This window comes from Aquarana catesbeiana, linkage group LG04 (assembly GCF_042186555.1).
Source record: "Aquarana catesbeiana isolate 2022-GZ linkage group LG04, ASM4218655v1, whole genome shotgun sequence".
In the NCBI taxonomy this organism is placed as follows: domain Eukaryota; kingdom Metazoa; phylum Chordata; class Amphibia; order Anura; family Ranidae; genus Aquarana; species Aquarana catesbeiana.
This window is the reverse complement of record NC_133327.1, coordinates 389502871-389574959: the sequence shown is the minus strand read 5'-3', so window position 1 is coordinate 389574959 and position 72089 is coordinate 389502871.

The following is a 72089-nucleotide window of genomic DNA, read 5'->3' as shown; positions in this document are numbered from 1 at the left end:
GATGACACAACTGCAAATGATGTTATATCTTATTTTTTATGCCACTTCTTTAACAGACATTTTTTATTTAGATTAAGGATGCAGGCCTTCTTACAAATAATAATGTTCTTAAACACTTACCTTATTATTTTTAAAGGGGATGCCAAAATTTGTTTCAGACATGAATCTAATAAAAGACTAATTTTTTAATTAGTTATGATGAATTTCTTGGCTTAATCTCCCCTCGCTTGGAGCATCATAACATGTGCTACAGAACAAGTATCCAGCCTGCTGAAAGATTACTGATCACGTTAAGGTACTTTTCACCACTGATGTCCTTTGTCATGTGAATTTTGGAGCAAGCAGTCTTTTTATTTATGAACTATTCAAACGTGTCATTCTAAATATATAAGCCAACAAAAGTTGGCGTAATAATGATTTATTCAAGTATCCTTAAATTTTGTAAAAATATAAAATTTGCTCATGTAGCCAACATAAATTAACATTGAACAAAAACAAAAAATAAACATGTCTCTCAAGTAGGCCTCTTGAACATAGTTATCAAAAAAGGTATCCTCTTGGTCCTCAACCTTGGACAGACCTCATAAATCACAGATTGTGATATGTTTTTTTTAAAAGGGGCCTCATTGGACTAGTGACTGGCAGAAGCCTGGTCATCACTGGCAGTGCTGGGATCAGGCCTAGCCTCGCCATGTTGACTTGTCACATACATACCAGGATTTTGGGGGGGGGCCTGATTGAAGGCATTGGGAATGGGATGGGATAGGGAATGTTACTGTGTGTCACTTCATATCTGGAGGTTGTCTTTTCAAAGCTAGAAGGATAGGATGGGGGATTATAGGGGTAAGGTTGGTGTTGTTGTTCTGGGTAGTGGATGTATCTGGGGTAGTTAAGGGGAGGTCTTGGTGGTGGCACATATGGCACTTTAAATGATGCTTCCTCATGTGGCTGTGAGAAGGAGTGTAGCACTTGTTCGATAGTGCTTCGCATTTCAAAGTAGCGCTCAGGTTTGACTTTTTTTATTAGAGGGATAAAACTGAGCGCCAGTATAGTATCCGGACATAAAAAAGCATCCACCTTTTCAGACATGTTTTTCAACATTGCAAGTAGGCACTCACTTATGTCAGGTTGCAATAGAGGTGGTCGCCTCTGTGGCACTTTGGCTGGCAGAACAATGTCTGCAGGAGCAGAGGAGGGCCCGGGGATAGTCTCTGCCACTGCAGATTGCTCATCTGGGTTTGTTTCCCACAGATTCGAGGAGCTTTGGATTTGTGACAAATCCTCTGTGCCTTCTTCAAAACTAATCTGGGCTTGGGCCTCCGGTTGTGCCTCCAGTTGGTCATCCAAATCTTGTTCCTCCCAACTAGCTTCTGTCATGTTTAAAAAAAAAAAAAGAGTGTAACTCAACTAGGCATAATTAAAGTTAAGAGGTTTGAAGATACATAGATGATATAGATGAAAACTTACTCCCTCATCTCCACAATGGGTTGCAGAAAATCTAAGTCCCTGGCAAACATATAGCGTACCCTAGGCGCTGCCCCCAAGCCACTCCTTGCTTCTTTGAGATGGCAAATATATTTGTGGTAAGCATCACGCATGCTGCGCCACCTTGTCTGTAAGTAATGCACTGAAAAAAATAAAAATACAAATACATTTTATTTATGTCTGCTTTTAAGTACCTAGGAACAGGAAATTCTTTTGGAAGTTTGCACTTTGAATTTAAGGTTGGGAAATCAACTATTAGTGGCATTGTTAATGAAACCTACCTAGTCATATGGGAAGAACTGAAGGATTCGGTTATGAAGAAGCCAAACAAACACAAATCGTTGAAGGTAGCAGAGCTATTCTGGGAGCGTTGCCACTTCCCCAACTGTCTGGGAGCCACTGATGGGAAGCACATCCGCATCCTCAAGCCTCCAGCTAGTGGGAGCCAATATTTTAATTATAAGAAATGTTTTTTGTTGGTATTAATGGCAGTGGCAGACGCCAATTATACATTTATTTATATTGATGTGGGTTCTTATGGCAGCAGCTCGGATTCTAGTGTATTTTCACATTCCTCATTTGGCCGCATGCTGCGTGAGAATACACTAGACTTGCCCAATCATTCTCCCCTGCCCGGAACAACAGATCCTTCCCTCCCACATTTGTAGGAGATGAAGCGTTTGCACTTGCAGAGCACATGCTCAGGCCTTTTTCTAGTCGCTCTCAGACAACAGAAAAAAGAGTGTTCAATTATAAGCTCACTAGAAGAAGAAAGGAAATGGGACTCTGTATGAGGCAAGTCACTGGATTGTTCATTTTATTTGAAAAATAGCAGATTACATTATGGAAAGTGTCAATCTGTAATACAGGACACAATCCAGTGTAATACATTTGCATAAATAGAAAACAATTATACAGAATAGAATACAAAATAATAAATAAACATATTAATTACAAAAGGACACTCATCCATTCATAAAAGTTCAATGAACATGATTGATTTTTCATGGTAGGTCAAATTTGTGTAAGCATCAGTTTGATATAACTCGACGCACGTTTCATGGCTCTTTCCAATCATCAGGAGTAAGATGCTCTGAAAATAAATCAGTAATATCTATAAGTAGGGATATCCTTTAAATGGAGAAACAATCTCTCAAAATAAAGGTGTGTAACTTACAGTGCGGCCAAATGGTGGCGCCCAACCTTGGATCCAAAGGAAGAAGAGGGACAAGGATGATCATCTCACCCGGGGCTGAGGTGAGGAATCCCATCCAAGCCAGAAACAGCAGCCAGGTGAAGACCAGGTGACCATGTCACAACCATGTGGTTCTGGTGTGTGCTTATCAGTCCATACTGCTCTGCAATGGTAAGAAAATGAAACCATGTGAAATGAATGTGTGTAAGTAATGAGTGGAGCCTATATCAGTAGATGAGTGAAGTGATGGATGGTGTTGTGATAAAGTGTATGCACTAAAAAACAAAGAAACAAACCCGCAAAAAATATATTACGAAAGTAAGTATTTGTAACCAAATCAAAAGTGGATGATGGACTGTGTAATGTGAAAACTAAAAATAAACCCAAAGGGATGTAGTGATGAGTATGAAACAAATACAATTACCTTGTGTGTGGGTCTGTGACTGGAGACATAGCTGTTGTCCTGCTTGTGTGAATGGTTCACACGAACCGAGCAGCTTATATCAGGCATAGGGCCTGAGCCCCAATAGGATGGAGTATGCTCAATGCTCAGGCAGGTAAAGGCACCGAATGAGTGAATTCTCTGCTCGGTGCATTTACCTGCCTGAGCATTGAGCATACTCCCTCTCTCCATCCTATTTGGTGGGGACCCGCCCTATGCCTGATATAAGCTGCTCGGGCTGGCCAGCTGACCATTTCACATGAACCATTCACACAAGCAGGACAACAGCTATGTCTCCAGTCACAGACCCACACACAAGGTAATTCTATTTGTTTCATACTCATCGACGCCATCGACGACGCCATTTGTGGTGAAACGTACGTCGGGAGGTTGACGCTCTGACGTCATCGCCATTTTCAGTGTGGACGGGTGCTCGCTATGCCGGCCGGCTGTTTGCTGTATTTTTACATACTCATGTGAGTTTTCTACCTTTATCTATTAAATCGTTTTTATCAGTATTACACTATGGCCAGTTCCTTTTTATTTACATGCTTGTGAGATGTCATTTTGGAGTCTCTGTTGTATCCCCCGGTTCCTGCCGCAAGAAGTCCAGAACGCCAATGGATCTCTCATACTGCTATTGAACATAAGCTGTGGTTGGCTTGCCTTGCGGTAAGCGCATTATTTGCCTGGTGGAGGATCACGTAGTGTGGTGTGGTTAACCGATACTGAACACAAGCTGTTGTTGGCTTGCCTTGTGGTAAGCGCAATATTTGCACGGAGTGTGGGGTCTCATCTTCACTACGGAGTTTGCTAGTGTTCACTCTAAGTTCTTTTTTTTCCTGCTGTATCTTTATGCACTAGTGTAAGTTTTCTACCTTTTCTAAACTGTGATTAGTTTGGCAGTATTACACTATGGCCAGTTTCTTTTTATTTACATGTCTATGAGATGGAAGTTTGGTGTCCTCATTACATCCTTTCAGCTACGATGTATACAGTCTAAGAGCACCATCTGGATTCTCCACACCAAGACATGATACAGGCTGGTGTTCGCTTGCCTTGCGGTAAGTGCAATTATTGGATATTTGCGGATACTGTATGGGTTGTCACTCATATTTTTTACACCATTGACTCTGGTTGGATTCACCCAAGGGGTCTTTCTTGGACTGATTTCAGATCATTACTTCACATTTTTATTTTCTGTTACTATATATGGACACTTATTTTTATTTGCAAATATTACATATGGACACTCATGTTTGATTCATACATACATGTGTTGACCCATGTACTTTTCATAATTTAATTTAATATTTTTCAACATTTTTGTATTTCTATATGTACTTCCTCACGGAAGTCTTTGAGATTGCTTCACGTGTTTCACTTATATTTAGCGCGGTTATTTCTTTTTTATTAGTTATTTTAGTGCACATCTCACTGTTTAACTGTTGCTTTTTGGGGGGATAGTTTCTATAGGTAGCACAGTATTTTTTTGTTTTTCTGTGTTTACATCCGTAGAAATGTCCATAGAAGAGAACACCGTGAAAAAAAGTGTGCAAATTGCTGAAAATGTCCACCAAAACAAACGTGTCAGTGATTCCTCTCCCTCTGAATTCAACACTCACCGAATGAATATGCCTCACACTCTCATGTTTTGGCAAAAGCGCATGAAACACTGTACACTCAAGGTAGAGTGAAAAATCCACGTTCCATCCGACCCAGTGTCATTTCATTCCATATGTAAATAAAAAATGTGCAAATAGTGTGATACCGTAAAACACAACATTTATTGAACTGTGTAACCTTCAATCATTGCACTCACATAGAAAACTCTTTAAATCAAGCCAAAAACAGCACAGCAATCAAAATTCTCAATACTCCTGTGTAAACTCCCAGCACCAATGTAAAGACGGTCGCGGCGGACCCAAGATCAGCGGAAACAGGCTCTCACCCCACCCGCTGAATATCGTCTAAATCGAGCAAGGATCCTCTGCTTATGCACGGAAATGAGATGCAGCGTCTCCTCCGTCACTCTCTGCTACTGATGGATGCCGTACAGCCACGCCCCGACATGTTTCGTCATACCAGACTTAATCATGGAAAATGAAATAAAAATAAATTTATTTAGTTACTCCCGAAAGTCATTTTTATTTATTTTCTTTTTCATTAAAAATTGCATTCGTCCGAAAATCCAAATTAATTAAGGTCGAATCTGTCATTGAAGGCTTATGGTGTCTGTCGAATGTTAAAAAAAGATTCGACGGAGCAGCTAAACTGTACGACGCTGCAATCGTACATTTCCGGTGGAATTTTCTGCCTACTAGCTAGCTGTAGTAGAATTCTAATGTTGTATGACTAGTAATAATTATATTTATTAATTATTTTACTAGTCAACCAACATTAGAATTTTTCAATAGCCTATGGGCGGATGCATTTGACCTGAAATGTAGGATTGCAGCGTCGTACAGTTTAGCTGCTCCGTCGAATCTTCTTAGAACTTTCGACAGACACCATAAGCCAAAAATTTGACGTGTGTATGTTTTTCGTTGCTTCATCGAATCTTCGTCGTTCACGTTGAATGGTCTACTCTACCCCAACAGTCAGCCAACTTTCACATTCGTTTCTGAATCTCCAAGTGCAATGGTGGGCACGGCATCCGACATTGTGTCACATATTGATATGGCATTATAATATAGAATCTATAATAATAAATCCCCCCCCCCCCACAACACAGGCAGCCTCTGAGGCTATCACAACACTAGCAACACTAGTATCACTATCAAGTTCAAAACACTAACACAATAGCAGCAGATTATTATGAAAAAGTTAAGTTGAACTGTAGCTTGCTTCACTATTGTTCTGCTGCTGTGCTTATGCTTAATTGCTAAATAATTCAGATTCTCTGACAAACAGACCAGCTAAGATTGACTGTCTTCTGAAATGATTCAGTGTGTGTGTGTCTCTCTCTGCTAGCAAATCATAAGTGAAAGTAAGTTGGCTGTACGTGTGTACTTAGTTCTAGCTATTTTACTGCCCCTCCTCTTTGGTTACAATCGGCCAATAACATTCATCATCATTATTTTTATTTTACTTCCCCCACCCAATTCCAGAAGCGATCTTTTCTATCTATGTCAAATCTTTTCTCTCTATGTCGAATCTTTTCTCTCTATGTAGAATAATCTTGGACTAATAGAGTTAAGGTTAGGCACATTCGACCACAGGTTTGATAGACACAGATTGTTATTGTCAGTGTCATGTCGAATCTCCTATCTATATCGAACTGTTGTCACAATGAAAACAAAAATAAAGCATTTGTTTATGTCAGATCTTTCGGTTTTCGTATTCTGCGCTTTTGTTATCCCTTGTTAAAACGATAACGAAAATACCTGAAATTCGGACGAAAATGCATTCGGATGAAAACGGATGCACACACATGTCTAGAACTTACTAACACGCCAAACAATTGTGCGAACACGGTTAAAGTGTATGGGACAAATCATGAAAAATCAAAAGTGCTCATTTTAACCAGTTGCCAACCGGCCCATAGCCAAATAACGGCTGCAGGGCGGTTGGATAACTCTGGGATCACGTACTATGACGTGATTCCAGAAAACTGCTCCCGTGCGCCCCCTGGGGCGCGCACACAGGAACATCCGTGACCGCCGGGTCCAGAGGACTAGGCGCATCACGGATCACGGTAAACAGCCACTGATCGTGGCCGTTTACCATGTGATCACTCCGTCAAATGACGGAGCGATCACATGTAAACAAACCGGCGTCATGTTATGACACCGGTTCCTCCCTCCCCTCTCTGTACCGATTAGTACAGAGGGGGAGAGATCGGATGGGAGCCGCGCTGTGGGCTGCATGTGTAGTGCCCACAGCGCTGTTCAATGACATGTGCAGTCACGACCCTCCATGCTCAGCCATCCCCCCATGCTCTGCAATTCCCTGTGCAATACTCTGCAATACCCCACAATACTCTGCAGTACCCCGCAATACCCTGTGCAATACTCTACAATACCCCACAATAGCCTGTGCAATACTCTGCAATAGCCTGTGCAATACTCTGCAATACCCCACAATACTCTACAATACCCCACAATAGCCTGTGCAATACTCTGCAATAGCCTGTGCAATACTCTGCAATACCCCACAATACTCTGCAATACTCTGCAATACCCCACAATACTCTACAATACCCCACAATACTCTACAATACCCCACAATAGCCTGTGCAATACTCTGCAATAGCCTGTGCAATACTCTGCAATACCCCACAATACTCTGCAATACTCTGCAATACCCCACAATACTCTACAATACCCCACAATACTCTACAATACCCCACAATACCCTGTGCAATACTCTGCAATACCCTGTGCAATACTCTGCAATACCCTGTGCAATACTCTGCAATACCCTGTGCAATACTCTGCAATACCCCACAATACTCTACAATACCCCGCAATACCCTGTGCAATACTCTGCAATACCCCACAATACTCTACAATACCCCACAATAGCCTGTGCAATACTCTGCAATAGCCTGTGCAATACTCTGCAATACCCCACAATACTCTGCAATACTCTGCAATACCCCACAATACTCTACAATACTCTACAATACCCCACAATACCCTGTGCAATACTCTGCAATACCCTGTGCAATACTCTGCAATACCCTGTGCAATACTCTGCAATACCCTGTGCAATACTCTGCAATACCCCACAATACTCTACAATACCCCACAATAGCCTGTGCAATACTCTGCAATGGCCTGTGCAATACTCTGCAATACCCCACAATACTCTACAATACCCCACAATAGCCTGTGCAATACTCTGCAATAGCCTGTGCAATACTCTGCAATACCCCACAATACTCTGCAATACTCTGCAATACCCCACAATACTCTACAATACCCCACAATACTCTACAATACCCCACAATAGCCTGTGCAATACTCTGCAATAGCCTGTGCAATACTCTGCAATACCCCACAATACTCTGCAATACCCCACAATACTCTACAATACCCCACAATACCCTGTGCAATACTCTGCAATACCCTGTGCAATACTCTGCAATACCCTGTGCAATACTCTGCAATACCCTGTGCAATACTCTGCAATACCCCACAATACTCTACAATACCCCGCAATACCCTGTGCAATACTCTGCAATACCCCACAATACTCTACAATACCCCGCAATAGCCTGTGCAATACTCTGCAATAGCCTGTGCAATACTCTGCAATACCCCACAATACTCTGCAATACTCTGCAATACCCCACAATACTCTGCAATACCCCACAATACTCTACAATACCCCGCAATACCCTGTGCAATACTCTGCAATACCCTGTGCAATACTCTGCAATACCCTGTGCAATACTCTGCAATACCCTGTGCAATACTCTGCAATACCCTGTGCAATACTCTGCAATACCCTGTGCAATACTCTGCAATACCCTGTGCAATACTCTGCAATACCCTGTGCAATACTCTGCAATGCCCCGCAATACTCTGCAATGACCCGCAATACTCTGCAATGACCCGCAATACTCTGCAATGACCCGCAATACTCTGCAATGCCCTGCAATACTCTGCAATGCCCCGCAATACTCTGCAATGCCCCACAATACTCTGCAATGCCCCACAATACTCTGCAATGCCCCACAATACTCTGCAATGCCCCACAATACTCTACAATGCCCCACAATACTCTACAATGCCCCACAATACTCTACAATGCCCCACAATACTCTGCAATAATCTGCAATGCCCCACAATACTCTGCAATGCCCACAATACAGGGGGTCCCCGACTTACGAACATCCGAGTTGCGAACAACCCCTACTTACGAACGGGGCCCGAATGACGTCACTGCTGGCCGAATCTTCCTCTCCCGAGCCTTTCCTCCGTTCCTGGCTTGGCTGCGGGTCCCCTTCGTCCTCCTGCCTGCCCATCCACAGGCCTGGTAAGGTCCGGTGGCCTGCCAGGCCGCTAAAACTGCCCGCGTGGCCGAGGCCTCGTGCGGCCTACAAAGCCTCCAGGGTCTTTCCTACGCTGCTGCCCCGCGAGGGTGCACCGCGGCCGGCCGGCCTGCCTGGCCTCTAATGGCTGCTTTCACCATCCATTTCCCTGCTGTGCCATACAGTGTACCTCTCTCTGCTGTCTCCTGTCGCTGCCACCATGAAAATAGTGAGAGGGGAGAGCTGTGCTCAGCTGCGCTCCTGGACTCCTGTTTTGGAGGTGACAGGGTCAATAAAGAGAACCTGTCACCTCCAATTGCTATCACACAGGGAATTGTTTCCCTGAATAAGAATAAGAAAAATAATATTAAAAATAAGAAAATTATACAAAAATAAAAAAAAGTAAACGACAAGCTACAAATAAATACAAATAAAAAAAGTGATTAAAAAGTAAAAAAATAAAAGAAACAAAACATATTTGAACTAACCATACCGCCCCTGCCATCCGGTTGCCTTTCTCTGTTGATTTGGGTTTACATCCTGTCTCTGAGACTAGATTTGCACTTAAAAAAGGTACTGTTCCGACTTACAAACAAATTCGACTTAAGAACAAACCTACAGTCCCTATCCTGTTCGTAACCCGGGGACCCCCTGTACTCTGCAATGCCCCACAATACTCTGCAATGCCCCGCAATACTTGCCCCTCAATACTCTGCAATACTCTGCAATGCCCCGCAATACTCTGCAATGCCTTGCAATAGTCTGCAATACTCTGCAATGCCCCGCAATACTCTGCAATGCTCCACAATAGTCTGCAATACTCTGCAATGCCCCGCAATACTCTGCAATGCCCCGCAATACTCTGCAATGCCCCGCAATACTCTGCAATGCCCTGCAATACTCTGCAATGCCCTGCAATATCCCGCAATACTCTGCAATATCCCGCAATACACTGCAATACCCCGCAATACACTGCAATACCCCACCATACTCTGCAATACTCGGTGATACCCAGCCATACTTTGCCATACCCAACCATACTCTGCCATACTCAGCCATACCCAGCCACGCTCGGCTATACTCAGCCATACTCTGCCATACTCGGCTGTACTCGACCTCTGTATGTGGCCAGGCTGTGGAAATCTCACACATGTGGTATCACCGTACTCAGGAGGAGTAGGAGAATCTATTTTGGGGTGTCATTTTTGGTGTGTACATGCTATGTATTAGAAATATTGTATAAATGGACAATTTTGTGTTAAAAAAAATTTGTTTTAACCACTTCCCGCCCGCCGGCCGTCATACGATGTCCTTGACTTTGTGCGGGGATATCTGAATGATGGGTGCAGCTACAGGCATCATTCAGATATCAGCTTTTTCAGCCGGCGATTCCCTACACCATAAAAATGATCATAGTGGCTGTTCCACTGCTTGATCGTTCTTACAGGAGGCGAGAGGGGACGTCCCCCCCCTCTCGCCGCCCTCAGGTGCTTCTACCGACTCACCGCTATGATCGAAGCCAGGATCTTTTTTTTTTTTTTTTTTTTTAATTTCAGGCTTCCCAGCCTAGAGGTGAGATGTGGGGTCTTATTGACCCCATATCTCACTGTAAAGAGGACCTGTCATGCCATATTCCTATTACAGGGGGATGTTTACATTCCTTGTAATAGAAATAAAAGTGATCAAAAAATGTATTTCTTGGAAAAAAGTGGCAAACTAAAATAAATAAAGTAAACTGAACAATAAAAAAAAAAAAAAAAATTTCCCCGTGTGCTTGCATGCAGAAGTGAACGCATACGTAAGTTGCGCCCACATATGAAAATGGTGTTCAAACCACACATGTGAGGTATCGCTGCGATCGGTAGAGCAAGAACAATGATTTTGGCCCTAGACCTCTGTAACTCACAACATGTAACCAGTAAAAAATGTTAAAGCGTCTCCTATGGGGATTTTTAAGTAGCAAAGTTTGGCGCCATTCCACGAGCGTGTGCAATATTGAAGGGTGACATGTTAGGTATCTGTTTACTCTGCATAACTTCATCTTTCACATTATGCAAAAATATTGGGCTAACTTTACTATTTTGTTTTTTTTCAAAGCACAAAACTGTTTTTTTTTTTAAAAAAGCGTTCGAAAAATTGCTGCGCAAATACCGTGTGAGATAAAAAGTTGCAAGGACCGCCATTGTATTCTCTAGGGTCTTTGCTAAAAATATATATATAATATTTTGGGGTTCTATGTAATTTTCTAGTAAATAAATTATGATTTTTACATGTAGGAGAGAAATGTCAAAATTGGCCTGGGTGCTCCTAGAATGCCTGATGGTGCTCCCTGCATGTTGGGCCTCTGTATGTGGCCACGCTGTGCAAAAGTCTCACACATGTGGTATCACCGTACTCGGAAGTAATTGCAGAATGTTTTTTGGGGTGTAATTTGTGGTATGCATATGCTGTGTGTGAGAAATAACCTGCTAATATGACAATTTTGTGAAAAAAAAAAAAGAAAAAAAAAAATCTTGATTTTGCAAAGAATTGTGGGAAAAAATGACAACTTCAAAAAACTCATCATGCATCTTTCTAAATACCTTGGAATGTCTTCTTTCCAAAAAGGGGTCATTTGGGGGGTATTTGTACTTTTCTGGCATGTTAGGGTCTCAAGAAATGAGATAGGCCGTCAGTAATTCAGGTGTGATCAATTTTCAGAGATTGGCACTGTGGACTTTATAACTTTCACAAAGACCAAATAATATACACCAATTTGGTTATTTTTACCAAAGATATGTAGCGGTATAAATTTTGGCCAAAATATATGAAGAAAAAATTACTAATTTGCAAAATTTTATAACAGAAACGAAGAAAATGCATTTTTTTACAGAATTTTCGGTCTTTTTTCTTTTATAGCACAAAAAATAAAGAACCCAGCGGTGATTAAATACCACCAAAAGAAAGCTCTATTTGTGTGAAAAAAAGAACAAAAATTTCATTTGGGTACAGTGTTGCATGACTGAGTAATTGTCATTCAAAGTGTGAGAGCAACGAAAGCTGAAAATTGGTCTGTTTATTAAGGGGGTTTAAGTGCCCAGTGGTCAAGTGGTTAAAGGCTTATATGCAAGTTATTGCCATAAAAAGTGTATGGGAACCCGGGTCCTGCCCTAGGGGACATGTATCAATGCAAAAATTTTTTTTAAAAACAGCCATTTTTTCAGGAGCAGTGATTTTAGTAATGCTTAACATGAAACAATAAGAAATTTAATATTCCTTTAAATATCGTGCCTGGGGGTGTCCTTAGTATGCCTGTAAAGTAGCGCATCTTCTCCATGAACTTCTTTAGAACAGTACAGCAGCAAAATGACATTTCTAAAGGAAAAAAATGTCTTTTAAAATTGCTTGCGGCTGTAATGTATTGTTGAATCCTGGCGATATAGATAAAAATAATTGAAAAAAAAATAGTGTGAGTTCCCCCAGTCCATTACCAGGCCCTTTGGGTCTGGGATGAATATTAAGGGGAACCCCGCATCAAAATAAAAAAATTGTGAGGCCCTTCAGGTCTGCTATATTAGGGGAACCCTGTGCCAAAATTTGAAAAAAAAAATAGTGTGGGGGTCCCTCCCAAAATCCATACCAGACCCTTATCCGAGCACACAACCTGGCAGGCTGCAAGAAAAGAGGGGGGACGAGAGTTCACCCCCCCATGAACTGTACCAGGCCACATGCCCTCAACTTGGGGAGGGGGCTTTTGGGTCCCCAGATCCCACCCCCCATGTGAATGGGTATCAGGTACATAATTTTTGGAAAAAAGCGGGCGGGCTTTCTGTATGACGTCAACGGATGGGTAAGAGACGCCAGACAGCGGGGGACAAGACAATGGAGGAAGACAGCGGCGAGGAAGACAGCTGCAAGGAATAAAGAACACAGCAGCGGGAGAGAAGCAGACAGAAGACGGTGACAGAAGATGATGGCGGGAGAGACAGCACCAGGAGAAGATGGCGGCGAGAGACGCGGCTTAGGGGAAAAGACCACTCAGAGCTATTTTACAATAAAGGAATTGTAAAAAAAATGGCTATTGTTTTTTGTCACATTTCACTGCTTTTTTTTGGTGAATGGGTAGGTGTATGATCTACCCGATACACATTCACATAGGGGGGCCAGGATCTGGGGCCCCCCTTGTTAAAAGGGGCTTCCAGATTCTGATAATCCCCTCGCCCACAGACCCCCACGACCAGCGGGCAAGGGTTGTGGGGATGAGGCCCTTGTCCCCATCAACATGGGGACAAGGTGTTTTGGGGGGACCCCAAAGCACCCTTCCCATGTTGAGGGCATGTGGCCTGGTACAGTTCAGGAGGGGGCGCTCCCTCGTCCCCCCTCTTTTCCTATGGCCTGCCAGGTTGTGTGCTTGGATAAGTGTCTGGTATGGATTTTGGGGGGACCCCAAGCCATTTTTTTTACTTTCGGCATGGGGGGTCCCCTACAGGTCAATACTAGACCCGAAGGGCCTGGCATAGACCTGGGGGGAACCCCATGGCATTTTTGTTAAATTTTGGTGTGGGGGTCCCCTTGAATCCATACTAGATGGCCAGTTTTTTTTTTTTTTTTTTGGGCTGCCATTTTTTTTTTACTTTCAGTGGGGAAGCCGCTGACAGCTGATGACTCATTGGTTGTTAAGGACACATCAAAAATTGCATCACAAATGCAACAGTTGCGTTTCTGGTGCGGTTCCATTGAAATCTATTCCTGCAAATCGCATGAAAAAAATGCACTGGCTGCAAAACGCATAGATGTGAACTAGTACCATAGGAAACCATGTTAAATGGACAGTAGAATGTTTCTGCAAACTGCACTAAAAAATGCATAGGTGTGAACCTTGGTTTAGGTCAAGTTCACACTGGAGCGATGGGGGAACCCTGCAAATCCAGTGCAATTTCCTGCATCGCATACAACTTGCAGGCAGTTCACACTGCCGTATGCGAACTGCTGGGAGTGTCAGTAGAAAGCTAATGACACCCCCAAATCAGTTTGCATATCGCAGAGCGAACAGCAAATTCAGACGACACCCATGTGATCCGATTCTGCTGCGGACCAAAAAATGGTTTCTGTGCGAGTTTGGTCCGAATGTGATGCAAATTCAAACATACAATCTGTATTTCTAAGTTTGCATCACACAGACATTGCATGTCATTTGCACTGCGGGGCAAATCACATCCGATGTCGGACAGCACAGCAGTGTGAACCAGCCCTAAGGCCCCTTTCACACTTGTGCGACTTGTCCTGCAACTCCTGCGTCCATAGACATCAAGACTTTCAGGTCGCACAAGTATGAAAGGGGCCTTATGGACCTCAAGTTGTATGAAAAGTCGGTCAAGTGTGAAAGGAACCTAATGAGATTGATAGATAACACCTTTGAATTAGGCCCCATTTGTACTTGTGCGACCAATGCCTGTGTAATATTGAGGTATATGGACCTCAAGTCGCAACAAATTCAAACCAAAGTAGTCCAGGGACAAATTTGACCCACTTGCAGGATGCACAATTGAGAATAGGGCCTAATTCAAAAGGTATTATCCATTAATCTCATTCACACTGCTGCAACCTGAAAGTCACACTATTTTGCTGCTGCAATTTGGCCCCAACCTCTGGGAATGCCTTTGTAATATTGCACCCTATGTACCTCAAGTCACATGAAAGTCACACCAAAGTAGTACAGGGACTACTTTTGAAGTTGTTGCAACTTGAAGTAGCACAAATTTGAATGGTTATCATTGAGAATCATGGGGTACAACTTGTCATGCAACTCGGAGGTCCAAATTTGCTGGAAAAGTCGCCCAACTGTGAAACAACTCATATATATTTTAATAGAAAGGAGCTCTCATTTATATTTGCATAGTCCTTACTAATTAACATCAGCAGAACAAATGCAGGAAGTGATGTGTGCACATGGGCCAGAAGCAAATGTGATGCCAAACTAATCAATGAACCCCACCCACACCAAATCTAACTACCACATCGACATTGAGTAAGCACAAGTACATATGCTACACTTACCCAGCAAATGAACAGCACCTCCTCTTTGCTAAAGAGGGACCTTGCCATGTGACTCATTTCCGGGTCAGAAGGTGAAACCACACTCTTTTGATCGCAGCTGCGATTATTTGATTACAACCACCATTAGAATTTTTTTATTTTTGTTTATTTGCAGATATGCAAATCTGTATTTCTACATATAATGATATTTGAAGGTAAACTTAAAGGAGTTCAATAAGAAATGGTGTCCCTGGTATAGCAAAAGCTGAATTACAAAGGCCCAGTTTGAGCCCTGGTTCACACCGACAGCTGGAGGAAATCGTGCGAGTTCAGCTCAACACACACAATTTCATTCCCGCATTTCAGTCCCGACTGCGGGGGGGGGGAGATTCCAGAGACATCTGTGCAGGTTTCTGTACTGATGTCAATAAAAATCGCACCCCAAAGTTGACAAAAAGTAGCACAGAAACTACTTTTGGAAATTGCGGCGCCGCACCAATTGTAACAGTGCAATTGCTACCGATTTGACATGTCAAATTGCATGTCAAATCGCACCAATGTGAACCAGGGCTGACACATACAACACCACCTACCCACCAGCTGAATTCATTACCTGCAATTCTCCACAATTATATATAAAGATTCCACCTTTATCATTTACTTGTAGGTGTGCTGAAGAGATTAGTGTTTTTGGTGCACAAATACATATAGAAATTATAAGATATCAGATATAAAAGAAAGATATTGCACTTCCCCAAAACCACCCCCAAAACTAATTAAAAAGAAGAAAGAAAAGGGAAAAAAACAGAGCGCGCATGCGCGAGAGCTCTGACATGGCCGCCTGAGCCTGGAGCTCCGCACCACCCCGGACGAACGAGCCGCACAACCACCGTTACAGCCCGCGGACGAGCTTCCCATCTACCCGCCCGGAGCCAGGAACACCAGGGGAGCACGGACAGATGTCCGGTCCCCAGGCTCGCCGAGACCTAGGCCCGCAATTCGATGCGGCGGCGTCAGACGGGTGTACCAAGCAACAGGCCTCATTCTGCCACACAGCCCAGGGCTCCTGAAATCAGGCCAGTACTGGCCCCCCCGACCCTGACTTATGCCCAAGCGGCACAGGGAGACCCCTGCATAAACCAGGCAGGCCCTCATGACCCTCACCAGCACCAAGCCCCTGCCTTGGCCCACACAGAGCCCCTGAATGGCAGGCAGCTGGAGGACTATACCCTATCCTCATCCATGCCCTCCCAACTTCCCTCAACAGCAAATCCATCCCCCAGCTATTCAGTCAGGGACATCTCCGCACTTCAAGAAGACTTCCTCACTAAATTCTCTGCCCTATTAGAGAAAGATCTGGCCAACACAGCAATTCAGATCACCAACACCATTAAATTGGACCTGTCTAGTTTGGGCTCCAGAATTGAAGCCATGGAGGACAAAATTGAGCACACAGTCTCCAGAACCAACCAAAATGATGCACACATCCAGACCATTTAAGAACAACTGGATACGGCCCTCTCCAGGATTGACGAAATTGAGAATAGGTCCAGGAGGTATAATTTCAGAATAAGAGGCCTCCCGGAATCCTTCACGGATATCCCCCTCACGGTTAAGGACTTTATCTCGGAGCTCATCCCTAATATCCCGCCGCACAGGCTCGAACTGGATAGAGCACACAGGGCACTAGGACCCCCCAGAAAAGACGGTACACCCAGAGATATCATAGTGAAACTGCACTTTTACGTGGTTAAAGAAGAGGTTATGCGACAATCACGCTTTAAGCCTAAGCTACAACACAGGGGACACCAAATTCAGGTGTTTGCAGATTTGGCACAGTCCACCATCCAAAGAAGAAGTGCCCTAAAGCCTCTCCTAATGGTCCTAATGGAATGGGACATCAAGTACCGTTGGTCATTCCCCTTCGCCATGAAGTTCTCGATACAGGGCAAGACATACGCATTTTCCAACCTCCCAGAAGGTGAGAGACTGTTCTTGTCCCTAAAACTAATATCTCAGGAAGCACCCATGGATTTCTCCACGTCATCTTCAGGGTCGGCCAAACGCCCCCCTCCGGCCAGCCCAGTATCTCCTCTCTGGAACAAGGGTCCCTCTAAGAAGAGCAAAGATGGAAGACCACCGTAATTGAGTTTCAGGACCCCATCATCCCTCTGTCCTGTCATGGACATCTCCGCTTGGGAAGTAGTTCCCTCTGTTGACTGAGCTAGAGCTCCATCCCCCCAATTCCCGACCTGGCCTGGTCCCCTGACCCAGGTTATTCTTCCACACCAAAGGCCTCTACACCACAAGTCCCTAAAGCTCAAAGAGGAGAGACGTCTGCAATGGCCAGCCCTTTTGTTGCCTACACCTTCCAGAAACAAGAATCCAGATCCCTTTCCCTTCCTGCTGTGGACTCAAATCTTAAAAGTTTCGCTCTACAAAGGAATCAGTAGTTCTCTCCTCTCCGGAGCTGTTCTTCTGGGACTTGAACATATGTGTCTATTTTATAGGGCTCTCTCCCTGAACTTAGAATTTTGTATTTTATCTTTTTTGTCTCGCCCTCTCTATTTTTGATTTTTATCCATGAACCTTTTTTCGGGCCCCATTTGGTTTGGGCCGGTTTAGTTGTCGGGTCTCCCCGCATCCTCTCGACCTTCCCAACCCTTCCCCTCAGTTAGGAGGGGAGGGGTGAGTGTTGGGTAGGGAAGGGTGCCGGGAGACGGAGGCCTAAAATACAGTCTCTACGAGAACGTAATTTTCTTCATGTACTCACGGTCTGTGATATGGGTTTCTTAATACCAATTCGATTACCATGACTTAGTTGTGCACAGTTTATTAGTCAGACTCATGTTATTTCAGGGGTCCGGGGTGGGACCCTTGCGCCTCCTCTCATTCCTGGAGAACCGAATGTGTCCTCTTCGAATGGGACTTCGTTCACCATTTCAGGACGAGCGAAGGTTTAGAGTGGAGATTTGGCGGACTTCCTCACCGCCCCGCTCCACAGGTCTCGTTAGAAGACCCTTGTTACTGTCTGTGTTGCTAAGTTTGTTTCTATATTTTCCATTTCTCCCCATTCACTCTTTTTATCTCTTCTAGCCTGTCAGCGGGAATCGTCCCCAGTCCTCACCCTAGCAGAATTAGAACAAATCTTCTCCTTCCTCACCCTCACTGCAAATAATCGTCTTCATAAGGTAAGTGGCTGCTGGTTAAATGGTCGTCCTCCCCTCTGTTCCCATGGCTGATACAATATCGAAGGGAGTAGATCTCAAGGTGGCATCTCATAACATTCAAGGTCTTAATTCTCCTAGGAAAAGGAGATTAGCTCTTGATCACTACAAATCAAACTGGACATAGTGCTCCTGCAGGAGACGCACTTCCCGATTCGGTACAATTCCAAGTTCCTCCACTCCTACTTTCCATCTTTTTACCTTGCCAACGCCCCAAACAAGACGAAAGGGGTAGCAAAAACAGCAAATTTGCCCACATCTTGGATTTCAGAGACCCAGAGGGCAGGTTTATTCTTGTAAAGGGCACTCTGGAGGGAGTCCTTTACTCCATAATTTCATACTATGCCCCAAATAAGGGCCAAGCCACGTTGTTCCAGAGCCTCTTTGCAACTCTCAACCCCCTCCTAGAGGGCAAGGTCATCTGGGGGGGAGACTCCAATGTCGCGTTTGACCAGGGTCTTGACAAAACCAAACCCCTCAAAGACCAGCTGACACGTCCCACGAAACTGAGCACTAGAATAGCCAAAATACTGCACACCCAAGGCCTAGTTGACATTTGGAAGGAACTAAACCCCAAATGTAGAGACTTCACTCACTTCTCCTCTCCCCATCAGTCATACGCCAGGATTGACCACATTTTCCTCCCTACAAACCTTATCCCTCTGGCCAATAGAGCCTCCATTTTAGACATAGCATGGTCGGACCACTCACTGGTTATCCTTTCTTTAAGAAATGTTCTGACGGGGAACAGGGGCTCTTACTGGAGACTTAACGAATCTCTTCTCAGCAACCCAATTAACACCAAGATGATAGCAGACGGCATCAAAGAATACTTTAAACTAAATGATGTAGATAACATTTCTCCCAAGACCCTCTGGGCCGCTCACAAGGCTACCGTCCGAGGAGAGATTATCAGATTAGCGACTCAGGTAAAGAAGGAACGACTGATTGACATTCAAAAATTGGAAAAATCCTTCATAACCCTGAAAGCTGACCACAAGAAAAACCCTTCTAAGGTATTAACAGACAAATTGGATGCGATCAGACTCGAGCTCAATATGGCACTAACGGCAAAAGCCGAGAAACGTATTAGATGGAGCAGAGCCAAATTTTATTGCCAAAGAGACAAAATTGGACCGATGCTAGCCGCTAAGCTCACTCCCAAATTTCGTTCTCTCACTTTCCCCAAACTACGTATAGCAGGCCAGCCTCCTACAGCCAACCCAACTAAAATCATGACTGCCTTCCACGACTTCTACGCCAACCTCTATAAATCCACCCAAGAGGTGCGAGAACCCTCGACCGACTCTTTTCTTCAGAACATTCGGTTGCCCTCTTTTTCCAAGGAACACAAAGATTTAATGGACGAACCCTTCTCCTCGGAGGAGATAAGGGAGGTTATGAAAAGCCTTAAGACCGGATCTGCCCCGGGTCCGGACAGTCTTTCGGTCCCCTACTACAAGACATTCGGCGACATATTGGCCCCCCATATGGCTAAATTTTTCAACTCCAAAAACTCAGGCTCCTCAATAGATCCACATCTGAACACGGCGTTCATTTCAGTAATCCCCAAACCCAATAAAAACCATGAAGAAGTAAAAAATTATAGGCCCATTTCCCTAAATAATAACCTCAAAATCCTAACGAAAATTTTCGCCAACCGCCTAGCTTCCTTTATAAAACAGTATGTCCACAAAGATCAGGTAGGTTTTATCCTGGGTAGGCAGGGCCCAGACCAAATTAGGAGAGCGGTAGACATTGTCTCCATTCTCCAATCTAACTGGGAAGGGGGCCCCAAGCAGGAAGGAATGATCCTATCGCTAGACTTACACAAGGCCTTCGATTCGATCGAATGGCCCTATCTATTCTCTCTCCTGGAGAAGTGGGGCTTTGGGTCTAGCTTCTTAGGAATCCTGGGATCCCTGTACTCCAATCCGAAAGCGGTAATCCGATTACAAGGCCAATACTCCAAACCCCTCCAAATAGCAAGAGGCACAAGACAGGGCTGCCCTCTCTCCCCTCTGATTTTTGCCATGGCAATCAAAACACTTGCGATAGCAATTAGATCAAATTCCAACATCCTTGGAGTGTCCTGTGGGAACCAAGTTCACAAATGCGAGTTATTTGCAGACGATATGCTCCTTTTTATCACATCCCCGACCACCTCCCTCCCAAACTTGTGCAAACTCCTGAAGGAGTTCTCCAAAATTTCAGGACTTAAGGTAAACTATTCCAAGTCATATGCCTTAAATATTTCCCTCAAGACAGACACAGTATCCGCACTTCAAAGTTCCTTTGACTTCGAGTGGAATGACATTTACATAGACTACTTAGGAATTAAACTTGCAGCTAAAACGGAACAATTATATTCTATGAACTTCCCCCAGACTTACCGCAAGTTAGAAACTGAATTAGGAAATTGGTCAAGGGGGAGGTATCCTGGCTCGGGAGAGTCCACGCAGTGAAGATGACTTTGCTGCCTAGACTCCTCTATCTCTTCAGGGCCCTTCCAGTAAACATTAATAAGGAACACTTGACCAAATTTCAAAGAAAAGTAATCAAATTTATTTGGGGGGCAGAGGACACAGAATCCAGCAAAGAACCCTTCTCCTACCTAGAACACAGGGGGTTTAGGATCACCCCAGCTTTTCTTGTATTACCAAGCTGCCAGGCTACACCAGCTCTACACGGTCTACTCTAAGGCTGAGAAACCAGACTGGATTCAAATAGAGAGACAGGCTGTTCCATCCTACACCCTGGACTTCCTTCTCTGGTTACCCACAAGACAGCGTCCTCCAATACTCTCCCCATCTCTCTCATAATCTCTCAAAATCTGGAATAACCTAAGAAACAACCCCTCTCTAATCTCGAGGTGTCACCCGCTAGCGCACATCTTCAACAATCCAGACTTTACCCCAGTGTTGGACATCAAAGCCTTTAGATGGTGGTTGGACAAGGGATTGTACCGAATCGGACACTTCTTCACTAACGAGGGCTCTATTTCTCTCGAATTCTGTCTCAATCATCTGGGAATCCCTATCTCGGAGCGTTATAGATTTCACCAAATAAGACATTTTCTCCGTCACATTTGCGGGGAGAAATCCTCGCCTCACACATTCACACCATACGAATTATGGTGTGGGCAGTCCATGGAGCAGAGGGGAGGGATCTCCATTATCTATCAGTCACTATCTCTTTACTCTCAAAAGATCCCTTACATGCTAGCTTGGGAGAGTGAGCTCTCCCTCAATTGGGAAGTTGATAAATGGAGGACCTCCTTCAACATCCTTCAAGGGCATCAAGAATATCTCCCTAATCGAATCAAGCCTCAAGGTCATCACTAGATGGTACCTCACCCCGGACAAATTGTCCAAAATGTTCCCAACAGCAGACCCCAGATGCTTCCGAGGGTGTCACCTTTCAGGCTCAATGGCTCACATTTGGTGGGAATGCCCCAGATTGAGGCCCTACTGGAGCAAGATATTCTCTCTGATCCAAAAAATCATGAAACTCCAAATCCCGAAAACCCCAGCCATAGCTCTGCCTAATGACAACTTACCCAGAACACCAAAACTGTCACGTAAACTAATACACTTTATCCTCCTAGGTGCCTAACTCACCATTGCCAAAGCCTGGAAACAACCCAGGGTTTCCTTCAAGGCAGCTACTCATAAAATTTCATGGATTATGTCCCAAGAGAAACTCTCTAGCATTCTAAACGACACCAAAGCGCAAATCGAAGCTACCTGGGAACCGTGGGTGCAGTATATGGGTATCTCTCTCATACCTGGTGTTCAACCTTAAAATTACAAGTATTCTAAAGGGGGGCGGGGGCCTCTCCCGTTGACAGGCTAGCTTCTCTTTCCCTCTCCTCTCCTTCCTCTCTCCTCTCATCTCCTCTCTCTTCTTGACACTACTCTTATGCTTTCCACTTTAGGGAGACTAGGAAACGTCCTCCCGACTTCAGTGCAAACCATACCCCGGAGGGAATTTCTCCCTAGAAAGTTAGCAAACAAGGCTACAGCAACCTTAAAGCTTTTCCTTGACCCCGAGCCTAAATGGCAAGCATAAGTTGGGGGCGGCTTGCTGAGATTCTCCCGTGCACAGCTTGATCCCTTTTGGGGTGCCAGCAGAACGTCTTCTGGCCACTCTATGCTACTGTACGTAAACGCGGCAGTCTACACATTCTATGTAAAGTTGCAGTAGCTCCTTAGGTCCCGTTTATTGTTTTTGTTATACGATAGTCTTTTACACCTTGTAAAGTCAGTTTCTACATTCCCCTCAGGGGTACATCATGTAATAGTCTGCTGTTCTTATTTTTTTTGTATTGCTTTCTTTTTTTTTTTTTTATGTAAAACCAATAAAAGATTTTGAAAGGAAAGGAGAAAAATACAAACAAGCTCAATAATGTACGTTCATTTTGCCAGCAGAAACAAAATTGTGTACAGGATATATGGTGCTACATTTAACAAAACAGTTAGCAATTGGGTTTTAAGGGCCCTGCTCATAGGAGCTTACAATCTAAAATGTGTCTAATACTTAGAGTGGACACAGTTTTACTTTCAGTGTATAAGGGGCAACACATCGCATTTTTATCTGCAAGATTATAGAAACACACTTAACAGTCATTATTCTTACAAAACATTCCAACATAATATTAAAAAAGGCACATATTCAAAATACAACACCCACCACCAGCCCACATTCCAAACACATACATAGGTGAGTATGTTCTGCTGGAAGCTGCATTTCTGTGTACATGATTAAGCAATGAGATCAAAGAGTATAAGGTCAGCACATACTTCCAAACCATGTTTGCATGGTCAGACAGGAACAATACACACACACCACATTGACCCCAGGTGACCCCGCCCCCTCTGACATCACAGGGAAAGCCACAGGGAAGTCCCCGTGCGTCAGAGGGGGGCGGGGTCACCAGGTGACCCCGCCCTCCATTATTTAAGAACCGTCAGTCACTTTTGAATGACTTTTTTTCCTTTGAAATGTCATTTTGCTGTCAGACTGTTCTAAACATGGGAAACATGCGCCCCTTTACAGGCATACTGTAGACACCCCCCAGGTACAAAATTTAAAGGAATATTACACTTTTATTGTTTCACTTTAAGCATTATTAAAATCACTGCTCCCAAAAAACGGCCATTTTTAAAACTTTTTTTTGCATTGATCCATGTCCCCTGGGGCAGAACCCAGATCCCCAAACACTTTTTATGACAATAACTTGCATATAAGCCTTTAAAATTAGCACTTTTGATTATTCATGTTCAAGTCCCATAGACTTTAACGGTGTTCGGGTGTTCAAACAAATTTTTTGCCTGTTCGCATGTTCTGGTGCGAACCGAACCAGGGGGTGTTCAGCTCATCCCTACCTCTAAGCCACAGAGCTGCCACATGTGAAAACCTCCTACACATAAATATACATAAATACTGCATTTCTTTGGACATACAGGTGATGGGATTACATTACTCAAGAGTTATTCTTCTTGATTTATTTTGTGATATTTGCTGGTTCTTTGTGGGTGACTGTAGAATAGTGATATTACCCTCAGATTTTTGGGAATTACATTTTGATTTCTGATGTTGGTACCCATATCACATTTTTTGGGCTAAAATTATGATTATTTGGAAATAATAAAAAGCACAAAAAATTGTGACTCATTTAAAATTTGCATCAGCAATGGTATTGTTTGTGGATTGTAAAGCCACCTGTGTTAGTTTGGGTAAAGATTGTTGTGAGTTGGAGAGTAACAAGTGAAAGTGACACAGAAAAATATATTTTACCAAAACATCAAAACATTCCACATTCTAGCATTCTTAAAATCAAAATAGATTAAATAGAAGCAACAATGTTTCAAAGGAAAATTTATTTCAGAGAAAGATACATTTCATCTCAACATTTAAAGGATTTATTTGGGGAAGTTACAATTGTACCATTAGGATCAATGGCTAAAACTTGCATTGGACTATAATAGCACCACTTTTCACTCCCAAAAAATGCTCTTTAACACTTCACTCATTCTGGTATTTACTATAGCGCCCTGTAAAAAAGACACTGGAGCTAAAATGAGAGCTATTTCCATGTCTGAGCATGCTCAGTTGTGTTGGCACCTAGTTGTACAAAAACAGGGAATTTATCTCTTCTTAGACTTTTAAAGATATTTCAGTGTAGAAATCACTTTTTCACACAGTTTAAAAGCAGATTATCTTTAAATAATATACTGCATATTTCAGTACTATTTAGGCAATTATCTCATGCTCTAAACATTATTTCCATGTGCACTACTTCAGGTTTTAGCAGAGTAAGGGTTTGGGCACTATTTGGTTTCAGGGAACTATAGTAAATTCAATTTTGGGAGTATTTTTTACCAGCGCCATAGTGAATATAGTGCGATTAGTGCTAATTATTGCTGCAGCGCTATAGTAAATGACCCCCATTGCATCCATGGACTTCCTAGATGCTAATGTTACCCTGACTAACTATGCAACTCATAAGTCACCTGTATGAAAAAGGTTACAAAGCTAAAACTTAGAGGCCAGTTATTTTACAATATTATTGCATATTTAATTCAAAGTAATATTACAGTTGGGGTGGTCTTTCTATAAAAGTAGTTCCAGTATTTAAAATGTTTCATTGAGACATTATGCAATTCCCAAAATGCAACTCTAGAAATCCAATAAGTGCAATAGTTTAATGAAAGACAAGGGACAAACCTGTGGCATGGATGATCAATACAACAGTAAACAATTTCTAATTATCCAGGAAGCATCAGGTGCTCGAAATGACAAAAGATAAATAAAATCAAGTCCTCAAGAGTAGAGTAAAGTGTACTGTTTGTTCTGGGAGCACAGTATAATGTCTTCTTATTCCTAGTTGTATACTCTAATTTCTGCCTAAGGTAATATATACAACAAAGTAAACTGTCTCCACACAATAACTGTGCTGGAAATTGAACTAAATTAGCAAAACAAAAAAGTCATGTTAGACTCTAAGAAAAGCATTGTTATTTAGTGTTTGTGTCTAAAACTGACCAAATAGGACAAGGTCAAGCAATTTAAAATATCAATAAATGAAAATAAACATAATTTTTATAGGGCCATGAAAAATAGGATATGTGGCAATTTATTCTCCACATAGTCTATCCACGGGTTAACTGTAAGGCAAGATTGGTAGAGGAAAAATTATGGGTGTGTGTTCCAGGTGATTAGCAAATAGGGATGGGCCGAACACCCCGCTGTTCGATTCGCATCCAGAACATGCGAACAGGCAAAAAATTTGTTCGAACACCCACACACTGTTAAATTCTATGGGACACGAACATGAATATTCAAAAGTGCTCATTTTAAAGGCTTATATGCAAGTTATTGTCATTAAAAGTGTTTGGGGACCTGGGTCCTGCCCCAGGAGACATGTATCAATGCAAAAAGAAGTTTTAAAAGTTTTTTCGGGAGCAGTGATTTTAATAATGCTTAAAGTGAAACAATAAAAGTGTAATGTTCCTTTAAATTTCGTACCTGGGGGGTGTCTATAGTATGCCTGTAAAGGGGCGCATGTTTCCCGTGTTTAGAACAGTCTGACAGCAAAATGACATTTCAAAGGAAAAAAAGTCATTTAAAACTTTTAAAACGGCATGGTATTTAAAAAAAAAAAAATGTTAAAAAAAATTAAAAAAACGGCATGGGATTTCCCCACAGGGGAGCCCCAAACCAAAATAAAAAAAATGCGTAGGGTCCCCCTAAATTTCATACCAGGCCCTTCAGGTCTGGTATGGATATTAAGGGGAACCCCGCACCAAAATAAAAAAAATGGCATGGGGGTCCCCCTCAAAATCCATACCAGACCTGAAGGGTCTGGTATGGATTTTAAGGGGAACCCCGTGCCAAAATATTTTAAAAAATGGCGTGGGGTCCCCCCAAAAATCCATACCAGACCCTTATCTGAGCATGCAACCTGGCAGGCCGCAGGAAAAAGAGACACTTCTTATATAATGGAGGGCGGGGCCAGGGTCACGTAACTGGGTGACCCCATCCCGTTTGACAACACAGGGAAAAGCCTCAAGGAAGTCCCGTGAATTTCCCAATGCGTCAGAGGAGGGCAGGGTCACCGGGTGGCCCCGCCCTCCATTATATAAGAAGTGTCAGAAGAAGCGAAGCGCCACACGGCTGAAGATTCCCACTGAGGCGGATCGTGTGGACGGAGGGAAGAAGAAGCCTGGAGGAAGATGCAAGACAAGAAGAGCGGACAAAGAAGCCTGGAGGAAGATGCGGGACGAGAAGAGCGGATGAAGAAGAAGATGGAGAAGAAAAAGATGAAGAAGAAGATGGAGGAAGAAGAAGAACATTAATAAAGGAAGAAATTATTAGCTCGTCTTTGCAGGGGTCCTCACACCCCTACCCATATATTGGCCCTGAAAAACACAAATGGCACACTCTCCTTCTCCCCTAAAGACATCAACAACATCCTAGAACATTTCTATGCTAACCGGTATGGCCCCGATCCTGTCGACCTCCGGGTGGCACAGGCCCTTCTCGATCTGATCCAGCTACCCTGCATAGACCCCTCACTTTAACTTAGCTCAGCGCCCTGATAACAGTCCTGGATGTGACATCCGCAATAGCTTCGCTAGCCTCAGGAAAAGCCCCTGGCTCAGACGGCTACACCTCAGAATTCTTTAAACTATCTGCCCAGCTTATTGGTCCAATGCTTGTATCCGTCTACCAAACGATCCTTGATGGGGGCCATTATCTTCCCTCAGGCTTTCAATCCTTTATCAAATTGATCCCAAAAAAGGCAAAGACCTCACAGAGCTGGGCTTCTACCACCCGATCTCTCTGCTCAATCTAGATTTAAAGATCCTTTCCAAGGTCATGGCCAACAGGTTAGCATTGATTATGCCTTCACTAATCCATCCCTCTCAGGCTGGCTTTACGCTAGGACAATCAGCCTCATCCAATATTCGCAAAGTCCTCATGGTCCTAGAACAAGCTAGAGCCAATCCCACCAGTGACATAGCCATTATCACTATATATGCTGCAAAGGCACCTTATCTCAACCATGTACTCAGCACCATCCACCAACGTAGTAGCTGCAGGCCTTATTTCCAATAATATACCCCTGCATAAGGGAACTAGACAAGGATGTCACGTGTCCCCTCTCCTCTTTAACCTGGCACTAGAACCCCTGTCACATCTTCTGCTTTTCCATTCAAATCTCCACGGAGTCACGATGGGCCAGCAGGAAGTACGTACTGCCCTTTATGCCGACGATAATTAACTTTTTACGTCAGACCCCAAGTTAGATATGTCTCATATTCAGAAGATCTTCACATGGTTCTGAGCTTGCTCGGGACTCAGAATCAATTTCTCCAAAAGTGAAGTTTTGCCCCTATTCCACGCTCGCCCCCCCGGACAGATAACTCCCTCTTTGCTTTCGCAAAATCTCACATCACTTATCTTGGCATCAAAATAGGCAAATCGCCTGCCTCACGCTATCACCTAAATTACCTCCAAAATAATCAGCGAACTAGAAAACTGGCAAACCTCCCACTCTCTTTATTTGGCAGATGTCACCTTTTTAAGATGGTCAGTTTCCCCAAACTACTATACCCCCTTCAAACCATCCCCCATCTACTGCAGAACAAAGACACCCAGATGCTCCATAGGGATCTATCGGTATTCCTGCGGTACGGACGATGTCCCCGTATATACCTTCAAAAGCTATCTGTTCCCAAACGTGAGGGTGGTGCTAATCTACCGAATATTTGAATTTATAACTTGTCTTGCCTCCTCAGAGTAGGTTTGGATTGGTTTTCAATAGCATCCAGATACTCAAAGTATGATCTGGAGTCCCAGATGGTCAACCCGTGTGGACTGTCCGCATTACTGCACTGTAAAACAAATCCCCTCCCCTCCTCTTTAAAACATAATCTGCTGCTACGCGATACGTTAATAACATGGAGAGAGATCAGGAAAAAAAAAATGGGGCTTTCCCCCTATCAGTCTCGGTATCTAAATATCTGGTCATCCTCTATTCTCACACGAACTACAGTAAGTGGCCTTCTCCACATGGACCTCCCACGGGCTCACTAATTAAGTTCAACTCTTTGATTCATCTACTGGAAAAGCTCTCCCCTTTTCTACAGTACAGTCCCAGTACAACCTATCCTCCCATCACTTCATTTATGTACAACAAGCAATCAACTTTGCAGTCAGTCAATGCCCGGCCAGAGACACTCACTTCCACTCCTCCCTAATAGACACACTCCTGCAACGTGCTCAACTCAAGATATCCGACATCTACAAACACCTATCCTCTCGACTCATCAAACCCCCCCCCAGCTGAGTCCAACCTCCCAGTGGAATAAAGACCCGCACCTTTCAGAAGCAAGAGACTACATATTGGCAGGCTACAACTCTACCTGTGCTTTTATTACTAATGAGTTCTGGAGGGAACAACAATTCAAGATCATGGGGGGAGTGTTTGCTTCCTTAATTGGTTTAACATCACTATTTATATTTTTAGTCAAACTATGGTAACCAGCTATGATTAAGCATCTACCATGATGTGAAATGCGTTAGCCTTTTTTTCTGTACCTGCTTCAGCCATGATGTGACAGCTTTGGACCTTTAACACTGTTTTTGCTACAATAAAGGTAGTGTGGCTGTTCAGTTATCTTTCTTGATTGTATACACGTTTGCAGAGTCTGCACCTGAAGGTTTGAGTGGGGCGGGCGTTCATTTTGGCTACTATGCCTGGAGTGGCATCACTCCTCAATTCAAGATCATGCACCGTGCTTGCCTGCCGTTCTCTTTCTCATCAACCTCTATTGCCGCGTACACACGGTCGGACTTTTCGTCTACAAAAGTCCAACGGACGCTGACGTACTAAAGCTGGCTGGTAATCCGATCGTGTGTGGGTTTCTCCGGACTTTCAACGTACTTTTTTAGCCTCAAATCCGACGGACTTTAGATTTGAAGCATCGTAACTACGACGGACCCCGAAGTCCGCTCGTCTGTATGCTAGTCCGACGGACAAAAAAACGACGCATGCTCATAAGCAAAAACTAAACGGAAGCACTCGGTCTAGTAAAACTAGTGTTCGTATTGTAGGTAGCACATTCATCACGCTGCAAAATCTGTGATCGTTGAATGCAGCGCATTTTATTTCTTCTTTACGAGTGCTCTAAAGAACGAAGGTGTTTTGCTGTTCATAATCAGAGTTCTCCCAAACTGATTTCTGGATTCTTTTTCTCTTTGATCTCATGAATGATATAGTATGCATTTTAAAAACAATGTTTCCATACTAATAATACTTTTTCCCCTTTTTTTTTTTTTTTTTTTTTTTTTAGGTTTGTAAAGTTACCACAAAGAACCCATTATTCTTTTTTTTTTTTATAGTGATTATTTTTTAGTTTTTAGATAAAGTTAACCCAAAGCACCGTTTTTGGTTATGTAAATTTTTTTATTTTCAAGACTTACCACTTGAACATTATTAACATTAGTAATGTATTTTTGGTGTGTTTTTTCCAAACTCAATGAGATTGTTGTCCCTTGTTAATTTAACATTGTGTGTAAAATCAATGATTTCAAAGAAAACACATAAAGTCTTTTGCTAAACTCAAAAAAGATCCATTTATTCATGGTCAAAATAAAATAAAGAGGAAGTCAACGCTGGAAAAAGTCGGTGTACCAGAAAATTGGGATCTTGCGGAGTCCATATAAGAGGGAGCACAATCTGGTCCAAGAATCCCAGAGATCAACAGCACCAACAGATGATCTAGATGTCCCCAGACTGTGGTCCTACAACAGCCTGCGTCTTCTGTCAGACCAGACTGAACCCAGGTCATCACTTTCTTCTCTTCCCTGCAGCCTTTCCTCCACGCTGCCCTGCAGCCTTCTTTTGAGGCTGTGGCTCTGGTGTTTCAGTTGTGGCAGGAGGAGGAGGAGGAGGAGGAGGAGGAGGGGGGCTGCCTCATGTAGTTGGGTGTTTTGTGTTAGCGTGCCCTGCAGCCCCTTATGGATTGTTTCCCCAAATAGGCGCTCACAAATGAGGCGCTGCTCCCAATCCATCTGAAGAAGCCTGCTGGCTAAGTAGCAGCCATAGGATTCTTCCGCTTCGGGGGGGCTCCTTAAAAAACGGGTGGCCTCTTGCATGAGGCGCAGGGATGCGTCCTGTGTGACCATCCCCTTCCTGGCCCTTTTTTTGGGAAGGTGGAGGGGAGGCACTTGGGATTCGGTCAGGCTCCTACTGGGCCCAGCCACCTCACTTGGCCCAGCCACCTCACTGGGAGCAGCCACCTCACTGGGAGCAGCCACCTCCTGCCTGACACTGGGCCCAGCCTCCTCCAGGATGATGGTGAATCCGGCCTCCTCCAGGCTGTCCATGGGCCCGGTCTCCTCCTGCCTGCCACTTTCCCCACATTCCTCCTGGATGGACTCATCCTGTGTATAAAAAAAGGACAATAGTTTGAGTATATTTTTTTGGGTTCATCAATGACACACAGTTTGCTTCTCATGAATAGCAAATTCAATGTGAATACATCTCTTTAATAAAAGAGTCTAATCAGACACCCTAATTATTTCAAGCAGGTGCCAAACATATTTAGCCACTACTGTCAATTGATATGTATACACAATTTTGAGTGACAAATTATTTTAGACAATTATAACATCCAGTTAACATCATTAATATTAGTACAGTAAATATTTGTTAAAATAATTTACCTGACTCCAGATGGTCATATCTGGTTCATCCAGGATGGAAGACCCAGCTTGCTCCTCATCAGCCTCTGCTGGGGTGGAGGGAAGGGTGGAGGGAAGGGTGGAGGGAAGGGTTGAAAGTGATGGCCTGGCTTCATTCTGGTCATCCAGAAAACGGAGTTGATTGTAGTACCACAGCCTGGGTACATAAACATCATCTGCTGATGCTCCTGATCTCCTTGATTCCTGGATCTTCTTATGCTCCCTCTTATACATGTTCCTCAAGACCCCAATTTTCTTGAGCAATGTCTCCATTGTTGCTTCCGGGATGGTCGCCTGGACAAAGGACAGAAGTCTCTCCAGCGTTGACTTCCTCACATGCTTTGCATAATACTGAGGGTGTTTCACCTCCCACAAATTCCTCATCTCTCGATATTTCGAAATAAAAGCTGTAAGGAACTCTGGATCCTTAAATAGGGGATTCATTATATCTGGAAAAGATGAAGTCACAAGACAAAAAACACTTTTATTATAGGTTTCTGCTAACCCCTCATCATCTTCTCCCTATGTAGGCCTCATCAATCTATCAAGCCATATAGGCCGCTTGCTACAAAGTCATGACCATAAAACCCAAAAAAATATATATCTAAAATTACCTTCGTTTTGTAACGTCCTGGTCCACTATCACCTACCACAGAACGTACGTACGACACGTGCGCAAGGCCCCTCTTTATACCCTACGCATGTGTGAAACTCCGCCTGCGTCGCCCGCCCCTGACGTTCGAAATTAACTCATGTTCTCCGCCCCCTAATTCGACGCACAGAACGTACGTATGACACGTGCGCAAGGCTCTTTATACACTACGCATGTGTGAAACTCCGCCTGCGTCGCCCGCCCCTGACGTTCGAAATTAACTCATGTTCTCCGCCCCCTAATTCGACGCACAGAACGTACGTACGACACGTGCGCAAGGCCCCTCTTTATACACTACGCATGTGTGAAACTCCGCCTGCGTCGCCCGCCCCTGACGTTCGATTTTAACTCATGTTCTCCGCCCATTTTTTGTTACGGCGCGTAGTGGAGTTAAAGAATGGCAGAGACACCTGAAATGTTGACGACCTCAGGTAGTGGAGACAGCCCGGAGGCTGGAACGTCAACTAAATCTATGAGGCCTAGATTTAAGGCTTCTAATATGAGTTTTAAAGAGATGGTGGAGATGGTGGCCATTCTTCACAAAGACGACTATGATCGGAATTATGGGCCGTACGCACGGCCAAATTTGCGCAAGGCCAAAATAATGGCGAAGGTCGTGGAGACTTTGCAGGCATCTTTTACCTTGTATACTGCTCCATGTGCTTTTCCTTCCTATACGATTTTTTGTTCATCGTTTTAAACGATCTTTTAATAAACCTCGTTACATATCTATAGATATAGATATAGATATAGAGAGAGAGAAATATATAGAGAGAGAGAAATATAGAGATAGGTAGATAGATAGATATAGAAATGTAAAACATTCTTTTGGAATATTTTAAGTTATCTTAATTTTTTTTCTTTACATTTAGTTAGATATTTAGAGATTTTGTTCCAGATATAGAGAGAGATCAAAAGATTATTAACTATATTTTGAGATATTGATATCTATCTATCCGATATGTCTTTATAATTTTAAATATTGAGGTAAAATAGGAACTCTACACAAACCACTTCACTACAAATGTTGCAAAATTACTATGTACTAAAATATCTGTGTGCTAAGTAGATTAATAATTTTTTGTTTCACATAGGGGAAAAATCACTCAGCCAACAAGAAGACAGTCCACCCCAAGCAAAACATGATTGAGAAATCAGCCCAAGTCCCACTGAGGATGTGGAGGAAGGAGAGGTGGGCGACATGGGCACCCCACCAGGTGAGTGTCTGACACACCAGCTTACGTTAATCTATGCATGGCTGCCTTTTGTTTAATGTAATTTGTCTACTCTATTTTAGGGGATCTGGTTGTGCTTCATTCAAGCAACAGTGCCACCCCCGAGGATGTGGAGGAATTAGGCTACATGGGCACCCCACCAGGTCAGTGTCTGAGACAACAGCTTTATTTATGGTAAGGTAAACTATGTATGTGTGCATATTTCTAAAGACATTTTTTGGTTTCATTCCACTTTAGGTACAACAAGAAGTGACTATTTCACCTCTGAAAGTGCCCAACGGCTAATTGGTCAAATAATGGCCTGGAATAAAGACATCGATGAAATGCGTAATCGGCTGGATCGTATGCAGCAGGAAATGAAGGACATGATTGATGTTTTGGGTCGAATCTAAATGCCCTTTTTTAAACCCCAAAACATCAATCATGTCCTTCATTTCCTGTTTTGCTGACCCCATTCTGGGCCTTCTCTTTCTTTTTTTGGCAGAACATAAATGGCTGTTTAACCTAATGTAAAAAAGGGAGGGCTGTTTCTCGTAAATACCTCAAAAATCCACAAAAAAATAAAACTCGATTTTCTCAAAAACCCAAAAAAAAAAAAAATAATTGATTTTAAAAAACCAAAAAAAAAAAACTAAAAAAAACTTGATTTAAAAAAAAAAAATAAATAAAAAAGCCTGTTTGCGAAAATCAAAAAGCCAAAAATATTTTTTTGTGGATTAGGTAGAAATATTTAAATATAATTATATTTTTCTACATTATTAAGATATCATTATATTTTTGTCTATGAACATTTTATACTAAATGCAGAACTGAATGCATAACAACCATTAATAAAAACATCTCCTTATAGGAATTAAATAAATGTGTGGTTTGTTATTTCAAGGCTCAGTATCAGTTTGGTTATAATTGTAAAAAAGTTGTTTACAGTGGCAATGGAGCTTATTTAGACATTTAAAATTAAAATACAGTTGGCACTACAACTGCTCGACCATAACCTAGGAGACAGCCCAAAAGAAAGGCAAGCAATAAATATAATGCAAGATTTCCTCAATATTTTTTTTATTGTAAAAAATTATATATCCTGGCCCATTGCAATGGCCCCCCTACCCATAAAATAATTAACATATTGCTGTCTAACTTGACGGGCACTTTGGGGGGCCAAGCCAGTACGGACAGTATCCAGGCCTGTAAGGTTGGCTTCTATTTGTCCGGCCTCAGGCCCAACTGTGCCTATATAATTGGGAGAATGCTTGTTTAAAAAGTTGTGCAGAATGCAGCACGATAAAATGATAAAATTAAGTTTGTATTCCGCCAAATTAATGGCTGTTTGAAACAGGCGGAACCGGCTGGCCAGAATTCTAAACGCATTCTCAACCACTCTTCTAGCTCTGGCCAGCCGGTAATTAAAAACCCTCCTCTCCGGGGTGAGGGTTCTTTGGGGGAATGGCCTCATGAGGTGCTTGCTGAGAGCGAAGGCTTCATCGGCAATGAAGACAAAGGGGAGTCCTTCCACGTTATCCTCATCAGGTGGCAATCCCAGGCCACCACTCTGGAGACGCTGGCAGAACTCCGTCTGGGCAAATACTCCTCCATCCGACATCCGGCCATTCTTCCCCACGTCCACATATAAAAAAATCATAGTGTGCCGACACCACCGCCATTAAAACAATACTGTGGAACCCCTTATAATTAAAATAATATGACCCCGAATGGGGTGGTGGCACAATGTGGACATGTTTCCCATCTATAGCCCCTCCACAATTGGGAAAGTCCCAACGGCTGGCAAAATGGGATGCCACAGTCTGCCATTCCTGTGGCGTTGAAGGAAACTGGGGAATCAAACAAGAAAACCAAAATCAATTAATTTGGAAGCTAACATTGCAAGAAAATTAGACAATTAAAAACATTATTTCCGAGCATCAGTATAACATTAAATAATTTAATTCTTCTGGAATAACTAATATGGAAAGGCACACTTATCAGATTGCTCACCCCCTCTGATGGAACATTGATTACATTTTAGGGGGTTGTGAAATCCCTAAAAAAGATTACTTTTAGGACACGCAGGAATTTAGGGACTAAAAAGGCTACAAGACTGCAGTTGTCGCACTCTGCAGGTGCAGTTGCTAACCAGCTTACAGTAAATGAGGTAATGTAAAAAGGCATTCATGTTGCAAGGAGTACACAATCACAGGCAAGGGCAATTAATGAAAACACTTTGAGGCTTGCATATGATTTGATGATGGAAATCAGCAGAGCTTCTGCTCATTTACTAAAGCACTGGAACAAATGCACTTGTAGAGTGCACATGCATTTTGCAAACTGCAACATATATTTGCTTTAGACAAATCAACACCACAGAACATTCAAGCAAATTTTAACGAGGGTGGGGGGGGGGTTGTGAAATCTAGATAATTGCTCATTAGCAGCACACTATTTGGAGTGAGTTTAGGTGGGGGGGGTGGGGGGGTTGTGAAATCTAGATAATTGCTCATTAGCAGCACACTATTTGGAGTGAGTTTAGGTGGGGGGGGGGTGGGGGGGTTGTGAAATCTAGATAATTGCTCATTAGCAGCACACTATTTGGAGTGAGTTTAGGTGGGGGAGTTGTGAAATCTAGATAATTGCTAATTATAAGCACACTAAATACACTCAAACAAAATACATTCAAAATGAGTAGACTAGGTGGATATGTTCCCATCACTTCATGCTGGGAAGGTTATTGAAGGAAAATATACATGCATGACAAAAAATAACAGGAAAAAATTCCAGCATGTGTGAGGATAAAAAGGGGACATTCACACTATATTGCAATGATGGTAAGTAGTGTTTGAAGCAAGAAATACATTACATTATCAAAGATTACATAAAAGAACATGTGATGCTAATAAAAGAAAAATATCTTACCTTAATATAGTCCTTCTGCAGGACCTGTATGATGGCAGAACAGGTCTCTGGGATAATGATCCCCAGAGCCTGGGGGGAGATGCCTGTCGAGAACTTAAGGTCCTGCAGGCTTCTCCCTGTGGCCAAATACCGCAAGGTAGCGACCAGCCTCTGCTCCGGAGTGATGGCTTGCCTCATGCAGGTATCCTGCCTGCTGATATAGGGGGTCAGCAAAGCCAACAAACGGTCAAAAACGGGGTCCGTCATCCGGAGAAAGTTCCTGAAATCCTCAGGATTATTCTCACGGAGCAAAGGCATGTGACAGAACTGGTCACGCTGAAGCAACCAATTCTTGGTCCATGAACTCCTCCTCGCCCTGTTCATGGACTGGTCTTGGGCTGAAGAATAAACTACAGCACCAAGCACATACAATGCACGAGCTCTACGACGAGTACGTACAGGTAACATGGCTTCAAAACGGTCGGCTGGTCAGAACGCACTAAACAGAACGCACTGAAGAACAGCAAGGCCTGTGAAGAACGACCTGAAAATCAGGAACGAGCGGCCAATAAAACAAAGATTTCTCAATGCCAACTGACCAAACACACTGAAAAGCAGATACAAACCTCACAAGCACAGACTGAACAACAGTTAAAACGAACTGAAAAATACGAGTCTCACAAGCGCGAATCGTCTCTCACCAAACTTCTACTAACACGAGATAAACACGAGATTAGCAGAAGGAGCCCAAAGGGTGTCGTACGGGCTATTGAACTTCCGTTTTATAGTCTCGTCGGACTTGGTGTACGTCACCGCGTACTAGGCTGTCGTACTTTTGTGTGGTCGTGTGTAGGCAAGTCCGTTCGTAAGAAAGTCTGCCGCAAGTCCGCCGAAGGTACGTCGGAAGTATGTCGGACAGGCTGTCGGACTTTTGTAGACGAAAAGTCCGACCGTGTGTACGCGGCATATGACTCAACAACAGTGCCCATGGTGCCACCAGCTCAGACCCACCTTACTCCATAGATTATGGCATTGTCCTCTCATCTCCCATTTCTGGGACCAAATAGAAAGCTTTGCAGCCATTGTCACAGGGTATCAAACTTGTAAGGACCACCTCCCTCTACTCTTTGGCTTCTTGGATGGCTCCCTCCCAGGATATACAAAATTTCAACAAATCACCATGCAACGCAATAAAGCGTGGCTCTCCTCCGGCTTCATGGCGGCCAGGAGGGCCATCCTCAAGCAATGGACTTTCACCAATCCTCCAACAATCTCAGAGGTGAAGATAGAACTCACTGGTCTTCTATGTAAGGAAAGTCTGGATATGTCCCTTTCCTCTCACAATCACTCAGCTCACTTCCATAACAAATGGGACTTCTACATGACAAAAGTCCTGCACAATGCATATATCTTTCTCACAGGCCTCAATGGCAATGGGTGAGACCTATACCACCCCATCCTTATTACTCAACGGAATTGATGCCACGCTTCCTTCTTCCTTTTGGCATCCTTGATGGAAATTGCTACATCTGGGACTCTGCAATACTTTCCTGGCCATAGAGTTACACTACTAGCAGCTTCTCCCAACCCGCCCCCCAATGTTTGTTCCCATCAATATATCAATTAAGTACCACCTAACTGTAAGCTATTTCTTCAGTGAATGCTTGCCACCTCAGGGGCTACACAATAGCTCCTCTCATGTTAGACCTCAACTTTGGTTACCCCCCCTTCCTCTCCTACCCCCCCCTTCTCTCCCCCTTCCCTTATCCCCTTACCAAGTTTGTGTTTTTTGTTTTGTTGTTTTCTTTTCTTCCAATTGATCATTAATGCTCCCTGGGGACCATTGGTTTTGGTTTCTCTGTATGTTTGAAAATCCAATAAAGTATGTTAAAAAAAAAAAAAAAAAAACTACTACACAAGCCAGCCCTTCACGAGAAGGAAGGACAACAAGCTGCTCTTTTTGTAGAAAAAAGATTCAGCTGTTCACTTTACCAAACTCACACACAAAGATCACACACAAACACACATACATGAATGGATGAATGAATGAATGAATGAATGAGTGACTTGTATGCATACACAAAAATTGAATCTCAACAACAAAACTATACATTTTGACATTGTTTGATATTTTGTTTTTGCAATACTTATCCTGTAATCTTTCATAATTTTGCTGTTAAACATAGGACTTTTCAATTTGAGTATCTCACCAATAAAAAGGATTTCTGTAAGTTATTGGAATACTTAAACAATGATATTATAAAGTGGTTCTAAAGTCAGAAGGTTTTTTAATCTTAATGCATTCTATGCCCCCCTCACCCCCCAATACTTACCTGAGCCCATCTCAATCCGTCAATGTTGCACAAGAGTCTCAGCTGCCTGGGAATCTCCCTCCTTATTGGCTGAGACAGTGCCATTGGCTCCCATTGCAGGGCCGAACTTCAGTCCTGTGTCTGAATGGACACACTGAGAATTGGTTAGGCTCGGATGCCCCCATAGCAAGCTGTCTGCTGTGGGGGCACTCAGCAGGAAGGAGGGGCCAGAACAGGTTAGCATGTTTGTTATTTTATTTATTTTTTTAATTGACTTTAGTATAACTTTAATGGTCCGATGCCCATGAGATCATTTGTCAGCATCTTCTCCCCGGATTTTTCCGGGTGCTGGTCTTTGGCTGTCTTGATTGGCATGCACAGGAACTCCCGGCACAAAGGCACAGTGCAGGCTGAAATGCGCTTTGTGTACTCTGTAGAGGAGACTGAGTAGGCAAGTAGGTTTATTTTATATACATTACATGTCTCTTCTGCAATAAAGAACCTGTCTGCTTGTGGTTTTTACATTTTAGATTTTTGTTCCTTTTTAGGTACTTGTTGTTAAGTCCAAGACAAAAGAAAGAAATACCTACAGTTTGAGGTCAGCTCATTCAACCCCACAATTTCTATTGTGTACAAATAACTGGACAAATTTAAACTGCACAAAAAATGCCCATAATTGAAATGCAATAGATAACAGATGCCTTCCCATAAAAGCTTATAAACTACACATTTATAAATATTTCCATACTCTGGGTAAAAATATGCGCACATTAGATTTGTCTAAGATTTGAAAAGATGATAACAGAGTCGACAGGAATTCCCCCTGGTGTCTGATATTTACATAAACATTAGCTTTCACATTTTAAGCTTTCAAAAGTTTATCATGTAAAATTCCTAGTATGCAATTTAACATATAACAGCTACTGTAAACTATGAGACAGCTTAAGAACTTCTCAGATCAGTCAAATTGAGTGTTAGAAAAGAGAAAGTGATGTATTTGGGCTTATTTGCAGTGGACCTATACTTAAAAAGTGAAGATATGCTATCTTCAATAGCACCTTTGGAAATACTATTTACCTAGAAAAATGGTGACATATTCATTAGTTTTTTTAAAACCCACAGCAGCAAAGACTGCGAGCCAGGCCTTTTGGTCCACATCAGTGCATGACCTCACAAATGTGCTTCTGGAAGAATGGTCAAACATTCCCATAGACACACTCTTAAACCTTGTGGACAGTCTGCCGAGAAGAGTTGAAGCTGTTATAGCTGCAAAGGGTGTACCAACTCAATATTGAACCCTAGGGAATAAGACTGGGGTGCCATTAAAGTTTATGTGCATGTAAAGGCAGGTGTCCCAATACTTTTGGTAACTATATATATATTGTAATGTTTGGGGTATTTAGCTCAAGCGATAAATGCGTTTTTAGTGCAGTGAGTCCACCTCAGACAGGCATTATAGTTAAGGGCCTGGTAGCCCACGTTTATTAAACCGAAAAACAAAAGCAAAAAGGTCCATTCAGGATTCCCACGCAGGGGTTTAACTTCATTAAGCACTCCAAAAATAAGGAAAACATACCAAGCCACCTGGCTCTCTTGTCAGCAGTTCCTCTGCTTGCTCTCAACAGATTTGCCAATTCTTTACAGCCCCCTGGACTCACTGGCTTCCTCAGTCTCCCCGACTCTCAAGGCTGGCCAGCCTTTCCCAGTCCCTGGGCAAAGAATCCCCTTTACATAGGCTGCAGACTCCCACAGGGCAGACCACTCTCCAGACACAGGTCTGTCTTCACACAGCAGTAGCAACAAGCTACACACACTCCACCTTCCTCCACCCTCTGCTCTCACTAGCCCCTCGTTATATGGGCTGTGTGCACCTGGGCACACAACCTGCTGGCTCTCCATAAGACATGGACACAGGGTTAGAGATCCCATCCCTTTTCCCAGTGACAGGGACTATTACAATATATATATATATATATATATATATATATATATATATATATATATATATATACACAATATATATATATATATTTTTTTTTCACATAGAACTTAAAGTCTGCATTATTAATTTCTCCCAATCTTGATTCTCCCAATCCCCAAACACTTCCTCAAACAGGACAGGGCCTGGGTGAGGAGGGACAGCCCACAATGGATGCCTCATAGCAAGCCTATGGGCGACGTCACGTCATAGGCATTGCATCCGTTGTCGGCGATCCCTCCTCTTAACTGAAGCCAGCTGCTGGGCAGATCAAGTGACTGGACAATCCTCAGAACAGGTAAGTATATACATCTTTCCTCTACAGGGTAGTTAGTATAGGGCAGTGATAGCGAACCTTGGCACCCCAGATGTTTTGGAACTACATTTCCCATGATGCTCATGCACTCTGCAGTGTAGTTGAGCATCATGGGAAATGTAGTTAAAAAACATCAGGGATGCCAAGGTTCGCCATCACTGGTATAGGGCATAGAATGGGGGTGGGAGCAGTTTAAAGATGGGATCTCTACTTTAATATAAAAACACTTGGCTTGGATAAACTACAGCAGCAGTTCTGCCATGGACGCTTCTTGGCCTTTTGGCTAAGATCAAGTGTAGTATCGACTTTAGCCCTTAGGGGTGTCTCTGCTTCACAGCTAGGACGTTGAGAACCACTTGCATCTATCCAAGCTAATTGGTCCTTGTGGGGTACCCTCTGCTCGGCCTGGTAGGATCGTTGATTAAATTCAGCTTCACCTACCTGCTGCTATTGGGTTAGAGGCTTAGCCCCCACAGGGAACGAGATTGCGGTCTTCCCTCCTCCCCCACTCCGCATTACTACCTCCGGGCAGTAGATGCTAGAGCCTTTGTAAAGGCTACGAAAAAGAGCGAAGACGTCGAGGAACCAGAAGGAAGCCGCCTAAGAAACATCTGAAGCGACATCCAAATCCTTGACGATGGGGAAGAGCGAAAAGAAGACCGGAAAAGAGAAGAAGAACCCCGTTCCAGCCACTTCCTCCAAGCCCGGGAATGCCGCAGCCTCACCCCCCGCCCCTACCCCGGCCGGCACCAGCCGACCAGGACCAGCCAAGCCAGACCAGCCTGCAGACGGGCTCCCAGCTTTGGAGCCATGGATGAAGCAGACGGTCGTGCTGCAGCTGAAGGAGGTGGATGGAAGAGTCCCCGACATGACCCCGGAGATCTTCGGAAAGAAGATGATCCTGGAACAGGGGTTCAGCAAAGCGGAGACGCTTTCTGTGCAGGCCTTCACAAGAGGTATATTCTTTATAACTTTTGTGTCGTTTCAGGTCTGCAGAAGATACTGGGAGATGGTGAAGACCAGTGGCCCTGAATCCCCTTTCCGGAAGTTCACTGCGAACTGCCCCATAACACGGGACGAAAAGCGGGTGACAGTGGCCATGAGGAACCCCCATACCAGTGGAAAGGACATAGCCACCTACCTCCAGAGGTTCTGCACCGTGGTGAAGGACCCGATCCAAATCTTCGATGCCAACGGCTTCTGGATAGGTAAGTGGTCTGTGCTCTGCAAACTGAGGAAAGACCCTTCGGGGGACATCCAGCACCTGCAGCCTTTCTTCTCCCTGGGATCCTCCGCAGGAATCCTCTTCTACCCCGGCATACCCTACAACTGTAACAAGTGTGGGCAGCCGGGACACATAGGGAAGGATTGTACAGAACTTGCTTGCAAGTTCTGTAGGGTGACAGGCCACGAGACCAAGGACTGTCCGAGGTCCAAAGCCTGCAACCTTTGCGGATTGGCAGAGCATGTCTTCAGACACTGCCCCCAGAGAACCCGGACCTACGCTGGAGCTGTAAGCCAGGGTAAGCCATCCGGGAGGAAGCTGCCAGAAAAACCGAAAGAACCTCGAAAGGCCAAGGGTAAGTCCACCCCCGCCCCTCCTGCCCCTACCCCTGCCCCATCCCCTATCTCCAGCACACCCCCACCCACCCCCTCTGTGCCGGAGGAACCCCTCCCCCCCTCCCCCCCCAACCTGTCCTCCCTGGAGGACTTCCCCACCCTCCCACCCCCCGCCACCCCCACCAGTGGCCCAAGAGGAAGCCGGAAACGTAAGCCAGAGAGCCCAACAGCTGAAGAACCCGCCACCTCCACCAAACGGCCCAACGGGGTCCAACGCGACAGCGATGGACCCGAGTAAGTAGTGGAGGACCTAGAGTCTGCAGGAGAGGAGGAGGAAGGGGAGGAGATCGTGGTCGACCCTGAGCATGACCTCCCCCCCAACGTCCACATCAGCCAGCAGATGATGGAGTCTGTCCTTGAGGAGCTGGGCCTGGCCCAGGACACAGGACAGGCAGAAGACGCAACGGAAGAGCCACCCCCCCTCCGGGGAGGTAAGTTCGGACCCTTGTTAACTAGACCCTCATACCCTTTTTCATTATGGCTGAGATCTTAATCTTTTCCATTAATGTGAGGAGTATCAAGGATACATCTAGAAGGCAAGCGGTCCTGACCTTTCTTTCAAGTCAGCAGAGTGATGTCTACATGCTTCAGGAGTGCGCCCTTCCTCCCTTGAGGAGGTACACTCATCTGTCCTCCCAGTGGACCCTTGGTCCCTCCTACTGGTCCGGGGGTGGCGATTGCAAGTCTGCAGGCGTAGCCATTCTGGTCAGGGGTGGGCGTTTCACGGTTGACTCTATCCATGAGCTAGTCTGTGGCCGTCTTTTGGTCATAGACGGCTCGTGGGTGGAAGAGCCAGTTAGGCTCATCAACGTGTACGCCCCCCCAGACAAGAATGTGCGGCTGGAACTTTTCCAGACCCTGCGGACCCAACTCGTCACCACCAGAACAGTAGTGATCGGCTGTGATTTTAACTATCCGATCGAGGAGGATGGGCGCAGCTCCAGCATATACGCAAAACTTGATGCTACTTCTAGGCTGCTCAAGGAGATGATCTCGGAGGCCTCCTTGCAGGACGCCGTGGGATCCATAGGGAAAGGGACCGTGAACTATTCGTGGTGCCGACCCGATGGATCTGTGCATTCCAGGATTGACTTCGTGCTCACTTCAAGAACAGTCAAGCATCGTGAGTTCTCCATGGTCCCCTGCTTTTTCTCTGACCACAGGGCTATTCACTTTCGGGGTGACCTGGGCGAGGGCTTTGCCCGCGGACTGGGTTCCTGGAAGCTGAATAGCACCCTGCTGGAAAACGAGGAATTGATGGGGGAACTCCGAGAAGCCTATGCCACCTGGACGGAGGAAAAGAGATTCTTCGGAAGGTTAAGTGACTGGTGGGAGTTTGTGAAGGTTAAGCTGCATAGCTTCTTTCAGGCAAGGGGACGCCAGCGTGTGTGTGCCAGGAGGAGGGAACTCAGGAGACTGCAGCGTCAGTTGCAGTCCCTGCAGGACCTTCAGCACTGTGGCTGGGACATTAGGCAGGACCTGGAGGACACCAAGAGGAGCCTGGAAGGACACTTCGAGGAAGAATCCAGGCACATTGTCTTCCGTGCCAAGGTGGAGAATCTTGAGAAAGGTGAGAAGTGTAATTCTTTCTTTTTCAGGAAACTTCACTCAGGACACACACCCTTGTCGGAGTTGCGCGACGAGACCGGAACACTCCAGAAGGGTGTGATGCAAGTGGTCAGCGACTACTACACCAACCTCTACTCCCCAAAAGAAACGGACACACAGGCGGCCGACAGGTTCCTGTCAGGTATCTCTAACCAAATTGATCCTGCAGGTTCATCAACCGTCAACGCCCCCTTGGTGCTGGAGGAGCTGCACTCTGCCGCTAAATCCTTTAGGCGAGGCAAGACCCCGGGCTGCGATGGTCTCCCAGTTGAGCTCTATGTAGCACTGTGGGATCTCGTGGGCCCGGACCTGCTCGAGCTGTACGAGGAGATGGTGGTGGAGGGCAGAATGCCTCCGTCACTGAGGGAGGGGATGATCACGATTTTGTATAAGCGGAAGGGGGAGAGATCGGATCTTAAAAATTGGCGTCCGATCTCTCTGCTGAACGTGGACTACAAAATCCTCGCCAAGGTCCTGGCCAACAGGTTGAAGTCTGTCATCGGACAGATCATCCACCCGGATCAGACTTGCGGCATTCCTGGTCGCAGGATTGCGGACAGCCTTGCGCTTGTCCGGGACACGGTCCAGTACATTCATGGCCGCCGTGTGCATGCGGCCCTGGTCAGTCTTGACCAGGAGAAGGCCTTTGACCGTGTCTCCCACGAGTTTATGTGCAGAGCTCTGCGCAGGTTTGGTCTTGGGGAAATGTTTTGTTCGTATGTAAATGTAATGTACACTGACATTTCTAGTTTGGTGCTGGTAAATGGCTGGAAAACTGACCCCTTCCCAATTTTGTCTGGGGTCAGACAAGGCTGCCCTCTTTCACCTCTGCTTTTTGTTTGTTGTATAGAGCTCTTCGCCCGAAGCATCAGACGGAACCCAGAGATCAGAGGGATCACCGCACCAGGATCGGACAGACGGGAGGTCAAGTGCTCACTCTACATGGACGACGTGACGGTGTTCTGTGCTGATCGGCGCTCCATCGACACACTCGCCCAGACCTGTGAGGACTTCGGCCAAGCTTCAGGGGCAAAAGTCAACTGCGGGAAGTCAGAAGTCATGCTCTTCGGAAAGTGGTTCCTGCCTTCTTCTGCACCAATTCCTTTCAGCGTCAAGACGGACTTCATCAAAATCCTTGGGGTCTGGTTTGGAGCTGAGGGCGCAGCCCTGAAGTCCTGGGAGGAAAGACTGTCAAAGATGCGACAGAAGTTTGGACTTTGGAGCCTCAGAGAACTCACCATCGAAGGCAAAACACTGGTACTCCGCAGCGAGATCCTCCCTGTGTTGCAGTACCTCGCCCAGGCCTGGCCCCCTCGGGTCAACACCTGTAAGGCCATCACCAGGGCGGTGTTTCACTTCATCTGGAGCTCCAAAATGGACAGAGTGAAGCGGGCGGTTATGTTCAAGGAACCCCTCAAGGGCGGTAAGGGCGTGCCCGACATCGCTACCTTACTGAGGGTGTGCTTTGCTTGTAACTGCATCCGCAGGACATTGGTTGACAGAACTGTGGACTCTGGCGGTAACTCCATGTCCCGTTTTTTCCTCCTGCCTCTTTGGAGGACCCTTGGATGGGACAAATGGGACAGCTCCATCCCCTACAACTGGGACACGCCTTGGTACTACTTGGACACCTTCAAGTTTATTAAGGAGCTGGGGCTACATGGAGTGAAGCCCGACTTGTGGAAGCCAAAAACTATCCACAAGTTGATCAGAGCATCGGACATTGTTGAGTCTGTTCCAGGCCTCCCTTCAGCCACTTCTAAAGTGGTCTGGAGGAATGTTTCTTCAAAGAGACTCACCAACAGGCACAAAGATCTGGCATGGATGGCAATCCAGGGGGGGTTGCCACTCAGGACATTCATGCATGCCAGAAACCTGTGCAGATACAGGCACTGCCCCTTTTGCATCATCCAGGAGGAAACTGCTCTGCATGTTTTCTGGGAGTGTCCCTTTGCACAGGACCTGTTGAGGGCCTTGGAACCGGAACTCAAAGACTTTATGCCACAGATTGCTATCACACACTTTGGTGTGTTGAACGGACTCTTCTGTGGAACTCATTCACAGGAGGACATTGACGATGCCTGGCGGGTGCTGTGCTGCTTTAAGGACGCTTTATGGTGCGCCAGAAAGCGCCTCATCCACCAGCGGGAGAGGATGTCCATCGAGGACTGCCGCAGACTGGTTCACAGTCTGCTCAGAGACTATCACTTGATGGACTTCAAGGAGGAAGAGGAGGTCTGAAGATTTCCCCATTCCCCCCCCTCCCACCCGTGTATCCTTTGGCAGTTCAAATAAAGCTTCGGGCCTGTGAACTCTTTTACTCCCTCCCCTACCCCACCTCCTCCACCCCCCCCATCACACCCGTTGCCCATTTGAATGTTATTTGACTGTATGACTGGATTTTTTTGTGAAATTGTTTTGAAGTACTGCTCTCAGGGTAATGCGGCGTCATGCATGATGTGATGTTTCGGGGTATTATTACTCTGCACAACACATTAGGCATCATACCGCAGGATGAATGTAATTTATTTGTATGCTTGGCAATGTACTGTTATGTAGTGTATTTATGCGCTGCGTCGCAGTACTGAATGTACCCTGTTTATGTATTTGTTTTTTGTATATTTTCTTGCAAAATAAAGTATACATTTTCCTTGTCAAAAGAAGTTTATTGAGTATACAATGTTATAAAGATACATAAAGATACATAAAGTAAGTTTACAAGGATCTATAAAGTAAGCTCATTGTTTTACAGTAGGGTTTATATAGGTAAATATCATGAAATTTCAAATATTAAACATTGGGTTCATGTAAACCTAAATTAAAGATATATATCATTTCCTTAGTTACTTTTGTAGGTATTTAAATGATTTATACCTACTATACATATTGTTTACAAGTAGAGTGTATATAGGTCAAATAAATTCTGATAATGAGCTTTAATCGTAAGGTGGAGAAAAGGAAAGAGAAAGAAGAAAAAGGGTTGAAAGGTAGAGGTATGGTCCACAAGGTTGTCCCGCACGTCAGTTTATTATTCTTTTTAGTTCTCTTTGAAGCCTTAGAATGGGTGTCTCTGTAAGTCATTTAATCTGTTACCATGGCAACAGGACAGAGTCATTGAAATTTGACAGGAACTGTTGTTTTATCCAAGGATGCCAAAGTTTTTCAAATTTTGGAATTTGATTTTGATCGATGGCTACCATCTTAGCATGGGACATTGTATTATTCATTCTGTGAATTGTTTCTGCTAGTACCAATGTAGGAGATTTCCATGCCTTGGCCACTGTTTGTTTTGCAGCCGTTATTAGTTGGATCATAAGTTTGAATTGAGAGAGTGTTAACCATTCCGGTTTTAGATTAAGTAAAGTTAAATATGGATCTGGTTGTATTATTTTTTTAAATATTTTAGATGCAATCACGAAGACTTCCTTCCAGAAGGTTTGGATTACTGGGCACGTCCACCATATGTGTAAATATGTGCCTATTTCTGGGCATCCTCGAAAACAAAGAGTTGAGGTATTAGGTGAATATTTTGCCACTCTAGCGGGTACAAGGTACCAGCGAGTTAGGACTTTATAATTTGTCTCCAGTGCTAAGATGTTGGGTGAAGATGACTTAGATGTGAGCCATATATTAGACCAGTCCGTGTCTTCTAAAGTTCGTCCCAGGTCCTCCTCCCACCTCTGAGCGTAAGAGGGTCTATTAAGATTTGCTACTCCATATAATTGATTATAAAGTGATGAAATTGTACCTTTAGCAAATGGATCTTTTGTACAGATTGATTCAAAAATGGATAATTGGGATAATGGTGTATCCCCCTTTAGGAATGGTGTATAGAAATTTTTGATTTGGAGATATCTAAATATCTCAGAGTTTGGTAGATCATATTTTTCTCTAAGCGATGGGAATGAAAGGAATGATTTAGATGCTATGAAGTCATTTAGTGTCTGAATGCCTGATGTTGTCCAAGCTTTAAAAGAATTTGGGTAGATCCATGCCGGATAAAAGGCCGGATTTCTGATAAAAGAAAGGAGAGGATTGTGTGGAGATTGTAACTGATATTTGGTTTTTAGTTTATCCCAGAGAGATAAGAAGTGTTTAGTTATGGGATTATGAATTTTAAAGCGGTCTTTAGGATCAAGCCATAATAAATTTGATATTAATAGAGGGTCATTTTCTGAAGCCTCTATAAATACCCATAATGGGATTTCCTGTTTTGCATGGTATTTGGACAGACTGGCCAAATGTGCTGCTCTGTAGTAGTTAGTAAAATTAGGGTATCCTAGGCCTCCTTTATTTTTGGGAAGATGTAGTGTGTGTATAGGTATACGTGGTTTAGAAGAGCCCCATATAAACGAAGTTGCTCTTTTTTGTACTATTCTCAAAAAATAGGAAGGAATTGGAATAGGGAGGACTCTGAATAGATAAAGCAATTTGGGTAGAATAGTCATTTTGATTGCATTAATCTTCCCTATCCAGGATAAAGGAAGTTGCGACCATTGTTTTATTAGATTTGTGATCTGTCTTAATACTGGAGGATAATTGGCTGAGAATAAGTCAGAATGAGATGCTGTTAAATGAATTCCAAGATATGGGATTGATTTTTCTGCCCATGTGAATGGGAGTGCAGCCCTAGCCGGGATCAATTCCATGTTTGTGAGTGAAATATTAAGCACTAGGCATTTCTTAGGATTAATCATAAGGCCGGATAGGGCTGCAAATCCATCAAGAGCTGGTATTAAGTTAGGACCAGAGACCTGTGGTGATGATAGAAAAAGTAATATATCGTCTGCAAATATACATAATTTGTGTGTAATACCTCCTACTTCAATGCCAGTTATAGTTTGGTTTGTTCTGATGTATTGGGCCATGGGTTCGAGTATAAGGGCAAATAATAAGGGAGATAATGGGCAACCCTGTCGGGTACCTCTTTCGATATTAAAGGCTTCAGATTTGTATCCAGCATATTTTATATAGGCTTTGGGTTTATTATATAATGCTTTGATCCATGTTAAAAAGTGGGGTCCAAAACCCCATTTTTGTAATGAATATTGCATATATTGCCAGGATACTGTGTCAAATGCCCTCTTAATATCGAGAGATAGAAAACATAAAGGGATTTTCCGTTTTTTAGCAATATGTGCCAATCACACTGCCCTGCGTATATTATCGCCTGCCTGTCTATTTGGCATGAAGCCTACTTGATCTCTATGTATTAATTTTCCTATAATGCTATTGAGGCGTTTTGCTATTATTTTTGCTAATAATTTAATATCGAGGTTTAACAGAGAGATAGGCCGATAATTCACACAGGAAGTATCATCAGAAAGGGGTTTTGGGATCATACAAACAATTGCCATTAGTGTTTCTTGCCGAAAAGAATGTCCATCTAGAAGTTTGTTAAAAGTTTCAGTGAGAATGGGAGAGAGTATTTCTGAGAATGTTTTATAGTATAAAGCCGAGTAGCCGTCTGGGCCTGGTCTTTTGTTAAGTTTTAGGTCTTTTATGGCGTTAGCAACTTCATCTATAGTTATAGGCTCATCCAAACTGCTTTTTTGATTCTGAGATAACTCAGGTAAGGTTATTTTTGAGAAGAAGGATTCAGCCTCTGTAGGATTAAATTCATTGTTTGTCTTGTATAAAGTTGCGAGATGTGAGTGAAATTTATGGACTATTTTAACTGGATTACAAGTGTAAACATTTTTTGATAATTTCAAACGTATTGGTTTGAAAGATTTGTTAGTTGAATTTAATGCCCGAGCCAAATATGTACCTGGTTTGTTTGTATTCATGTAGAAATTGTGTTTGGAGCGTTTGAGGGATTTATCAACTGACTCAGTGAGAAATAGATCGTATTCCAATCTAGATTTTTCCAGATGAGATTTTGTACTCTGAGATGGATTATCTTGAAATGATATGTAGGCTGCATTAAAATTGAGTTCTAGTTTTTTTGCTAGATTTTTGCGTTCCCGTTTAAATAGTGCCATTTGTCTTTGTATTGTACCACGCAAGACAGGCTTATGAGCTTCCTACAGTGTTATTGGGGAGATGTCTGTTGTATTATTAATTGATATGTATTCCTTTAAAGCTTGTTCAATGGCCATCTGATGTAGTGGGTGTTTGAGCATTATGTCCGGTAAGTACCACGTTGGGTCATGCGCTTTTGGTATGGCTGAGGCTATAGTAGTGTATACTGCATTATGGTCAGACCACGGAATCGGAATTATATCTGATGCAATAATTTCTGGTATCATTCCTATTGTTAGAAAAATATGATCTATTCTGGTGAAGGTTTGATGAGGGTGCGAGAAATAAGTGAATTTCTTTTTCATTGGGTTACTTTCTCTCCATGAATCTACCAGATTGTATTTGGAAAGAAGTTGAGAAAAAGGTAATCTAGAGGTTATTTTGGATGGTGTAAAAGGTGATTTATCTAGAAATGGGAGGAGGACCTGGTTCGAATCCCCACACATTATCACTGTTCCTATTTTGTGTGTATTAATCACTTGTAATATATGTGAGAGGAATGGTGTAGGTTGTTTGTTAGGAGCGTAGTAGGAAATCACCGTGATTGCTGTATCCATTATATAACCCATGAGTATCAGGTATCTACCTTCTGGGTCTTTAATTTCTGATGATAAGGTGAATGGTGTGGATCGGTGAAATGCAATTAGAGTTCCCCTTTGCTTGGTACAGGCAGAAGCCGTGTAAATTTGTTGATAAAAAGGAGAAATATATTTTGGAGTAGAATCTTTGGTGAAGTGTGTTTCTTGGAGGCATACTATGTGAGCCTTCTTGTTATGGAAAGTATGGAAGGCTTTGGTCCTTTTTTGAGGGACATTTATTCCCTGAACATTCAGGGAAAGTATATTCAGTGGTGCCATGACAATAGATCAAATAGTTTTGACTTACTTTTTGTTATGCAGAGCTGACTGCGCAGATCAACCTGTGGGGACTGAAGAGATGAATAGATAGAAAAGAAATCAGTGAATTCTGGAGTAAAGAGTAAACAAAAAACATATGAGATTACATGATACATTGTATAAATTATTTTTTGCAAGTAATCACAATTTACCCGTGAAAGCGAATAAATATCTCTCTCAGGGGAATAAGTGCCTTCGTCACACTCCCACATAATATGGTTGGGAGAATGAGGAGGGCTAATGGGGGTACACGGATCTTCCGCTTACAGGAGAGAAGTGCTATGTCAAAAGACATCAAAATGATGTTTCATTAGTTGGAGTGCAGAATATAGTTTTTGTTGAAATTATTTATTCCAGGGTGGTTGTATATGGTTAGTCTTGCCCTAGGCTAAATAATTCAGTTATAAAGGTACTGTTAATAACTTTGGTATTGATGAAGATAGTTTGAATTATTTTGGGATTTTAACCCTTTTAGAGTAAACAATTACATATTTTATTCATACGTAACTGTTTAGATATGTTAACTCATAAAATTGAGGTTGTATTGCTTCAGATTAGAATAAACAAAAACATAATTCTAGGAACTAGTTAGGTAATAATATATTTGTTTTAAGAAAAGAAAGAAAAAGCTTCCATTACTTCTGGATTATTGAACATATTTGTCCTAAAAAGTAATAAATCTATTGTTATTACCTGATAATATATAACTGAACAAGAATTTCCTTATTTCACTTATATATTCTAAGGCTATATGAATCAGAAGTAATAAGAAATATAACTGGAATGTAACATGATCCCACACAGTGTGTGACTATCAGAATGCAGTTACATTCAGTTATAAATATAGGTTTTTTATAGAGAACCATCTCTTAGTATAATAAATGAAGAGATATCAGGAATTAGGATGTCAGTCCATTGAATCTTCTTGGTCCATGGATGATGTGGCATAACGGCCTCTTTTGTGAGAATGATGATTCCCATTTTGTTCTGAAATTTTCTGGGTGCTGCCTGAAGGTGAAGATGACGCCATTCTTCTGCGTGTGGGAGTGTTGCTGCTTGTGGGTTCTGTCAGATTTAATTTTAAAAGGGTTTGTTGTAGTTCATCTGCTGATCTGCTTCTGTAAATTGTACCTTGGTAGTTAAATCTGACTGAAAAGGGGAAGCCCCATTGATACATAATGTTGTGGCGTTGCAGTTCCATTAGTTGGGGTTTCATGGATCGTCTTTTAGTAATAGTAAGTTGGGATAGGTCAGCAAAAATTTGATAATTGTGTCCTTGAAAATTAAGTTCCTTTTTTTCTCTTGCAGCAATTAGTATTTGTTCTTTCGTTCTGTAATAATGAAATTTTGTGATTATATCACGTGGGGGTCCATCTTTCTTTTTGGCTGTGAGGGCTCTGTGTACTCTGTCCAGTTCTAAACGTTCAATAGGGATATCTGGCTTTAGTTCTTGTAATAGAGCAGTAATAGTAGATTGCAGGTCTGTCACAGTTTCAGGTATTCCCCTTATGCGCAAGTTTGAACGTCTGGCTCTATTTTCGTAATCTTCGAGCTTAGTTTGAAGTATTAAATTCTCTTCTTTTAATTGTTCCAATTCTGTTATATTTTCTTGGGTTGTAATTTCAATTTCATCCATTTTTATTTCTAAGGCTGCGGTGCGGTTTCCCAGCTCTCTTATTTCTTTGGTTAGGCTTTTTGTTATTTGGTCTGAGGTTTGTTTTAAAGCCTTATGAAGCATCTTTTCAAATTGTAATAATATTACTGGGGATACTGAGGAGGCTTGTGGAGAAGTTTGTGAGGGGATTTGTTCTGTATCTGACTCAAATGGAGAGTCTTGCTGTGACATTTTCTGTCTGTGAGAGCGCCCTGATGCTGTATCTTGTGAGGTGACTGGAGCTGCTTCAGCTGCAGTGAGTGCCTGTGAGCTCTTTGTGAGGTGATTTTTATTTCTGCCACGGTTTCCTCCCAGTACCATATTTCCTGCCCAAACTTTCACAGTTTGTTCCCTGGGACAAAAAGGTTCAAATGGATACATTTTGAGCCTGCAGGCTCCGCTTTGTCCTTCTCTTCTCTCCTCAGCGGTGTGGAGCTCTAACAATGCATGTCTGCTCTGCTAGGCTCCGCCTCCTGCCCCCCAAAGTATACATTTTCAATCAAAAAGCAGTTCTGCCATGGACATGTGGTTTCAGACTCTCTCCCTTTCTTCACTTCGCCCTTCCGGGGATTGTTTAAAATCGCAGTTGCGAACTGTGAAATGGTGCAGGAATTGGATCCCATAGGTGTAAACACCCATGCGATCCAATTCCAGTGTGGACCAAAAAAGGATCCTGCACCAATTTGGTGCGAATGCAATGTGATTTCAGCCAAATGCCCCGTACACACGGTCGGACATTGATCAGACATTCCGACAACAAAATCCTAGGATTTTTTCCAACGGATGTTGGCTCAAACTTGTCTTGCATACACACGGTCACACAAAGTTGTCGGAAAATCCGATCGTTCTGAACACGGTGATGTAAAACTCGTACGTCGGGACTATAAATGGGGCAGTAGCCAATAGCTTTCATCTCTTTATTTATTCTGAGCATGCGTGGCACTTTGTGCGTCGAATTTGTGTACACACGATCGGAAATTCCAACAACGGATTTTGTCGTCGGAAAATTTTATAGCCTGCTCTCAAACTTTGTGTGTCGGAAAATCCGATGGAAAATGTGTGATGGAGCCCACACACGGTCGGAATTTCCAACAACAAGGTCCTATCACACATTTTCCGTCGGAAAATCCGACCGTGTGTACGGGGCAATACAGTTTGTATGGCTGAATTTGCATCTCAATAACTTCACATGTGATTTGCACAGCAATGCGGTTCAAATCACATGAGATATCTGTGATTGCACAAGTGTGAACCCAGCTCAGGGATCCCAAGAAATAAACTACCTAAAAAATATCAATCCTAAAATACCAAAAGCAATATTATCACAAAGTAGGAATTTGCTCCCAGCAGGAGCGAAGTGCCTAACCAGGACTGGCTAAGGCAGCAGGGCAGCAGTGTGTTGGCTTTCTTAGTGGTGGCGAGAGCCCTGAAAAAGGGCTGAGATGCAGAAAATAAGATATCTACTGGTCTTCACAAGTTGATGTTTTTGCAATGCATTGTGGAATGTTCAGCTAAGCAATTACCATTAAACACCCCAAAAGTTCAGTTTAAATCAAAACTTCAAGAAAAGCTCAAACCCTGGAGATTATCCCTAACCAGAAATTAATTTTATTAGAAGCAAAAAAAACCTCACTGTGGCTTCACCACTATATCCCCCCAAAAATTTGATAAAGATAGACTCTAACTCCTTCTGATACATAGGGGCAGATTTACTAAAACTGGAGTACTCGGAATCTGGTGCAGCTGTGCATGGTAACCAATCATCTTCTAACTTCAACTTGTTCAATTAAGCTTTGACAATAAAACCTGGAAGCTGATTGGTTTCTTTGCAGAGCTGCACCAGATTTTGCACTCTCCAACTTTAGTAAATCTCCCCCATAGGGTCAAGCAAACCTGTTATCCTGTTATTTTGCCTACTGCAGTGTTAGATAGGGATGAGATGAACTGCTCTGGGACTGGTACAAGCATTGTTTTACAAATGTTAAAGAAGTTCATTTGCTGAACCAAAACGTCACTGACATCAATAAGAGCTGAATCTGACAAATTAAAAATGCCCATTTTCTAGGCTAATAGGTAAGGGAGTGTCAAACAATATAATGGGAATGAGGGGCTGGTTGAGGGTGGGCTCTGCCCTGAAGAACATATGTCAATGCATAAAAAAGTTTGAAAATTCCATTCAGCCGGGAGCAGTGATTTTTTAAAAAGCTTAAAGTGAAACATTAAACATTCCCAAATCCTTTAAATAACATGCTTGGGGGTGCCCTAAACTTGCATGTGAAGGTGTGCATCTCTATGATGTACAGAAAGTACTTCAGCAGCACCGACATTAAGTTCCCTTTCACACTGATGTGATGCGGTTTGACTGCACTGAGGGTGCAGCGCAGTGTACCTGCGGGTTTGGTCCTGATTAGCTGTGCTTTTCCATAGAGTATTGTATTTCAGGTAGCACACCAAAACTGCGGCACATAATAGATCTCTATGAGAAAGCAGAGCTAACTTGTACCAAACCCATGGGTACACTGTGCTGCACCTATGGTGTGGTCAAACCACACTGCATTAGTGTGCAAGCGGCTTTACAAAGGAAAAAATTGCCAGCAAATTACATTTCATTGGTAGCTTCTTAAAAAAAAAAAAAAGCAGCACACAGACCCCTCCAAAATACATACCTGACCCTTTGGGAGCTATTTACTAATGGTGGAGAGTGCAAAATCTTGTGCATCTCTACATAGAAACCATTCAGTTTCAAGGCTTTATTGATAAAGCTTAATTGAACAATTGAAGAGGTTAGAAGCTGACTGGCTGACATGCACCAGATTCTGAGTGTACCAGTTTTAGTCAATCTCCCCATTTGAGTCTGGTATGGATTGTAGATGGGTACTTTATGCAAGAAAATAATAAAATAAAAAATGCTTTAGGTAACCCTTAAAATTGATACTAAATGCTTAATCTAAGCATGCAGAATGGCTGGCAAGGAAAGGGGGATACAAGTAAATCCTCTTCCTTCTGAAATATACCAGAACACATACTTACCCAGCAAAGCACCTTGTCCCCATGTCGATAAGGACAAGGGCATCTTTCCCATGACCCTAGATGGTGGTTTTGGGGGTCTACAGGGAAGGCTTATTGATATTTGGAACCCCCTCCAACAATATGTGGGCCCCCAGAAACCCCCCCCCCTGTGAATGAGTATGGGGTATATAGTATCCCACCCATTCACAAAATATAAATGTAACCTAGAAATAAAAACACCCAAACATTTGACAAGTCCTTTATTAAAAAAAAAGAAAAAAAAACATTTATCTTTGTAAATGTATTATCAATTGATAAAACAAAAACAAAAAAAAAACAAAAAAAAGAAAAGATGACCGAATGACAGCTCTCCGAGTAGAAATAACATCATTGATCAAATATGGCCTGGTAATATCAGTGATTCCTAGAGATGTGGCCGGTACAAGCACCCCCAGCTTCCTTCCTTAGAAACCAGTGACAGTGGGAAGCTCTCATATATAGAAGTGGTAGAAATATCACTTTTATAGTATATATAATGCTCAGTTCCCACAGAATAGGGTGCTGAACGATCAAATGTTTGGGAATTTGTCTGAGTGCCACAATGACCAAAGTTCAGTTCAAACCTATGTTTCTGACTGAATTCTTCACTCACACCTAGTACTAGGTAATGAAATATAATGAAACCAAGAGACCCTCACAATACATACCTTTGTCTGTGCACGCTTTTGTCTCCCTCAGCCCTCTGAACTACACTGTTCGATCTGCATTGCATACAGTATCTTCTGGGAAAGTGACACCACACAGTTTCCCAGAGAACAATGCCCATAGCTCACAAATGACATGCACAGCTCAGCTTCTGAACATTTGGCCAGCTACCCTACCTTACTTACCTAAAGGGGGGGGGGGGGGTCTTGAGTGTCAGCAAGTCTTGCATAGTGTCAGAGAAAACAGCTAGAAGTGACACATCCAGATTGTGGGGAAAGACAAGCAAATGATTCACACTAGGCACTATAGATTTCCACAGGTACACATTATAAGAGGATTGTGTGCAAATTTTTAATTTCAAACTTTAATAAAACTTTAATGACAATTATTATTGTCTAACATTATTAATATTGTGTTAAGTAAACCAAACACACTTACAATTTATATGGAGCATAAGGAGCATACTTACTGTCCTTAAGGTATAAGTCTATGCTTAAAACAAGTTTTTAATTAACAAGATGCCTGACATTTCTTCTGTTAGTTTCTATCATGGGATTAATAGTACAGAAAATAAAGATATTAAACTGTAAATCACCTTAAGTGTCTTAAAGTACAAGTTCAGTCAAATACCCATAAGAGTATTCACTTCAGCTGATCATTTTTTGTCCCAGGAGCTCAAAGACAGGTTGCAAATATTAGAAGGTAAAATGAAAAATGTTTGCCCTAAGACAAAAGGAAAATAGCAAACTAAAATGGCTAAATTAGCACATAAACTTCACCAATACAAGGAACAGGCTAAAAATGACTTAGTGAAAGAAAATAGCTTTTATGGTTGAAGTTTAACAGTTTTTATGGGTCAAGTTGTCAGAGATAGATACAGTAGTCTTACGTGGATGTTCCCCTGTTTGCATTTTATGCTGTTTTCTGCAGAATTTAACTTTGGTCATCAATTCAAAGAAATGAGCACTCATTTCTACCTTTTACTCTTTGTTGTGCTATGTATAAGAAAATAAACTTTTTCTTACCAAAATCAACTCATGAAAGGCTTGTTCTTACATACTGTATATACTGAATGGCAATATTACTCACACCCCCTTCCGAATCCTGATGCAAATAGCCAAAAATTCAATAATCATTAGTTTTGTGGGGTGCTAAAGGAAAAGATATCACAAGAGATTATGGAGGTAGTCACTGCCGATCCACCATTTTGAAAATCTCACTTGCCTGGTTATCTTACTGATTAGGCTTCTATACCCGCAACAAACATGCAGAAGTTTTGACTTCACTCTGATTTTATAATTTGCATGTTTGTTTTGGGTCAGTGACAGAAAATACTGAAGCCAAAGAAAGCTAACAACTATCATTGCTAGGAGAAGGTCAGCAATGGTACTCTTTGTATTTTTCTATGCAAATCTGAAAAGAAGCCTACAGCTGCTGAAATACACTTTCTTTCCAATAGTGTGTACTATCTTGTGACAATGATGATGGTTGTTGATAGGGATGAGCAAAACACCCCCTGGTTTGGATCGCACCAGAACATGCGAACAGGCAAAAAGTCTGAGCGAACATTCACACCTTATTAACCACTTGCCGACCGCCTCATGCAGATATACTGTGGCAGAATGGCACGGGCAGGCAAAGTAACGTATGGGTACGTTACTTGCCTCCCGCGGGCGGGGGGGTCCGATCAGACCCCCTCCCGTGCCCGAGGCGGTCGGCTTCTGTCCCCAAGCGATCTGTGCTGAGGGGGAGGCCATCCATTTGTGGTCACCCCCTCGCGATCGCTCCCAGCCAATGGCAAGCTTCCTCTGCTGCTGTATAGTAGCATTTCGGCATTTTTCATTCCGGCGCCGAGGAGAGAAGACATCGATGTGAGTGCACAACACACACACATACAGTAAAACACACCAGGCACACTTTACACCTCCCATCACCCCCCGATCACCCCCTGATCACCCCCTAATCACCCCCCCTGTCAGAGTGACACCAAGCAGTTTTTTCTGATTACTGCATTGGTGTCAGTTTGTGACAGTAATGCCCCGTACACATGATGGGACTTTGTTCAGACATTCCGACAACAAAATCCTAGGATTTTTTCCGACGGATGTTGGCACAAACTTGTCTTGCATACACACGGTCACACAAAGTTGTCGGAAAATCCGATCGTTCTAAACACGGTGGGGTAAAACACGTACGTCGGGACTATAAACGGGGCAGTGGCCAATAGCTTTCATCTCTTTATTTATTCTGAGCATGCGTGGCACATTGTCCGTCGGATTTGTGTACACACGATCGGAATTTCCGACAACGGATTTTGTTATCGTAAAATTTTATATCCTGCTCTCAAACTTTGTGTGTCGGAAAATCCGATGGAAAATGTGTGATGGAGCCTACACACGGTCAGAATTTCCGACAACAAGGTCCTATCACACATTTTCCGTCGGAAAATCCGACCGTGTGTACGGGGCATTAATGTGGTAGGGTAGTTAGTGTTAGCCCCCTTTAGGTCTAGGATACCCCCCTAACCCCCCTAATAAAGTTTTAACCCCTTGATCACTCCCCCATCGCCAGTGTCACTAAGTGATTGTTTTTGTGATCGCTGTATTAGTGTCACTGGTGACGCTAGTTAGGGAGGTAAATATATAGGTTCGCCGTCAGCGTTTTATAGAGTCAGGGACCCCCATATACTACCTAATAAAGGTTTTAACCCCTTGATTGCCCCCTAGTTAACCCTTTCACCAGTGATCACCGTATAACTGTTATGGGTGACGCTGGTTAGTTCGTTTATTTTTTATAGTGTCAGGGCACCCGCTGTTTATTACCTAATAAAGGTTTAGCCCCCTGATCGCCCGGCGGTGATATAACTTAGGTTTTAGGGTCAGATAGGGTCTGCGTTGCCCCAGGCAGCGTCAGGTTAGTGCCAGTAGCGCTAACAACCATGCACGCAGCATACACCTCCCTTTGGTGGTATAGTATCTGAACGGATCAATATCTGATCCGATCAGATCTATACTAGCGTCCCCAGCAGTTTAGGGTTCCCAAAAACGCAGTGTTTGTTAGATCAGCCCAGATACCTGCTAGCACCTGCATTTTGCCCCTCTGCCTGGCCCAGCCCAGCCCACCCAAGTGCAGTATCGATCGATCACTGTCACATACAAAACACTAAACACATAACTGCAGCATTCGCAGAGTCAGGCCTGATCCCTGCGATCGCTAACAGTTTTTTTGGTAGCGTTTTGGTGAACTGGCAAGCACCAGCCCCAGGCAGCGTCTGGTTAGTGCCAGTAGCGCTAACACCCACACACGCACTGTACACCTCCCTTAGTGGTATAGTATCTGAATGGATCAATATCTGATCCGATCAGATCTATACTAGCGTCCCCAGCAGTTTAGGGTTCCCAAAAATGCAGTGTTAGCAGGATCAGCCCAGATACCTGCTAGCACCTGCGTTTTGCCCCTCCGCCCAGCCCAGAACACCCAAGTGCAGTATCAATCAATCACTGTCACTTACAAAACACTAAACGCATAACTGCAGCATTCGCAGAGTCAGACCTGATCCCTGAGATCGCTAACAGTTTTTTTGGTAGTGTTTTGGTGAACTGGCAAGCACCAGCGGCCTAGTACACCCCGGTCATAGTCAAACCAGCACTACAGTAACACTTGGTGACGTGGCGAGTCCCATAAGTTCAGTTCAAGCTGGTGAGGTGGCAAGCACAAGTAGTGTCCTGCTGCCACCAAGAAGAAGACAAACACAGGCCCATCATGCCCATAATGCCCTTTCTGCTGCATTCGCCAATCCTAATTGGGAACCCACCACTTCTGCAGCACCTGTATTTCCCCCATTCACATCCCCAACCAAATGCAGTCGGCTGCATGAGAGGCATTTTCTTTATGTCCTCCCGAGTACCCCTACCCCCAAAAAAGATGTTGTGTCTGCAGCAAGCGCGGATATAGGCGTGTCACCCGCTATTATTGTCCCTCCTGTCCTGACAATCCTGGTCTTTGCATTGGTGAATGTTTTGAACGCTACCATACACTAGTTGAGTATTAGCGTAGGGTACAGTATTGCACAGACTAGGCACACTTTCACAGGGTCTCCCAAGATGCCATCGCATTTTGAGAGACCCGAACCTGGAACCGGTTACAGTTATAAAAGTTACAGTTACAAAAGAAAGTGTAAAAAAAAAAAAACACAAAAAAAAATAAAATAAAAAAAAATAGTTGTCGTTTTATTGTTCTTTCTCTCTATTCTCTCTCTATTGTTCTGCTCTTTTTTACTGTATCCTATTCTGCAATGTTTTATATGTTGCATATTTTGTTTATTTTGTTATTATGTTTTATCATGTTTGCTTTTCAGGTATGCAATTTTTTTATACTTTACTGTTTACTGTGTTTTATTGTTAACCATTTTTTTGTCTTCAGGTATGCCATTCAGCTGCAGCGCGGATTTATTTATCTTGACAGCAACAGCGTTTGCTCCCACGATATATAAAGCCGTGACTCCAGCGGAGGTAATATATGCCAAAGCAAGGGGGCAGCAGGGGCGGAGGAGCGATTTGCTCCTAACGTTTGGGGCAGATGCCCCCATGCTTCGGCATATATAAATGGTGCATGTATGCCCATCATTAGAAGTGGGTGGATGAAGGGAGGTATTCTAATGGTGGGCATACCCACCGATCAATCTCTTTTTTTTGTTCAGCCCACAGGCTGCATGAAAAAAAAAGATTACAGTATATGCCCAACAAGGACCAGCAACGTACTGGTATGTTGCCGGACTTTGAGTGGTTATACCAGAATGATGCCTGCAGGTTTAGGTATCATCTTGGTATCATTCTTTTCAGCCAGCGGGCGGCTTTCTTGTAAAAGCAATCCTAGCAGCTAATTAGCCTCTAGACTGCTTTTACAAGCAGTGGGAGGGAATGCCCCCCCCACTATCTTACATGCTTTTCTCTGGCTCTCCTGTCCCAACAGGGAACCTGAGAATGCAGCCGGTGATTCAGCCAGCTGACCATAGAGCTGATCAGAGACCAGAGTGGCTCCAAACATCTCTATGGCCTAAGAAACCGGAAGCTACGAGCATTTCATGACTTAGATTTCGCCAGATGTAAACAGCGCCATTGGGAAATTGGGAAAGCATTTTATCACACCGATCTTGGTGTGGTCAGATGCTTTGAGGGCAGAGGAGAGATCAAGGGTCTAATAGACCCCATTTTTTTTAAAAAAGAGGACCTGTCACTACCTATTGCTATCATAGGGGATATTTACATTCCCTGAGATAACAATAAAAATTATTAAAAAAAAAAAAAATGAAAGGAACAGTTTAAAAATAAGATAAAAAAACAAAAAAAAATAAAGAAAAAAAAAAAGCACCCCTGTCCCTCCCTGCTCTCACTCAAAGGCAAACACAAGCGTCAGTCTGGCGTCAAATGTAAACCGCAATTGCACCATGCATGTGAGGTATCACCGCGAAGGTCAGATTGAGGGCAGTAATTTTAGCAGTAGACTTCCTCTGTAAATCTAAAGTGGTAACCTGTAAAGGCTTTTAAAAAAGCATTTAGTTTGTCGCCACTGCACGTTTGTGCGCAATTTTAAAGCATGTCATGTTTGGTATCCTTGTAATTTTCTTGCAAAAAAAAAATAATTTTTTCACGTAAACAAAAAGTGTCAGAAAGGGCTTTGTCTTCAAGTTGTTAGAAGAGTGGGTGATGTGTGACATAAGCTTCTAAATGTTGTGCATAAAATACCAGGACAGTTCAAAACCCCCCCAAATGACCCCATTTTGGAAAGTAGACACCCCAAGCTATTTGCTGAGAGGCATGTCGAGTCCATGGAATATTTTATATTGTGTCACAAGTTGTGGGAAAAAGACACTTTTTTTTTGCACAAAGTTGTCACTAAATGATATATTGCTCAAACATGCCATGAGAATATGTGAAATTACACCCCAAAATACATTCTGTTGCTACTCCTGAGTACGGGGATACCACATGTGGGAGCCTAGCTGCATCCAGGACCCCGAAAACCAAGCACCGCCTTCAGGGTTTCTAAGGGCGTAAATTTTTGATTTCACTCTTCACTGCCTATCACAGTTTCAGAGGCCATGGAATGCCCAGATGGCACAAACCCCCCCAAATGACCCTATTTTTGGAAAGTAGACACCCCAAGCTATTTGCTGAGAGGTATAGTGAGCATTTTGCAGACCTCACTTTTTGTCACAAAGTTTTGAAAATTGAAAAAAAAAAATTTTTTTCTTGTCTTTCTTCATTTACAAAAACAAATGAGAGCTGCAAAATACTCACCATTCCTCTCAGCAAATAGCTTGGGGTGTCTACTTTCCAAAATGGGGTCATTTGGGGGGGGGGGGTTGTGCTATCTTGGCATTTATGGCCTTCAAAACTGTGATAGGTAGTGAGGAGTGAAATCAAAAATTTACGCCCTTAGAAATCCTGAAGGCGGTGATTGATTTTCGGGGCCCCGTACGCACACATGTGGTATCCCCATACTCAGGAGAAGCAACTAAATGTATTTTGGGGTGCAATTCCACATATGCCCATGGCCTGTGTGAGCAATATATCATTTAGTGACAACTTTTTGTAAATTTTTTTTTCGTCATTATTCAATCACTTGGGACAAAAAAAATAATATTCAATGGGCTCAACATGCCTCTCAGCAATTTCCTTGGGGTGTCTACTTTCCAAAATGGGGTCATTTGGGGGATTTTGTACTGCCCTGCCATTTTAGCACCTCAAGAAATGACATAGGCAGTCATAAACTAAAAGTTGTGTAAATTCCAGAAAATGTACGCTTATTGACATTTTTTTTACCAAAGACACGTGGCCGAATACATTTTGGCCTAAATGTATGGCTAAAATTGAGTTTATTGGATTTTTTTTATAACAAAAAGTAGAAAATATCTTTTTTTTTTCAAAATATTCTGTCTTTTTCCATTTACAGCGCAAAAAATAAAAACCACAGAGGTGATCAAATACCATCAAAAGAAATCTCTATTTGTGGGAACAAAAGGACGCAAATTTCGTTTGGGTACAGCATTGCATGACCGCGCAATTAGCAGTTAAAGCGACACAGTGCCAAATTGTAAAAAGTGCTATGGTCAGGAAGGGGGTAAATCCTTCCGGGGCTGAAGTGATTAAAGTCTATGGGACACGAACATGAAAAATCAAAAGTGCTAATTTTAAAGGCTTATATGCAAGTTATTGCCATAAAATGTGTATGGGGACCCGGGGACTGCCCCAGGGGACATGTATCAATGCAAAAAAAGTTTTTAAAATGAACATTTTTTTCAGGAGCAGCTATTTTAATAATGCTTAAAGCGAAACTATAAAAAATAAATATTCCTTTAAATATGATGTCTGGGGGGTCCCCTTAGGCTGCCTGTAAAGTGGCGCATCAGTGCAATGTGTAGAACAGTGCCACAGCAAAATTACATTTCTAAAGGAAAAAATGTCATTTAAACTTGCTTGCGGCTGTAATTTATTGCTGGCTCACAAAAACCATACTACACCCTTATCAGAGCATGCAGCCTGGAGGACAGGATGAGGGGGGCAAGCAAGCGCCCCCCCTCCTAAACCATACCAGGCCAAATGCCCTCACATGTGGAGGATGCTTTGGGGTCAAGGACCTCTTCCCGACAACCCTGGCCATCGGTTGTCGGAGTCTGCGGGTGGGGGGCTTATCTGTATCTGGAAGCCCCCTTTAACAAGGGGGTCCCCAGATCCCAGCCCTGCTATGTGAATGGGTATGGGGTAAATTGTACTCTTACCCATTCACCAAAAAAAGTGTCAAAAAGTAAAAACCACAATAGACAGTTGAATAACCAATTAGATTGTATCATAGCACAGAGCGGTACTGTGGATACATATAATGTAAGAGGGTGCCACATCCTATAAATTGTTTGTAAAAAAAGGGAAAGGGCCTTTGGACTTTTTAGGCACAGTAACACTGAAGTTAATACAAAAATATTTATTGAAAAAGCATAAAAATATACATTTGCATAAAAAAAACACAAAAAATCTAGATACACATGCACTCGATGTAATTACTGCTGTGCGAGACCATACATCTATAAAAAGACTCGGAAATAAGGGCATCATTCCATAGTAAGTGAAAATCCGAGAGTATGGCTGAACAGCAGACAGACGGTAGTGGTATTTCAACTTGGAAGTGTACTCAACATGTTGCGTATGCATTCACGCTTCTTCAGGAGCATAGAATAATTGTGGCTAACAGGGATAGAAAAATATACCAATAATATACAGTAATCTAAAAGCAAAGATAAATGTCATAGGATGTCACAGCTAAATAACCCTGTGGTACCAAACTCAGGCAGTGCAAGATAGGTAGAAGGGAACACATATGATCACTACGGAGGCATAAATAACATTGTACCAGAGTGTAAAGGTAGGGAACTAATTGATAAAACTGGTTATTATATGAGAAATTTTAAAGAATGGTCAGAAATACCATACTCAATAGTAGTGACAATGTTTATCTCTATATCCAGGATAATTGGTCAGTAATTATAGCCCAAAATTAACGTTTAATAGAAAAAAGGGTAATACTTACTACATATTGTGTATTAGAATGGAGAATTTAAAACCCGAAGTGAGAGCAAAGACACCTACAAGAACGGTATCGGAGGTGCTAGGTGATGGGGAAAGTATATAAAATGACAATAGTCAAAATACTTGGTAGAGTAGATAAATTGCAGCAAACTCACCAATCGATGGGTGAACCCAAAGAGAAATGCTGTAAACACAGGGGAAAGGTAACGACAGGGGACCCACAAAGAGTCAAATTAAAGATGAGGAGTCCATAGTATAGTAGCCCGGCAACATATTTATATGTGCGCATAAAGGGACTGGGTCCCGCACAAGATAAAACAAGGGAGGTATCAATAGGAAAACTTGGTAAGTAAACAGCATGACCAAGTAAGGAAAGTATAAAGGGTAGAACTCTGCAATGAATACAAACTGCCCATAAGATTAAAGAGGTAATCAAACAGGGGGTATGGCTTGGCAAGCGACCGGGATGGATGCATTCTAGAGGAGGTCCGGGAACGACACAGCCTGCAGCCGGGCAACCCGCGAGCGCAGACCCGGAGATAGGTAAACTGACCCTTCAGATACCCCACTCCAGATCCCGCCGCAACTCCGCAGCCTCCTCCACCACCAGGAGCATCACCGAACTGCTCAAAGCACAGCTGGCACCGTGAGGTAGTGGGACAGGCCCCAAGATGGCTCAGGCCCTGCAAGACGAGGAGGACTTCAGCGAGGACTCGCAATCGGCAGCTGAGGAACCAGGTACGGGACGCAATCGCTCCAACAAACCCCTCATATATGCGGACATGTCCGGATTCGCTGCTGACATAAAATCAACATTTTCAACTGCCATCACAGACTTGAAGTCAAACCTCTTAGTTCTGAATGACAAGATGGCGACTGTAGAAGCCGCAGGCAGGCACAGGGACAGAGCGCTGAACAGATTGGAGAAGGTCACAGACTCGCATGCCTCACAGTTCATAAAAATGAACAGGCACTTAGAGGACTTAGACAACCGAGGGAGGAGGAACAATATCAGGGTGAGGGGGATCTCTGAGATGGTGGACTCAGATCAGATCATTCCTGCACTACAGAGAGTTTTCAACTCCCTGCTGGAAAGACAGGAAGATACGGATATAGAGTTTGTGAGAGCCCACAGAGCCCTTAGAGCTAGAGGCCCGGATACGCCCCCCCGGGACATTATTTGCTGCCTTCAGAGTTATCCACTTAAAGAAGACATCATGAGAAAGGCATGCAGAAATGACCATATTGTCTTTAATGGCGAACATATCATGCTCTTTCAGGACCTCTCCCAAATCACTTTAAAAAACCGCAGAGCATTGCGTCCCCACCTGGACAAACTCAGGGAGCATGACATACTTTAGACATGTGGTGCTTCCTTTTGCTTTGGTGGTAACACTGGCAGGGAAACAACATATACTGCGCTCGCCATCTGACTTACCAGATTTCTGTGATGGCCTAGGTGTGGATAGAGTAGAGCTGCTTGAATGGTACCAAGAATTTGCTCTGCCACCCCTTACCAGAAGCCCACACCTCGCCACCCTCCACGCCAGAGAAGCAGCTCCCCAAATGGATGAAACATGGCCGCGGCGGCGGACAAAACTCAGGAACCCTGAATGGGCGACAGACCCCTCACGGGTCCCAAACAGTGGAGTAAAACATTACGCCTATAACCCTGAAGTCTGATGCATCAGCTCCCAGCAGCATCCACAATTGGACTTGGAATTTGTTGTCCACAACTTATCCCCCTCTAGGTATAACACCAACAGCCTAACACCACCAGAGGACTTTTACTTGACAACTACGCGCAGGAATAACCTAGACTGAGTAACATGTTGCTGACAACATTGACATTGATTGCAACGAATGTGGGCCGATACATTGCTTGTGTTGCGGTCAGCTTAATGGGTGGCAACGTATCTAGGAACTGTAACTGGTCAGCACGTATAGTTACACCCTGGTACCCCTTATGTTGAGCTCCAGGGAATCTTGGAACTTTTGTGGTGAAACACTACATGTGGATGCTCCTGGTGGGAACAGGATACGTCTCACACAGACTTCAGGGAGGATTATAGACTTCCAGAGACACATTTTTTACTCCCTTCACAGGGTTGATCCTCAATGACATTAGTTTATACTTGGCCTATATTTTCAAGCTGTGTCGTTCTTTTTTTTTTTTTATACACCTCCTCGTTCACATTTTTGGTGTTTTTCTTTTTGTTTTTATAATAGCATTGTGGTCAAGGCTAGATCTTCACCACGGTACTACTAGTTGTGACTGTGCCACCCCGGTGGTGACCTACCCACATACCCATGAAGTGTATCTGGGCCGGAGGTTTCATGACCCAGGTGCACTAACTATACGCTTTAGAGAAGGTTAATTATTATCTAAAGTTTGTCTTATTTCATAGTTACTCCGGTTATATAGGATTTGCTCTCTATTTCTGAATCCTATTTCCCTAGTTCTTACTTCTTCCTTTGTTTTTTCTGTACCTCTCCTGTGATCTCTCTCCTTGGTCCGCTGAGAAGTACCTTAAACACTGAGTAACTGTGGTTTGTTTTTGCAGAGCTAGATTGAAATATCCTCCCACCACCGAACTCTAGAGATGGCGTTCTCGTCACTTGGGAGGACACCCCTGGTGATCTCACACAATATCAGGGGATTGAACATTCCTGAGAAATGTGTTTCCCTTCTCAGGGAGCCGAAGAAAGGAAGGCCCCAAATTGTTTTCTTACAGGAAACACACTTTAGGACCAACCAAATTCCTAAACTTACTAACACGTTCTTCACCGCAGCCTACCATGCAACTAATGACACTGCAAAAACTAAAGGGGTGACAATTCTAATTAGTAAAGATACCCCCTTCACCCTTACTGATAGGCTGGCAGACCCAGAGGGTCACTACATCTTCATTAAGGGGACTTATAGAAACAGGACAGTGACGTTGGCAAATGTGTACTTTCCCAATTCGTCTCAGGTCACCTTTTGCCAAAAGGTCATTCGGGAGCTCAAGGGCTTTACATCAGGACTCCTGATTATGGGAGGTGACTTCAATGTCCCCCTAAACCCCACAGTAGACTCCTCCACTGGAAAGTCATGCATCACATACAGAGCACTCAAAAAAAATCAAACAAATTTTAAATTCACTACAGTTGGTGGATGCATGGCGATTTCTCCATCCAGAATCTTGAGATTTCACATACCACTCCATTCCCCATGATCGATACTCACGTATCGATCATCTTTACATTTCTCAAAGAGACTTGCAGATGGTGACAGAGGCCCACATAGGCATTCAGTCGATTTCAGACCACGCACCCATTTCTCTGGGGGTGGATTTATACTCCTCTCTGCTCAGGCCAAACACGTGGAGATTGAATACCTCTCTGTTGACAGACCCTGAACTACTCCCCCGCATCCGGACAGCTATATCTGACTTTTTCATAACCAATAACACACCTGACATGGACCCAATGATGATTTGGGAAGCACAAAAATGCACAATATGGGGGGAATTCATTAAGATGGGTGCCCAAAGCAAAAAAAGGCAAGAAAAATAAATTTGTGACTTGACCGACAAAATACGTAGACTAGAAACCACACACAAACAATCCCTGGCTGCTCAGTCTGCTAGGGAATTGTTAGATACCAGGAAAACATCACAACAACTGTTCGAGACCAAAATGAAGAGACCGCTATTTTTAAAATAAAAAGTCTACTATGAGTCAGGAGACAAGATGGGTAGGTTTTTGGCCAGGGCACTAAGAGAGGCTAACTCCACCAATGTCATATTGGGTGTCAGGATACAAGATGGGACACTAGAAGTCACATCAGAAGCCATAGCGACCCAGTTCCATCAATATTACTCCAAACTCTATAATCTAACACGCCAACACAGACCCTCTACAATACCAACTGATAGATTGCAAGCCATACAGGACTATCTGACTGACAGCGGTCTCCCACAGTTGGAGGACGCTGAGACGTCCCCTTTAGAAGATCAGATATCACTTACGGAGATTCAGGGGGCAATTAAGGGACTTAAGCCAGGAAATAGTCCAGGTCCGGATGGTTATACATCCGCCTACTATAAAACATTTAGCGACATTCTATCAGCACCCTTGACCAAAGCCCTGAACGCCTTCTCTATGACCGGACAGGTCCCTCCTGACTTTCTCTCAGCTCACATAACAGTGATACCCAAAACAGGAAATCACCCCACGGAGTGCTCAATTTACAGACCCATCTCGCTACTAAATCTAGACCTCAAGCTACTATCCAAATCATAGCTAACAGGCTAAACCCTCTCCTCCCCTCCTTAATTGGCCCGGACCAGGTGGGGTTTATGCCGGGTAGAGAGGCCAGAGATAACATCATCAAGGCCTTGCTCCTGACGCATGCGGCACACTCTCGGGGTCTTGAGGGCCTTCTCCTGTCAATGGATGTGGAGAAGGCCTTCGATAGGGTCTCCTGGGACTACATGCTGGCAGTCTGCCGTTATGTTGGCCTGGGCACGCACATGATGACCTGGATTACAGCCCTATATCAAAACCCATCCATCAAAATAAAAGTAAATGGCATTCTGTCAAACAAGGTTCCGATCTCCAACGGGACCAGGCAGGGGTGCCCCCTGTCACCGTTATTGTTCATCTTATCACTAGAGCCATTTATTAGACGGGTTAACAAAGACCAATCCATCTCAGGTTTTGAAGTGGCCAATAAAGTGTACAAGACAGCAGCATATGCCGACGACCTCTTGTTTTTCCTAACCAAACCACATACCACAATACCAAATTTAATGAAATAATTCACGCACTATGGTTACATTTCTAGCCTCAAAATCAATTATACCAAATCTGAGGCAATGAATGTCACACTGACAGCAGACACACTTACCAGAACTCAGGAGAATTGCCCATTTCGCTGGGTAACAAGCACTCTCAAGTATCTTGGAGTTTTGTTATCCAATGGCGACAATTTACGAAAAAAAATTTCCACACGTGCTGCGAAACATTGCCACAGATTTACAGAATTGGAACTCCAAATACTTCTCATGGTTCGGAAGAGCATTCTCAAAATGACTATCCTCCCCTGACTATTGTACCTTCTGAGGTCACTACCTGTCAAAATCCCACAGAACTTCTTTAAACATCTACAGTCTCTTCTCTTACGATTCCTTTGGGGTCACAAACGACACAGAATCAAATTTGCACTCCTGACTAGGCCCAAGGAGCGGGGCGGTATGGGATTACCACATTTCCAAAACTATTACCTGGCCTCTCATCTCACAAGAGTGATTGACTGGCACTGCCATGGGGAGTCCAAAGATTGGATCAAACTGGAAGAGTCACTGATCCTTGGCACACTCAGGTTTTCCCCATGGATTCCTTGGAGAAGCCAACATCATTCTATAAAAAAACACCCACTGACTGGTACCACTATGGTACCACTCTTCCAGATGGTGATTAAGAAGTATGATTTAATGTCACAACTTAGCCCACTAACTCCATGGCAAAACAACCCAGAATTTGCCCCGGGACTAGTTGGCAGGGCCTTTCAGTCTCAAGACCCACAGAAACAACTCACTGCAGGGGATTGCCTCAGAAATGACAGAGTTAAAGGGGTTGTAAAGATGTTTTTTTTTTTTTTTAAAATAACAAACATGTTATACTTACCTTCACTGTGCAGCTCGTTCTGCACAGAGTGGCCCCGAACCTGGTCTTCTGGGGTCCCTCGGCGGCTGTTTCAGCTCCTCCCCGCAAGCATTTACCACCTTCATGCGAGCTCCCTCGCACGGTGGTGAGTGCTTGCGGGCGCGCTCCCGTGATACAGCCGGCGGCTATAGCCGCTCGCTGTATCACTCGGCCCCGCCCCCCGGCGCGCCGCGTCATCGGATGTGATTGACAGCAGCGCGAGCCAATGGCTGCGCTGCTTTGAATCCATCCACTGCAGCCAATCAGCGACCAGGCTGAGCTGCAATGAAGCTGACGAGGATGAGGAGCGAAGATTCGAGGCGTCAGGTAAGTAAAACGGGGGGGCTGGGGGCGGCGGTACTGTCAAAAGTTTTTTCACCTTAATGCATAGAATGCATTAAGGTGAAAAAATTTTTACCTTTACAACCCCTTTAAAGACTATTCTGTGCTGAAAGATGACAACAAACTTCCTCATTTGCCTCGCTGGTCATACTTCCAATTCCGTAGCTATGTTACTGATAAGGCTAAACAACCCTACCTCTAAAGGGCAATGACTCAACTGGAGACAGCATGTCACAGGGGTGACAACTTTGTCAAAACGACCTCTGTCACTTACACATGGCTACAATACTCTAAAACAGCAACTGAGGACAGATTTAGGAAAGAGTGGTCTAGGGCCCTGCAGAGAGACATTACGGACAATCAGTGGCTGACGGCTTGTACGTTAGCGCATAAATGCTCTATCAGTACCAAAATGCAGGAGACGGCGTACAAGCTCTTGACACATTGATATGCCACACCCCATAAACTCAAAGCATGGTTCCCAGAAGTGTCGGACCAGTGCTGGAGATGTGGGGGAGAGACTGGTACTCTTCTACACATATGGTGGCAATGTCCAGTCCTTGAGGCCTTCTGGACTGGGGTGAGGGACACCATACGACAGATCACGGAGACCAGAATCACTCTAGATGCAGCCTGCTGCTTGCTTCACATTTCCAACTTCACGTATAAAAGATATAAAAAATCCTTAACAAAGCACCTACTGAATGCCGCTAAGGCCCTGATACCGCTCCGTTGGAAGAGCACTCAGGCTCCATCAGTAAAGGAGTGGCTTCAGAAAGTCTCCGAGGTCTGTCACATGGAAGACATACTGGCTCAAACCTCCGACGACATAGAAAGATACCACAAGACATGGTCCCCCTGGCTCCATTTTAGGGTTTCAACAAAGTACGATCATTTGATGAGTTGTTAATGCTCTAATAGGCAGAAGAGCTTCTCGCTCTCCCCTAGCCAGGCCCTGGCGTAACGCGGCGACCAAGGAGAGAGACATTACCATTTCGCAGGCAATCCTTTTTCTTCTTATTTCTATACCTCCTTTCTTTCCTTCCCTCTAGCATTTCTTTCCTATTCATGTATATTGAAATCTCTCAGAGAACTCAGAGCTAATTGACTGTTATGTTCTATGTCATACAAACCTAGTTAGTTTCAGACACCCAGCTGGGTGAGGCAATTGAAAACCTCAAACGAGATCTCATTCCTACATGCCTCCAGTTTGGGCAGTACAATATCATAATACATAGACTAACTGCTGCAACCCAGTCTGGTAAATAGCCTGTACACCTGATGTTTATTCGATGTTATGTATATGTGTGCCAGATTAATACTGCAATATGGCTTTGATTGTTAAACTGCATTTACCTCTAATAAAAAACTTTTGATGGAAAAAAAAGAGGTAATCAGAGCATACCTTATTAACACGGACCCCCCAGGACCAGCAAGCTGAAAAAGTTCAGCAACCGTCAGCAGTGTCAGCTGCTGGAA